We start from the raw sequence: 60,000 nt of genomic DNA, 5'->3' as shown, positions 1-60,000 counted from the left end.
TATCAAGCTGTTGGATCAGGTAATGAAGGTTACGGAGAGGGTCATAGCCCAACTAATTAGAGAGAGAGTTAGTTTAGATGAGATGCAGTTTGGGTTGTCCCAGGGAAAAGCACCACTGATGCTATATTCCTGGTAAGGCAGCTGCAGGAGAAATACCTAGCCAAAGATAAGCCCCTGTACCTGGCTTTCGTTGACATGGAGAAAGCCTTTGATAGGGTCCCCCGTTCCCTCATCTGGTGGTCAATGAGGAACTAGGGATAGATGAATGGCTGGTGAGGGCTGTGCAAGCCATGTACAGAGATGCCGTAAGTAAGGTTAGAGTTGGCAGCATGTACACAAAGAATTCAAGGTAGAGGTTGGGGTCCACCAGGGTTCAGTACTCAGCCCCCTCCTATTTATCATAGTCCTCCAGGCAATTGTGGAGGAATTCAAGACAGGTTGCCCCTGGGAGCTCCTCTATGCTGACGACCTCGCTCTAATCGCTGAGTCACTATCAGAACTGGAGGAGAAGTTCCAGGTGTGGAAGGAGGGTTTAGAATCAAGGGGCCTTAGAGTCAACCTAGCTAAAACCAAAGTACTAATAAGTAGAAAGTTAGAAAATCCACAATATCCTCAGGAAGATGGCCCTGCTCGATCTGTGTAGAAAAGTGTGTAGGTAGAAACTCTATAAGATGTACCCAGTGTAAGCTATGGACACATAAGAGGTGCAGCAATGTCAAAGGTAGGCTAACTGGGAAGATAGTTTTTGTATGTGGCAGATGCTCTGGAGCATTGACCTCCGAAAATCTGCAGAAAACAACTTCCGTCACTTTCCGGGGGGAAAAACTAGAAGTAGTTAATAGCTTCCACTATCTAGGTGACCAAGTCAGTAGTGGGGGCGGGTGCACTGAAAGTGTAACTGCTAGAATAAGAATAGCCTGGGCAAAGTTTAGGGAGCTCTTACCTCTGCTGGTGACTAAAGGCCTCTCGCTCAGAGTAAAAGGCAGACTGTATGATGCATGTGTACGAACAGCTATGCTACATGGCAGTGAAACATGGGCCGTGACTGCTGAGGACATGCGTAAGCTTGTGAGGAACGAAGCCAGTATGCTTCGATGGATGTGTAATGTCAGTGTACTTACTCGACAGAGCGTTAGTACCTTGAGAGAAATGTTGTACCTAAGAAGCATCAGTTGTTGTGTGCAAGAGAGACGATTGCGCTGGTATGGTCATGTGGCGAGAATGGCTGAAGATAGGTGTGTGAGAAAGTGCCAATCCCTAGCAGTTGAGGGAACCCGTGGAAGAGGTAGACCCAGGAAAACCTGGGACGAGGTGGTGAAGCACGACCTTCGAACGTTAGGTCTCACCATGGAATGACTAGAGACCGAGACCTATGGAAGTATGCTGTGCGTGAGAAGACCCGGCAAGACTAGTGAAGCCATAACCCATGGCCACTACCTGGGACGTAGTCAGTCCACCTGTGCATACCTTCCTGCTTGTGATACTTGTGAAGACCTGTTGAGGCAAGTGAAAGTCAAGTCAAATCGAATCAAAACAAATAGATGAACATCAATGGAATTTGTATCCTTCTGGTACCAGTGCCAGTGGCATATAAGAAAACCATCCGAACGGGACCGTAGCCAGTACCGCATCGACTGGCCCCGTGCTGTGGGCACGTAACAAACACCATCCGATCGTAGCCGTTCGCCAGCCTCGTCTGTTGAGGCAAGTGAGAATCGAATCGAATCGAATCAAATCAAATCAAATCGAACCAAATCAAAATAGATGAACATCAATGGAATTTGTATCCTTGTGGTACCAGTGCCGGTGGCCCATAAGAAAACCATCCGAATGTGATCGTAGCCAGTACCGCAACGACTGGCCTCAGTGCTGAGGGCACGTAACAAACACCATCCGAGCGTGGCCGTCCGCCAGCCCCGTCTGGCACCTGTGTCGGTGACACATAAGAAAACACCATCCGAGCGTGGCCGTCTGCCAGCCTCGTCTGGCACCTGTGTCGGTGGCACATAAAAAACACCATCCGAGCGTGGCCATCTGCCAGCCTCGTCTGGCACCTGTGTCGGTGGCACATAAAATCACCCACTACACTCTCGGAGTGGTTGGCGTTAGGAAGGGCATCCAGCTGTAGAAACACTGCCAGATCTGACTGGCCTGGTGCAGCCTTCGGGCTTGCCATACCCCAGTTGAACCGTCCAACCCATACTAGCATGGAAAGCGGACGTTAAACGATGATGATGATGATGATGATGATATATATATATATTGGCCTGCTCGCTTAGCCAGCGGGGTGGCGTCGTTCGAAGGCTAAAACAATGCGAACGCATTGTGACCAGCGATGTGTAACTACATCTGATGGACTGGTCGGTCACATGATGATGGTGATGATATATATATATATATATATATATATATATATATACTTCAAAGTCTATGAGAATTCCTTAATACATTTTCTGAAGTGTAAAGGTGATTTTTTTAAAAACATTATTTTTTAAAGAAATGTTATGAAATCTTTTATGGAGATGTTACTAACCTTTTTTGGGGAAGAAGTGTTTTTGGCACATGAAAAAGCACCCACTACGCTCTCAAAGTGGTTAGCATTAGGAAGGGCATCCAGCTGTAGAAACCTTGCCAGATCAGACTGGAGCCTGGTGCAGCCTCCCAGCTTGCATTTCTTCAGTCAAACCATCCAACCTATGCCAACATGGAAAGCAGATGCTAAATGATGATGATGATGATGTGAACGCTTTCATTTAACCTTTTCAAACACATGTGCTCATGTTAAAAAATATATACTCTTTTACTCTTTTACTTGTTTCAGTCATTTGACTGCGGTCATGCTGGAGCACCGCCAAATTGACACCAGGATTTATTCTTTGTAAGCCTAGTACTTATTCTATCAGTCTCTTTTGCCAAACCGCTTAGTTATGGGGACGTAAACACAAGAGCATCAGTTGTCAAGCGATGTTGGGGGGGGGGACAAACACACACACACATATATACATATATACAATGAGCTTCTTTCAGTTTCCGTCTGCCAAATCCACTCACAAGGCCTTGGTTGGCCCAAAGCTATAGTAGAAGACACTTGCCCAAGGTGCCACGCAGTGGGACTGAACCCAGAACCATGTGGTTGGTAAGCAAGCTACTTACCACACAGCCACTCCTGTCATCATCATCATCATTATCATCATCATCATCATCATCATCATCATTCAACTGCCATTTTCCATGTTGGCATTGGCTGGATGGTTTGACAGGAGCTACGAAACTTAAGGTTGCATCAGGCTCTAGTCATCTGTTTTGACATGGTTTCTACAACTTGATGCCCTTCTTAACAACAGCCACTTTACAGAGTGGACTAGGTGCTTTGTATATGGTGCCAGCACAGGTGCTTTTTACAGTTTCCTTCTACCAGATTCCCTCACAGGGTTTTTGTCAGTCCAGAACTTTTGTAAAAGACACTCACCCAAACAGCTGCACAGTGGTACTGAACCCAAAACCAAGAAGTTACAAAGCAAGCTTCTTAACCATACAACCATTATATAGAATGAAAATTGGATTATATTCTCTTATTCTCTTACTTGTTTCAATCATTTGACAGTGGCCATTCTGGGGCACTGTCTTTAGACGAACAATTTCACCCCAGAACTTATTCTTTGTAAGCCTAGCACTTATTCTATCGGTCTCTTTTGCTGAACTCCTAAGTTACAGGAACGTAAACACACCAACATCAGTTGTCAAGCAATGGTGGGGGAACAAACACGGACACACACACACACACATATATGATGGGCCTCTTTCAGTTTCCATTTACCAAATCCACTCACACAGCTTTGGTCGGCCTGAACCTATAGTAGAAGACACTCGCATAAGGTGCCACACAGTGGACTGAACCCAGAACCATTTGTTTGTGAAGCAAACTTCATACCACACAGCCATGCCTGCGCCTATATACATATATGTATGCATGTATATATCTATATATATATATATATATTTTAATGAAATTTTTCTGATGTAGTATTAACTAGATATTCCCTATGTTATTCCGTAAACATTAGTGTATCTTTACTTTTCGATATCAAATGTGTATCTGAAAAGATACCTGAAATATTTGCAGCTAATAGTTTTCTATAATGAAATGAAATGAAATAAATGACCACAAAAGGAACTTTCTACTTGGAAGAAAATGGAAATTGCGTAAAAATCATTTTAACAATAACATCATTGCAGTAATAATTTTAGCTGAGTGTCCATTAATTCCTGACAAATAATTACTAAGGCTATATGTCAGAGTCATCAGAGACCAGTCTCAATTTCTGAAAATGCCTTGTCAAAAAATGTTATATGGCTTTTAAATTAATAGCTAGGATGTGATTGTTATTATTATTATCATTATTAAGGTGGCGAGCTGGTAGAATTGTTAGCAAGCCGAGTGAAATGCTTAGCGGCATTTCATCTGCTGCTATGTTCTGAGTTCAAATTCTGCCAAGGTCGACTTTGCCTTTCATCCTTTCAGAGTTGATTAAATAAGTACCAGTTGAACACTGGGGTCAGTGTAATTGACTCTTCCCCTCCCCACAAAACTACTGTCCTTATAGGAAAATTTGAAACCATTATTACTATTATTATTATTATTATTATCATTGCCTTTGCACAGCTTCTAACGCTGGAGTTGTACTACAGTGTCAGCTGTTTACTACCAGTGAACTAAGGTAATACCTCTTATTTTTTGAGCACCTTCTGGAGTATTCGAGCAGTTCCAAGCAGTGCTGTTTTCTGCAAGTGCTCCACCCTTATTGCAGCCCCTGTTTGTTCCTATTATTATTATTATTATTAAAACAGCAAGCTGGCAGAATCATTAGCATGCCAGGTGAAATACTTAGCAGTATTTCATCTGCCATTAGATTCTGAGTTCAAATTCCGCCGAGGTCGACTTTGCCTTTCATCCTTTCGGGGTCGATAAATTAAGTACCAGTTACGCACTGGAGTTGATATAATCAACTTAATCCATTAGTCTGTCCTTGTTTGTCCCCTCTGTGTTTAGCCCTTTATGGGTAGTAAAGAAATAGGTATTTCATCTGCTGCTACATTCTGAGTTCAAATTCCACTGAGGTCGACTTTGCCTTTCATTCTTTCAGGGTCGATAAATTAAGTACCAGTTGAGTACTGGGGTCAATGTGATCGGCTGTCCCTGTCCCCACAAAATCCAGACTTTGTTCTGATAGTGACATGCTGTGCTGGAAGAGACCAGTTGAGTCAAGTACATCAGTATCAAAATCAAATCAAATGGAAATTGTAGTTGTGAGCCCCGTGCCAGTAGCATGTAAAAAGGATCATCCGAACATGACCAATACCAGTGCCACCTTGACTGGCTTCCATGCCAGTGGCACATAAAAAAACCACCATCCGATTGTGGTCGATGCCAGCTTCTCTGGCCCCTGTGCCGGTGGCACATAAAAAGCACCCACTACACTCTCAGAGTGGTTGGTGTTAGGAAGAGCGTCAATCTGTAGAAACACTGCCTGATCAGATTGGGGCAATGTGCAGCCTCCTGGCTTCCCAAACTCCAGTCGAACCGTTCAACCCATGCCAGCATGGAAAACGAACATTAAACGATGTTGATGATGATGATGGTTATCATCATCATCGTTTAATGTCTTTTTTCCGGCCATCCATAGAGCTGTCCTGGCTCCAATTGTCTGTTTTGAAATAGTTCTATGGCTGGATGTCCTTCCTAACACCAACCCCTTTATTTTATTTTATTTCCTTTTTATAGAATATAAATAAATGGGTATCCCTATCTTTTATCTTTGTTTCAGTCATTGGCCTAAGCCATACTGGAGCACTACCTTCAAGGTTTTAGTCAAATAAGTCAAGCCCAGTAATTGTTTAAGTCTGAAACTTATTCCATCAAACTCTTTTTGTTGAACTGCTAAGCTATGGGGATGTAAACAAACCAGCATTAGTTGTCAAGCAGTGGTGGGTTGCAAACACAAGACACACACACATTCACACATGTATATATATATGTACATACATACAAAAAAGACCATGCATGGGCATGTTGCCCAGAAGCTTGGAGAAGACAGTAGAATTGATACAAAGTGCGGCCTCTCTTGGACACAAGACCGCGACATCACATTACACTTTGAAAACAATGTGTTTTCAATCCAGGAACAGGAGATTGCCACAAAATACCTGTTGAGAGACAGTGACGCTCTTGTAATCCCAAGGTAATCCCAAGGTACAGCCAGATATGTAGGCTATATGTTTCTGTGGAAGATATTACATATGTGATTAGCAGCTGTCGGACAATGTTGCCTTGGTACCACCTCCCTATGTGCCACAGTGTTGTTGCTAAAGCAATTTACAATGCCATCTGCAAAAATAGCTATCCACAAATAAACTTAGAAAATCCCTCTGTTATGGAATACATTTATAAACACCAACTCAAGGAATACTGGTGGAATATTCCCATCAAAACTTCTGTCAAATGTCGGCATAACAGGCCAGATGTTGTTGTTTGGGACATATATATATATATATATATATATATATATATATATATATATATATAAATATATATATATGTATGTGGTTGTAGCAGTGTGTCAGTGACAAGTAAAAGGCACCCAGTACACTGTGGAGTGGTTGGCATTAGGAAGAGGGGCAAAGGTGTGTATCTTCATAGAGGTTAGCTGCCCTGCAGATATAAATATCTCTGAAAATCATAGAGAAAGAGAGTAACTACAGACAACTGCTTTGAAACCTCCAGCTTCTATATCCAGACTATGAATTCATATTCATACCAATTATAATTAGAACACTAGGTTTTGTTAGTAAATACTTAAAGGAAAATCTGGATAAACTGGGATTTTCAGAAAGAGAAAGTGACCAGCTGATTCATGAATTACAAGTGCAATATGTGAGTGGAACAGTTAAAATATGCAAGTCTTTTCTCAAGTTCCAAATGTGAATTTGTCTGTGTTAACTACATCTCAAAGATGGAGCCTTGTATCTTTGTTGTTAACCGGCTCCCTCCTCAATGGAAGATTTATAATTAAAAACTAGAAGACAAACATATATACATATATATATATATAAACGGGAAAGTTTGCAAAAATAAACAAAAGACGAAGGCAGGTGGAGTACAAAGAAACAAATGTATTTGTATAGCGCTCAGGAATAGAAATAGAAAAAGTCTTTTACGTTTCGATACTACGCTCTTCGACAGAAAGATACACAAAAAAAAACAAGGAGAGAGAAAAATGCGTGTAGGAGCTAACAATCTATCATATATATATATATATACATGCATAGAAGAATACACACATACGAACATACATACATACAAATATGCATACATAAACACACACACACACATACATAAATATGTAATTTGTATGTGGTCATAGCCTTGTATAAGTGACAAGTAAAAGGCACCCTGTAAACTCTGAAGTGGTTGGCATTAGGAAGAGCATCCAGCTATAGTAATCAAACCAAAGCAGACTGGTAAGCTGTCCAGCCAAACTGTCTAATCCATGCCAGAATGGATGTTAAATGATGGTGATGATGAGATATATACATCTGGCTTTCACACAGATTCTATATCCCAGATTCACTCACAAGGCATTGGTCAACCCAGGGCTATAGAACATGCTTTCCCATGGTGTAGCACAGTGGGATTGAACCTGAAACCAAAGCTTAACCCACTTTCCACAGACTACTAAGTGGCTGAGAAATAAAACACTCCCCTACCCTGCCCCAATCCTGAACGAGATGCTGATTCATTGCTGGATTAACTCCTCAGCTACTGTTGGAACACGTTTTCAGCTAAGTGGACTGGGGCAATGTGGAATGAAATGCTTTGCTGAAGAAGACAACATTACACCCCACCTTGGAATTGAAACCATGATCTCATAATCATGGTAGAACACTCACACACACACACAAATATAAGAACTAGAGGAGAAGTTTCAGGTATGGAAACAAGGTTTAGAATCGAAGGGCCTTAGAATCAACCTAGCCAAAACCAAAGTCCTAATAAGTAGGAAGGTAGACCAATCACAAACGCCTTCAGGTAGATGGCCCTGCTCGATCTGTAGAAAAGGTGTAGGTAGAAACTCTATAAGATGCACCAAGTGTAAGCTATGGACGCATAAGAGGTGCAGCAATGTCAAAGGAAGGCTAACTAGGAAGATGGTTTTTGTATGTGGCAGATGCTCAGGAACAATTAACACTGAAAATGCTCTGAGACCAACTTCCGTCACTTTCCAGGGAGAAAAGCTAGAAGTAGTTGATAGTTTCCGTTACCTAGGTGACCAAGTCAGTAGCGGGGGTGGGTGCGCTGAAAGTATAACTGCTAGAGTAAGAATAGCCTGGCAAAGTTTAGAGAGCTCTTACCCCTGCTGGTGACAAAAGGCCTCTCGCTCAAAGTAAAAGGCAGACTGTATGATGCATGTGTACGTACAACCATGCTACATGGTAGTGAAACTTGGGCTGTGACTGCTGAGGATTTGCGTAAGCTCGCAAGAAATGAAGCTAGTATGCTCCGATGGATGTGTAACGTCAGTGTTCATAATCGACAGAGTGTAAGTACCTTGAAAGAAAAGTTGAACCTAAGAAGCATCAGTTGTTGTGTGCAAGAGAGACGTATGCGCTGGTATGGTCATGTGATGAGAATGGCTGAAGATAGTTGTGTGCGAAAGTGCCACACCCTGGCAGTTGAGGGGACCTGTGGAAGAGGTAGACCCAGGAAAACCTGGGTCGAGGTGGTGAAGCACGACCTTCGAACTTTAGGTCTCACCAAGGAAATGACCAGTGACCGAGACCTTTGGAAGTATGCTGTGCGTGAGAAAACCCGGCAAGACCAGTGAGAACAGTCAAAATCAAAATCAAACCAAATTGAGGTCGATCAACATCAGGGTCCCCGTGCAGGTGACACGTAAAAGCACCATCCGTTCGTAGCCATTTGCCAGCCCTGTCTGGCCCCCGTGTCGGTGGCACGTAAAAGCACCAGCCATTTGTGTTCATTGCCAGCCTGGCCTGGCCCCCGTGCCGGTGACACGTAAAAGCACCATCCGTTTGTGGCCGTTTGCCAGCTCTGTCTGGCCCCCGTGCCAGTGACACGTAAAAGCACCATCCGTTCGTGGCCGTTTGCCAGCCCTGTCTGGCCCCCGTGTTGGTGGCACGTAAAAGCACCATCCGTTCGTGGCCGTTTGCCAGCCTGTCTGGCCCCCGTGCCAGTGACACGTAAAAGCACCATCTGTTTCGTGGCCGTTTGCCAGCTCTGTCTGGCACCTGTGCGGGTGGCACGTAAAAAGCACCCACTACACTCACAGAGTGGTTGGCGTTAGGAAGGGCATCCAGCCGTAGAAACACTGCCAGATCTGACTGGGCCTGATGAAGCCTTCCAGCTTCACAGACCCCAGTTGAACCGTCCAACCCATACTAGCATGGAGAACGGACGCTAAATGATGATGATGATGATTGATGATACATAGTTGAAGATGCCCAAGGTGCCACGCTATGGGACTAACTCTGAAACCATATGGTTGCAAAATGAGCTTCTTAACCATACAGCCATGCTTGCACCTATAATACCTATTATAACAGATGGTTCACACTTGCACACTGCAAGACTAATGATATTCAGAAACGGAACTCAATACAAAGAAGAATAGATTAAACAGAGTTTACATAAATGGATTCCTGACAGATTCCTAACGAATATTTCAATGTTTATGGATTTATTTTTTGTTTCAAATATACGATATCTTTGGAAAAAATATACAAGCACTGAAACAAATATATTGTTTTCTACTCTAGGTACAAGGTCTGAAATTTTGGGGGAGTGGGGAGGGGGGCAATCGATTAGATTAACCTCAGTATGCTAAGCATTTCGCCTGGCATGCTAACGATTCTGCCAGCTCACTGCCTTATCTTCATGAACATATTCTTTTCTACTCTAGACACAAGGCCTGAAATTTTTGATTAGATCAACCTCAGTACACAACTGGTACTTAATTTATTGACCCCAAAAGGATGAAAGGCAAAGTTGACCTCGGTGGAATTTGAACTCAGAACAATTCTGCCAGCTCGCTGCCTTTCTACATCGTTTTTTGAAAAAAGCTAAGTAAAGATTATATTTGTTTATTCATCTTTGTTGTTTGTGTATGTTGCTATCTGTTTTCTTTTTGTGTTTTTTTTTGTTGTTGCTATTGCTAATGAAGCACACTTTGATAAATTTCAATACCAGCACAGATAATTTTATCATAACTACATGTCCTCTTTTTATAGTGTTTCTTAGTTAAGCCCTTCATTTCCTTTGGAGGAAAGGTCATCGATGACATTCCTCTAGTTCTTAACTCTGGGTTGTCCTTTCTGCTTCTCTCCAGTTGGATCCCTGCTTCTTCAGCTCTGTCTCAGTATCTCACTTATGTTTCCCTGAGGGAAAGCCTTCCTTTCCCAAATCTTATTCGTTTAGAATTGTTATCAATGTTTCTGTAACTTTCCGGTTTTTTTTTTTTCAACATAAAAGTGTTGACCCTATGCAAACCTATTTTTACCATGGTTCTGGGTTCAGTCCCACTGCATGGCAACTTGGGTGTCTTCAACTATGGCCTCAGGGCAAATAAACCCTTGTGAGTTGATTTGGTAGATGGAAACTGAAAAAAGTCCATCATATATATATGTATGTGTGTGTGTGGATGTGTCTGTCCCCCTCCACCATTTGACAATCAGTTTTGGTGTGTCTTCATCCCTGTAGCCTAGCAGCTCAGCAAAAGAGATCGATAGAATAAGTGCCAGGCTTTAATAACAAAAAAAAATCTATATTGGGGGCGATTCATTTCAACTAAAACTTTTTAAAAGCAGTGCCCCAGCATAGCCACAGTCTAATGAGTGGAACAAGCAAAAGATGAAGTGAGCAAGATGACAACATTCCCCCTGAACAGGAAGTCAATCCATCCCAGGGTTACTCATTTACATCTGAGAAGACTTGAACAACCCCAAAGTTTTTCATTCAAGACCATGAGATACCACCCAGTCCTGGAATTGAAACCTTAGTTTTGCAATCACAAAAGGAACACCCAAACCAATTGGCCACATACCTTCATTTTCATTTTTTTTTTGTGTCAATCATGGGCCAGGGAGCAGAAAATTTTGATTTTGCACCCCCAAATAACTTTAGGGGGTGAAAGTGCACCCCCAAAAGTTACTTGGGGTTGCAAAATCAAAATTTGTGCCCCTGCTTCTTTTTTACAGGTTTAGAAAACAGTGCATAAAATGTAATCTGAATAAAAAAGCAGCTTGAAGTTAGGTGTCTTCTTAAAGAAAAAAGAACAAAAATAAAATTAAAAAACAATAAAACTTTGTTTGCAAAACATTTTGGACCTGGGTTTGTACCCGCTAAGCAAATTTTGTTCCTGAGCCAGTGGCGTTAATAAAACACAGTCAATAGACTAAATCCAACCTTTCAAAATCGGTAGTTTCCTAAAGTATTGTCTGTTTATATTTTGGTTATGTAATAGCTGAAGTCAGCAGTTATATTTATTTGCTAAGTTTGATAGTTAAATAACTTTGATAGTTATCTTTACTTATTAAAATCAGGGGTTTATTTGTATTATCTGAGACTTTCATGTCACTTTTTATCTTATCACAGTATGATTTAGTATTGTTATTTATTCAAATTTCAAGTGAATGTGACTGAATTTCCTTGTTGGATGTTTAGCTATTTTTTCATATTTCTCAGTTTTGAGATAATATCTAATCTTCTAAAGTCAACTCTTTGCATAAAACAATTTGTTCAACCAATATTCAGAAAGAAATTAATTTTGTGTGTGTGTGTGTAAATATGTATATATATCATCATCATCATCATCATTTAAAGTTTGCTTTCCATGCTAGTTGGATGGGTTGGATGAGGACTGGCAAGTCAGAAGGCTGCACCAGGCTCCAATCTCTTCTGGCAGTGTTTCTACAGCTGGATGCCATTCCTAATGCCACCCCCTCCGAGAGTGTAGTGGGTGCTTTTTACATGCCACTGGCACGAGGGCCAGTTAGGCGGTACTGGCATTGACCACGCTCAAATGGTACTTTGTATGTGCCACCAGCAGAGACAGACAGACAGACATGAAGATATGAAGGTATGAGTGTATGTATGTATTAGAAGGCAAAATGTCTATATCATGTACACCCATTTTTCTATCTTCAGTCACACTATTTACATAGGCATATACATATACAATACATCATAACTTGCTGTGCTGACTCTAAATTTTATAGAAAACCTGTGGAGATAAATTTAAATTGATTGACTTATAAACATTCAGTATACTTTATTGCATATTATGGTTGCAAAAGAAAATACTGTGTCCTTAACAGCAATTAAATGTTTAAATGTACCAGGTCCCTGCTTATGGAATTCAAATAGGTATGAGTGATTTATAATGTGTAATATTTTGGCTCTGTAGCCTCCTAAACCATGCTGCTCACCTCTCAATGTTCTCCCCAAGTTTTTTTTCAATATCTTTGTACTCACGCAACTGTTTGTTTAGTTGACTGCTTTATTAAATATATTTCTTTCATTTTCAGCAGCTGCCACACTGTTTTTGGAGGCCATGTCTGCCTGACTTAATAGGGTCTCAAGCTGCAAACTAGATTATTGAAGTTTCATATATTATCATCATTATATTATTATGTAAATAACCAACATTAATATATTTGTTTTTGTTTTTTACCAAGATCATTTGCAGCTAATGAAATGAAATGGTTTCAAGCAGAGATAGAAGCCACCTTGGAACCTTTGCTAACAGGGAGATTAACTCCTGTTCATTGGTAATTATTAAGTTTGAAACAAAGTCCTGTCACATTTCAAGACAGGAAATATTAAGCATAATATTCTTCATGTTTTAAAGATAAGAAACACTCAATAACGTTTTTGACCTTTTCACAGTTAATAAACTATTTTCCCTCTAAACACTGTGATAATCTGAAAAATGATAGTCAGTTGGAGCAAGGTCAAGTGAGCAAAGAGGATGAGGCAAAACTTCCATATTTAGTTCCATAATCTTTTCTTGAGTGACTCAGACAATATTCAATCTTGCATTGTCACGTAATCATGAAAGAGCAACATTCCTTTATGATTAACCAGTGATGGGTGATCTTTATGCAAATTTTTGTGCAATGATCTCAAATGATGAATATTTTCTGCACTGTTTTATTTAGTTTAACACTGCCCTTCATAAACAATGCCATTCATATTCCACCAAACATGGAGCGTAACTTTTTTTTAGTATAGTCCTGGTTTGGGGATGAATTCTCCTTTCTCATTGGATACTAATTGTTCTCGTTTTTCATTAGGTCTGATTATAGAGAGCCCACTTTTCATAGTTTGCAACAATTCTACCTTGGAAAGAATCAGTAGCAGGTCTACTCTTCAAAGATGAACAGAGGTCAACTCTTTGATGAAGTTGAGAAGCAATCAGATGATGAGGGACCCACTGACTAATTTTACACACTTTCCTTAGTTCATGGAGGTGTTTTATATGTTTAAAGTGTGACTTGAACTGTTTTGCCAACTTGGACATACAGATCAAGGGGAACTATTTAAAGAAAATGTCCCCAAGTAAAACTGACCAAACCATTGTTGGCAGGTTTAGACACTAAAAGTTTCATTTCCATTGAAAGACCAAATATTTCTTGCAGCTTCCATTGCTGAAAAGCCCCTTTTCAGCATGCTGTGTTTGATATGGATCTGATCCAAACAGTTTGAATTGCATCCCTGTGATATAAAGCAATCGGCAAAGAAAGAAGGAAAAAAACATTACAATATAAAAACTAATGATTATTTTACCACATGTATTGAAAAAGGATCCTCAGAGTGATTATGTCAAAAATGCAAGAGGAATTCCTTTCCAGCCTAGTGCTATCCAAGCCTAATGAAATTAATGCATATTTTGTGAATTTGTTGTTACATAAACCACTCTGGTGTATTTTCTCTAAGAGATCCTGAAATCAGTAAAATCTTCAAGCGTTGGAAAAAAGCAATTTTTCATAGCACTACATAAAGCAACTGGGCTTTCTCATTTAAATATCACATTTATGATAGTTAGATGAAAAGGCCCAGTTGCCAGATAAGTTCCATAAATCACTGCTCTACAGGTAAGATGAAATACTTAAGATTACAGGAGCATGCAAACAAATGCAAAATTTAAAACTGTTGTGATAAATTGAATGATGGGTTTAACAAAACTGTAATTTGTTTAAAACAGTAAAACTTGCAATGAAACAAGCAAACAATTAAAAAGTGAGTGTGATGTTGAGGAAAAGCAAAATACGCTTTCTGATATTGGCACAAAGCCAGCAGTTTTGAGGAGTGGTATTAGCAGATTATATTGATCCCAAAACTCAACTGGTATTTATTTTATCAATGCTGAAAGGATGAAAAGCAAAGTCAACCTTCGTAGAACTTGAACTCAGAACATAAAGAGATGCTACTGAGCATTTTGTCTGATGTGCTAATGATTCTGCCAGCTCACTGCCTTTGGAGATGAAACAAAATATGAAAGAATAAGATAAATAAATTTAGAAATACATCATACATAAGTTACATAGCTTTGTACTTAAGAAGTTTGATTCACAAATGTATGATCCAGGGTTCAATCCCTCTGTGTGGGTGGTACTTAGAGCCTGAGTCACCCAAAGTCTCATGAATGAAATTTAGTAGATAAAAACTGTATCGAAGCTCATCATTGTACTAGACTTAATCCATAGAAGCTCATCATTGTACTAGACTTAATCCATGGAACCTCATTGTTGTACTTGACTTAATCCATGGAAGCTCATCATTGTACTAGACTTAATCCATGGAAACTCATCGTTGTCCTAGACTTAATCCATGGAAGATCACTGTTGTATTAGACTTAATCCATCTCTTAGTTTAACATCACAATTGAACTTTAGGCTGTTGCAAGTATTGAGATCAGGTTTTCCAATGCAAGGATGGCTTCCTCCATTCCTCCAGTTTTGAGAGTCTGGAAAATGTTTTTCATGAGGAGAGAGTCCGTCTGATATCTTTCACCATTTATTTATTTTTACTCCTGTCAGTCATTGGACTACGACCATGCTGGGGCATGCTTTAATTCAAACAAATCAACCCCCAAGTACTTATTCTTAAATCTAGTACTATTTCTATCAGTCTTTTTACTGAACTGTTAAGTTACAGGGATGTAAACAAACCAACACAGGTTGTCAAGCATGGGGTTGGACAAATGTAAATATTTGCTAGTTTTATACTTGTCTTTGTCTTATTTTCTTTGTTATTTCCTTGTTAGTTATTTGTTACTTAGTCTTGTTACTGTTGCATGTGACACTGGTGTGTTGGGGAGCCTCGTGTTGTCTCTCAAGTTTAAACAGTGAAATGGACTCTAGAACCAAAATTATTGTTTTGTAAGAGAGTGTTATTGTAAATTCACAAAAGCCCAATATGGTTCTGGGACTTATTTTAAAGGCCACATTGACCTTGTGTTCATTTGAAATTACCATTTTGGGATAACCAAATTAAATGAAATATGTACACACACACATACATATATCATCATCATCATCATCATTTAACATCTGTTTTCCATGCAAGCATGAGTTAGAGGGTTTGACAAGATCTGGTGAGCTGCAAGGCCACACCAAGTTCCAGTGTCAGCTTTTATATAGTTTCCATGGCTGGTTGCCCTTCCTAACGCCAACTACTTTGCAGAGTATACTGGATGCTTTTTAATATAGTAGTCCTACCCACACATGCATGGAAGATGGACGTTAAATGATGATTATGATGACTATGATGATTATGATGATGATGGGAGAGGCGGAGGTGGATGACTTTTTGCCAGTTCTTGATAGGTTAAAGAATGATAGTGGGACAAGCGTAAGGGTTTTGCTGAAGAGGAGATACTTCCATAAGCCATTAGTCTATCCCTAGCTTCTTCAGAGACCATTATATCACAGAGCATGGAACTCTGTTGTAGGCTTTCTCCAGGCCAAAGAATACCAAGTACAATAGTTTACTCTTAGCTAAAATACTTCTCCAACAGTTGTCTGACTAAGAAGATATCATCAGGAGTATTCCTACTAAAAACCAAACTCCATCTCATTTAGTTTGATTCTGTTTCTAATTAATTAATTTATCACTTTCTCAGCAACCTTCATGACTTGGTCCAGCTCGTTGAATACTATGATTACCTTAGTCTAAGGCATCTCTTTTCTCTTGTAATGATTAACTATATTGCTGCTACACTAGTCATTAGGAATGATACCGTCCTGAATAACCTGATTAATTATTTGGATGACTAAGCCATATCCTACTCTACCAGATATTTTAAGCACCTCAGCAGCAATTCTCAATGGACCAGAGGATTTCCCTGGCTTCATATCCTTAATTGTTTTATCTATCGTTCTCCAGTCAACTAGGATAGCTGGTTTCTGTGTTGGATTTGCATTGGAAAGTTTCCTTTCCTTCATTGCATTTTCAACCTTTAATAACCTTTCATAGTAGCATTTCCATGTCTCTTTCTTTTCAGAGTCACTGAGTACAAGCATACCATTATCCATCCATGCACATTTCTCTCCCTCAATATCTTGATTCCCTCTGATACACTGTCAAGCAATCCAGAACACCTCTCATCTCTGATCTTCACTAGGTAAGACAATGGCAAACCTTTTCCGTTTTGCTTATGCTTTTGCTAGATAAACATACAATAATTCCTCAACATATCATGACTCACCTATCGTGGTTCACCTATCACAGTCCACCTATTGCAGTTTGCCTATTGTGGTTCATCTATCATAGTTCACTTATTGCGGTTCATCTATCGCGGTATATTATTTAAGGCGGCGAGTTGGCAGAAACGTTAGCACGCCGGGCGAAATGCTTAGCGGTATTTCGCGTGCCGTTACGTTCTGAGTTCAAATTCCACCAAGGTCGACTTTGCCTTTCATCCTTTCGGGGTCGATTAAATAAGTACCAGTTACGCACTGGGGTCGATATAATCGACTTAATCCGTGTGTCTGTCCTTGTTCGTCCCCTCTGTGTTTAGCCCCTTGTGGGTAGTAAAGAAATAGGTATATTATTTAAGCTTATGTTGAATCCTCCACGGTGTTGTTTTGCATTTATAATAAAATGAATATACACAAATTATAAAAGTATAAAAAAAAATATACTGTACGTTTTTTTTTTATGTCCTGTACCCATAACAACATCATGTCTCATCAGAAGATAATACCGTGATGGCATTTTCGGACAACTACTTAAGATGTGGGTGATATCTTTGGGATTAACTCCACATAGTTTGCATCCGCCGTCACATTTTACTACATCCCTGTCCCTCAAGTATTTGGTTATTTCCTGCTCCTAGATTGCAAACACATACCCTTCAAAGTATGCATGTAGTATTGCTGACATCATAAGAATTTATAAACTTGCAAGGGAACATGAAATAATTCTTTTGGAACTGGAACCCGAAGCACATAAATGCTATAAATAATAGCATGTAAATATTGGTTTGAAAAATCCATTTTTGAACAGAAATATTCAAAAGCTACCCAAAGGTTTTACAATCCAATACACACATACTATTATTTATAGTATCGTTAAAGTGGCAATCTGGCAGAACCGTTAGTGTGCTGGATGAAATGCTTAGTGGTATTTCAACTGTCCCTGCATTCTGAGTTCAAATTCCGCCAAGGTCAACTTTGCCTTTCATCCTTTCAAGGTCGATAAATTCAGTACCAGGGAAACACTGGGGTCAATGTAATCGACTTATCCTCTCTCGCAAGCTGCTCTTGTGGCAAAATTTTAAACCATTATTTATAGCATTTATGAGCTTTAAGATCTTATTCTAAAAAGATTACATATATATATATATATATATATATATATAACGGGAAGGTTTACGAAAATAAACAAAAGACGAAGGCAGGTGGAGTATAAACAAACAAATGTATTAGTATGGTGCTCAGGAATAGAAATAGAAAAAGTCTTTTACGTTTCGAGCCTACGCTCTTCGACAGAAAGATACACAGAAAAAAAAAAGGAGAGAAAAAAATACGTGTAGGAGCTGAGGTTGAGAAATCAACTAAGGGATAGTACCTATCCAATATACTGCTGGTAGTGTACCCTGTTCATTTACTCATTTGCTCATTTACTCAATTAATCACCTGTTCCTATATGATTATATGCTTCCACAACCTTGTTTTTGCAATTACCAATTCTTTCTATTTGATAATCTGTACCACTAATACATGTGTATGTATTCATCTAACACATTGGAATAAATTGACATACTGGAATGTTTACCAGCTGATGTCTGTCGATTTTGTATCCTCTCCACTTTCTTATTTGCTGTGTGTATATATATATATATATATATATATATATACACATATATATACATATGCATATATATATACATATATATATACATATATATATACATATATATATATAATATATATATACATATATATATATATATATATATATAATATATATATATATTATATATATATATATAATATATAAAATAGAAAGATGAATAATCTTGTAGTAGATTAATCAAAAGTTAACCGATACCTTAGTAGCAAAAATCACAGCAGTAAACAGCATGGTTGGAGGTGCAACCATCTGGCGTTGCAACCGTGTGTTGGTGCGGATAATTGAAATTAAAACATTATTGGTGAATTGAAGAAATGGAGCTGAACGCAGATTGAACAGAAATCGTTTTATTTCATTCTACACGTGTTTCGAAAGGCACAAATTACAAAATCCGATTGAATAATGGGACCATATTGTGTCTTTCTCTTCAGGAAGAAAAAAGGAAATCCGTTGGAAAAACAAAAGCAGAACAGAGGCGGAGCAAAAACAAATCGAACTATGCTCCTAAGAGCCCATGGCGAAACTGTTTATCAGTGTATGTTGAGAACCGGTGGCTGAAGAATTCAACGGGTCAGGCATCGGTCAATCATGTGGGTGAGGGTGTATAGATGTTCTTTGTGACCGAGAATAAAGTTCTGACTATTTAAGGAATATTGGATGTTTTATAAGGGGCGAGAAAAAATCTACTTAGAGACGTGTGTGTGTGTATACTGTTCTATATATGTGTGTGTTGGCGTAGGGGTAGAAAACATTTTTTGTGTACGTGTGTGCGTTGATCGTTCGGCTGTCAGTGGCTACTGCCGTGAGAACCGTTGGGTGGCAGAAAGAAAAAATATATATATTATTTTTATGTGTGTGTGTGTTCATCTAAGCCTGCCTTGTCAAGGAAACCCCCCGCTGTGAAAAAACCAAGCCCCGTTTGTCTTACAGGAGTAATTCCCCTTGCAGTGGTTAATCGTAGATATCTTAAAGGCTATTTCAGAATTTGTTACCAAGGGCTATGGGTGCCGGTATTATTTATAGACGCTATTTAAAAGCCAGATAAGTGTAACGCCGCCAATGGGGGCATCGAAAAGCCGACTGTAAAAGCCCGTTTACCATCCGGCCTCTGGCAAACAAAATATGGAAGAGTTCGGAGACACAAAGGTTGCACTGTCTTCTGCCCCTATCAAATGGGAGGGCCACCGAAAAAATTGACCATTCCAGCCTATAGCTTAAGTTCGTATCCTTCAGTCGCCATATTAGCTTACTGAGTCCCGTGGTCTGGCGCTTGTTCATGTCCCGAAAAGTTGCGTAATGGTTGGAGACACGCAAAGACAATCTTGAGGATGATGCCCCTACATAAGTGAAGACATCTGAGTCCGTGTAAACCTTGCAAAGGGGAATTACTCCTGTAAGACAAACGGGGCTTGGTTTTTTCACAGCGGGGGGTTTCCTTGACAAGGCAGGCTTAGATGAACACACACACACATAAAACATAATATATATATATTTTTTTTCTTTCTGCCACCCAACGGTTCTCACGGCAGTAGCCACTGACAGCCGAACGATCAAACGCACACACGTACACAAAAAATGTTTTCTACCCCTACGCCAACACACACATATATAGAACAGTATACACACACACACGTCTCTAAGTAGATTTTTTCTCGCCCCTTATAAAACATCCAATATTCCTTAAATAGTCAGAACTTTATTCTCGGTCACAAAGAACATCTATACACCCTCACCCACATGATTGACCGATGCCTGACCCGTTGAATTCTTCAGCCACCGGTTCTCAACATACACTGATAAACAGTTTCGCCATGGGCTCTTAGGAGCATAGTTCGATTTGTTTTTGCTCCGCCTCTGTTCTGCTTTTGTTTTTCCAACGGATTTCCTTTTTTCTTCCTGAAGAGAAAGACACAATATGGTCCCATTATTCAATCGGATTTTGGTAATTTGTGCCTTTCGAAACACGTGTAGAATGAAATAAAACGATTTCTGTTCAATCTGCGTTCAGCTCCATTTCTTCAATTCACCAATAATGTTTTATATATATATATATATATATATATATATATATAATATATATATATATACATACATACACACACACACACATATTGCATAAATTTTGACTCAGCTATCAAATCAATATAAATAACAATTTAACAGTTGCATAAATTGTAATTTCATATGTTGGTAAGAAATCTTAGCTCCATATGTTTCTACACACCTGCTGGTGTATTCCACATAAATTAAATATAAATTTTAAAGTAGTTATCAATTCAGTAATAGATATGTTCTGTTGCTTGCCTTTCCCTATTACTTGTGAAGGAAATGAAACTTATTAGTAATGCAATGGATTGGTTTGCATAATTGCTGTTAGGCATTAAGACATGAGTTTCAAAATCTATCTATTTACAAACATGACATTCACATCTGACGCAATATATCTTTCATATATAGTTGGTGGCAGGTCACAAGATTAAGAGGCTGTGTTAATTTTAGTACACTTTATTTCAGAAATATGATGTATTTTGTTCATTAATAATTCCCAAAGTAAAATTATATTCTGAAAATGTGAAGTTTATGAATATTATATTAGTTTTGCTAAAGTGTTTGGTAAGCATTTTAACTTCTGCTTTTTGAAAGTAAATCATTAAAGGGATTATTATCCTTATAAACATTTTAACATCCATTGTTCCATGGTTGAATGGAGTTTATTGATGCAGATTTTCTTATCACCAGCCTTACCTGTTTCCTCACAAGGTGTAATATTTCCCCAATATATATTTCTCCGTAGCCAGGCATGTTTCTCGCAGAATATTGGAAATGAATGGTTTTAAAACACCTGGAAGTCATAGACAAGTGAGATAAAACATATCCAGTCCCATTCAGGAGCGATAAACATTAATGTTCTGTCATGTTTGTGACCTGTCAATAATGCGTACCTGTAACAAGGCCCGATGCAAGGTGAATCACCTCCTATGACTATATGCAAAATGGTGTAAGAACCATCTGCTGGTATGTTCCTACATTTCATACCATGGAATGAATTCAAATATGGATACATATATATATATATATATATATATATATATATATATATATATATACATACATACACACACACACACACATATTGCATAAATTTTGACTCAGCTATCAAATCAATATAAATAACAATTTAACAGTTGCATAAATTGTAATTTCATATGTTGGTAAGAAATCTTAGCTCCATATGTTTCTACACACCTGCTGGTGTATTCCACATAAATTAAATATAAATTTTAAAGTAGTTATCAATTCAGTAATAGATATGTTCTGTTGCTTGCCTTTCCCTATTACTTGTGAAGGAAATGAAACTTATTAGTAATGCAATGGATTGGTTTGCATAATTGCTGTTAGGCATTAAGACATGAGTTTCAAAATCTATCTATTTACAAACATGACATTCACATCTGACGCAATATATCTTTCATATATAGTTGGTGGCAGGTCACAAGATTAAGAGGCTGTGTTAATTTTAGTACACTTTATTTCAGAAATATGATGTATTTTGTTCATTAATAATTCCCAAAGTAAAATTATATTCTGAAAATGTGAAGTTTATGAATATTATATTAGTTTTGCTAAAGTGTTTGGTAAGCATTTTAACTTCTGCTTTTTGAAAGTAAATCATTAAAGGGATTATTATCCTTATAACATTTTAACATCCATTGTTCCATGGTTGAATGGAGTTTATTGATGCAGATTTTCTTATCACCAGCCTTACCTGTTTCCTCACAAGGTGTAATATTTCCCCAATATATATTTCTCCGTAGCCAGGCATGTTTCTCGCAGAATATTGGAAATGAATGGTTTTAAAACACCTGGAAGTCATAGACAAGTGAGATAAAACATATCCAGTCCCATTCAGGAGCGATAAACATTAATGTTCTGTCATGTTTGTGACCTGTCAATAATGCGTACCTGTAACAAGGCCCGATGCAAGGTGAATCACCTCCTATGACTATATGCAAAATGGTGTAAGAACATCTGCTGGTATGTTCCTACATTTCATACCATGGAATGAATTCAATATGGATACATATATTATATATATATATATATATTATATATATATATATATATACTAAGCAATAAGGGTTTAGCAACGAGTTGTCTTACCACATACCGAATTTAGAAATAGCAGTCAAAGGGTTATAGCTATTTCTTCTACTAAAAAGGGAGATCTCAGTAAAAACAGCATTTGGAAGGCAGACACAAACAGGTAAGAGAGAATGAATTGACTGCAATCTATCATACATTTTTTTAGTTATCCACGGACGTACGTTTCGAAATCAAGTTTTAAGGAAAGCATAAGAATTAAATATTAAATATTAAATAATTCTATCTTACCGAAACTTCTTTTCTCTTCAGCGTAGAATACTATAATCATAAATGATTATATATTGAATTTTGAGATACCAGAAGGCACCAACTCAACTCAGTATCAGGGCGAGCTAGAATCCGCAACTGGTATCACCGAATTCAATTTGTGAATGAAACGATTGTGTCAACAGCCCCTTCCCACCCGCGTGTAGCCAAAACAAGATGCTGTGGTCATCTACTGAGATAAAATATGGTTATCCGTAATAATGAAGGGTGAAATTAATTAATTTGGAAAAATTATCAATTACACCAAGTAGTCTTCGGCATGTAAAAGCCTCATTCGAGGAAAATTTAAGTAATACTAAGCAATAAGGGTTTAGCAACGAGTTGCCTTACCACATACCGAATTTAGAAATAGCAGTCAAAGGGTTATAGCTATTTCTTCTACTAAAAAGGGAGATCTCAGTAAAAACAGCATTTGGAAGGCAGACACAAACAGGTAAGAGAGAATGAATTGACTGCAATCTATCATACATTTTTTTAGTTATCCACGGACGTACGTTTCGAAATCAAGTTTTAAGGAAAGCATAAGAATTAAATATTAAATATTAAATAATTCTATCTTACCGAAACTTCTTTTCTCTTCAGCGTAGAATACTATAATCATAAATGATTATATATTGAATTTTGAGATACCAGAAGGCACCAACTCAACTCAGTATCAGGGCGAGCTAGAATCCGCAACTGGTATCACCGAATTCAATTTGTGAATGAAACGATTGTGTCAACAGCCCCTTCCCACCCGCGTGTAGCCAAAACAAGATGCTGTGGTCATCTACTGAGATAAAATATGGTTATCCGTAATAATGAAGGGTGAAATTAATTAATTTGGAAAAATTATCAATTACACCAAGTAGTCTTCGGCATGTAAAAGCCTCATTCGAGGAAAATTAAGTAATACTAAGCAATAAGGGTTTAGCAACGAGTTGCCTTACCACATACCGAATTTAGAAATAGCAGTCAAAGGGTTATAGCTATTTCTTCTACTAAAAAGGGAGATCTCAGTAAAAACAGCATTTGGAAGGCAGACACAAACAGGTAAGAGAGAATGAATTGACTGCAATCTATCATACATTTTTTTAGTTATCCACGGACGTACGTTTCGAAATCAAGTTTTAAGGAAAGCATAAGAATTAAATATTAAATATTAAATAATTCTATCTTACCGAAACTTCTTTTCTCTTCAGCGTAGAATACTATAATCATAAATGATTATATATTGAATTTTGAGATACCAGAAGGCACCAACTCAACTCAGTATCAGGGCGAGCTAGAATCCGCAACTGGTATCACCGAATTCAATTTGTGAATGAAACGATTGTGTCAACAGCCCCTTCCCACCCGCGTGTAGCCAAAACAAGATGCTGTGGTCATCTACTGAGATAAAATATGGTTATCCGTAATAATGAAGGGTGAAATTAATTAATTTGGAAAAATTATCAATTACACCAAGTAGTCTTCGGCATGTAAAAGCCTCATTCGAGGAAAATTTAAGTAATACTAAGCAATAAGGGTTTAGCAACGAGTTGCCTTACCACATACCGAATTTAGAAATAGCAGTCAAAGGGTTATAGCTATTTCTTCTACTAAAAAGGGAGATCTCAGTAAAAACAGCATTTGGAAGGCAGACACAAACAGGTAAGAGAGAATGAATTGACTGCAATCTATCATACATTTTTTAGTTATCCACGGACGTACGTTTCGAAATCAAGTTTTAAGGAAAGCATAAGAATTAAATATTAAATATTAAATAATTCTATCTTACCGAAACTTCTTTTCTCTTCAGCGTAGAATACTATAATCATAATGATTATATATTGAATTTTGAGATACCAGAAGGCACCAACTCAACTCAGTATCAGGGCGAGCTAGAATCCGCAACTGGTATCACCGAATTCAATTTGTGAATGAAACGATTGTGTCAACAGCCCCTTCCCACCCGCGTGTAGCCAAAACAAGATGCTGTGGTCATCTACTGAGATAAAATATGGTTATCCGTAATAATGAAGGGTGAAATTAATTAATTTGGAAAAATTATCAATTACACCAAGTAGTCTTCGGCATGTAAAAGCCTCATTCGAGGAAAATTTAAGTAATACTAAGCAATAAGGGTTTAGCAACGAGTGCCTTACCACATACCGAATTTAGAAATAGCAGTCAAAGGGTTATAGCTATTTCTTCTACTAAAAAGGGAGATCTCAGTAAAAACAGCATTTGGAAGGCAGACACAAACAGGTAAGAGAGAATGAATTGACTGCAATCTATCATACATTTTTTTAGTTATCCACGGACGTACGTTTCGAAATCAAGTTTTAAGGAAAGCATAAGAATTAAATAGCTATAACCCTTTGACTGCTATTTCTAAATTCGGTATGTGGTAAGGCAACTCGTTGCTAAACCCTTATTGCTTAGTATTACTTAAATTTTCCTCGAATGAGGCTTTTACATGCCGAAGACTACTTGGTGTAATTGATAATTTTTCCAAATTAATTAATTTCACCCTTCATTATTATATATATATATATATATATATATATATATATATATATATAATATATAATATATATATATACATACATACACGCACATACACAATGGGTTTCTTTCAGTTTCTGTCTACTAAATTCACTAACAAGGTGTTGGGCATCCTGAAGGTATTGTGGAAATCACTTGACCAACGTGTCACACAGCAGGGTTGAACCAAGAACCTTGTGAATGGAAAGCAAACGCCTTACCCCACAAGTACACCTATACCAGGCCACAATGCCTGAAAAGCCCCAAATTCTGGCTGTTACTTTATTTTTTTGAAATGCAATGGATGAAACACAATGTTAATCTCAGTGGGATTTGAGCTCAGTATGTAAAGGGCTGAAAGAAATATCAGAAGGCATTTTGTTTGATCATGTCTTTTATCATGGACATGGGGCCTGAGATTTACAGGGATGGATACAGTTGTTTAAATTGATCTCATCATCATCATCATCATCATCATCGTTTACATAATAAATGTAATAATGCTTTCTACTATAGGCAAAAGGCCTGAAACTTTGAGGCAGGGGTTACTTGAGTATATCAACTTCAGTACTCAACTGGTGCTTATTTCATCAGCCCCAAAATGATGAATAGTGAAGATAGCCTTGGTAGTATTTGAACTCTGAATGTAAAGCCAGAAGAAATGCTGCTAAGCATTTGATTTGGTGTGGTTATGATCCTGCCAGCTCACTTCCTTATATGGATGTGATAATAATAGTATACAGTGTCTAACTTGGATCCTGCTAATAAATTAATTTTTCATTACTTGAACATGGAGAAATTAGTATTTAATAACAGGTGGATATTTGAGTATAGGATAGGATGCCTGAGCATATAGTAAGATACATGTACATCATCATCATCATCATCATCGTTTAGCGTCCGTTTTCCATGCTAGCATGGGTTGGACGGTTCTACTGGACGGTTCTACTGTGAAGCCAGAAGGCTTCATCAGGCCCAGTCAAATCTGGCAGTGTTTCTACGGCTGAATGTCCTTCCTAACGCCAACCACGCCGTGAGTGTAGTGGGTGCTTTTTATGTGCCACCCGCACAGGTGCCAGACAGAGCTGGCAAACGGCCACGAACGGATGGTGCTTTTTACGTGCCACCGGCACGAGGCCAGTCGGGGCGGTCGCGAAATGGAAGGTTCTCTTACATGCCCGTTGCCAGCGGTTCTCTTACATACCCGTACCCAAGTTGAAATACAGTGGAATAAAATCCCAACCTGTTTAGTTACAAAGCAAATTTTTAACCACTCAGTCAAGCTTATATATATGTTACAATCCGAAGTGGTATCAAACAGTTCCAGGACTAGTTTATGTTTAATAAAAAGTAACTTATTTACCAAGTCTTAACATCATCTCCTTTGAGCTTGTTGCCTTGTTTAGTAATACACTGGTCCCAGTATTCCTGCCACTTTTGGAATCCGGCCTGGAAATTGTTTTCCTTAAGTGAGTCAAGGACTTTCTGCAGTTCATCCGGGTCTCGACAATGGTGTTAAAATGGTGACTTTTGAGCTGCTTTTTCATCTTGTGGAAGGGACGGAAGTCTGAAGGTGCTAAATCTGGCGAATAGGGTAGGTGTGAAAGTGATACCATGTTGCTTTTGGAAAGAAACTCATGAGTGAGAAGAGCACAGTAACAGGGTGCATTGTCATAGTGGAGAGACCACTAGCATTTTGGGACACTGTCATATTCTCTGATGAGTCCAGATTTGCTGCATTTTCTGACAGTGATCAAGAATTTGATGTAAAAATATTGCAGCCAACAATGAAACATGGCAGCTATTCTGTGATGGTCTGGGTAACAATTTGGAGCAATGGTCATTCAGAGCCGATGGAGTGTGAGGCAAGCATAAATTCAGATAGATATGTGTCCATATACCAGAAAGGACTCCTTCCAATCTTCTCCAGTGATGAAAGGATTAAAGAAGAGTTTATTTATGGAAGATAGGGCTCCTTGTCCTGTGACTAAAAAGACCCAAGATTGGTTGGAAGAGAATGGCATTTAAAAGATTCCATGGCCAAGCCAGTCACCAGATACGAACCCCTATTGAACACCTCTAGGACACAATGGACAGAACACTTCATAAAAAGAACAAGAAAGCATCCTCAAATCCAGATCTTTTGAGATTATTGTTTGAAACTTGGCAAGAAATTCCTCGAGAGAATATTCATCATTTGATCAGTAGCATACCTAATAGGGTCTTTACAATGAAAAATGCAAAGGGCATGTCTACTAAATATTAGATATTCACATTATAATAGTTAATGAATAATTTAAATGTATAGGATCAGATTTAAATGAATGGTAACGATTATAAGGGTGTCTATTTACTTCTGTCATTTCTGTACACACACATTTTATATATACATGAACAGCCATACTACATGGCAGTGAAACATGGGCCGTGACTGCTGAGGAAATGTGTAAACTTACAAGGAATGAACCCAGTATGCTCCACTGGATGTGTAATGTCAGTGCACATACTCGACGGAGTGTAAGTACCTTGAGAGAAAAGTTGGACCTAAGAAGCATCAGATGTGGTGTGCAAGAGAGACGACTGCGCTTGTATGGTCATGTGGCGAGAATGGATGAGGATAGCTGTGTGAAAAAGTGCCACACCCTAGTGGTTGAGGGAATCTGTGGAAGAGGTAGACCCAGGAAGACCTGGGATGAGGTGGTGAAGCACAACCTTTGAACATTAGGCCTCACCGAGGCAATGACTAGTGACCAAGACCTTTGGAAATATGCTGTGCTTGAGAAGACCTGGCAAACCGAGTGAGACCATAACCTGTGGTTTATTGCCAGGGGTGTAACCAGCCCACTTATGTGTACCTTTCTTTCTTTGGACACTAAACTCTACTTGCGAAGACTTGTTGAGGCAAGTGAAATCGAAATCAAAATCAAATTCGATGACTGGCATCTGTGCTAGTGGAGCGCTAAGAAAACCATCTGAGCATGATCATTGCCAGAGCAGCTAATTGGCTTCTGTGCCGGTAGCACGTTAAAAGCACCATTTGAGCATGATTGTTAAAACGTCACCTTACTGGCACTTGTGCTGGTGGCATGTGTAAAAATATTCGAGCGAGGTCATTGCCAGTGCCGCTGGACTGGTTCCTGTGCAGGTGGCACGTAAAAAACACCATTTGAGCATGGCTGTTGCCAGTACCATCTGACTGGCCCTCATGCTGGTGGCATGTAAAAGCACCCACTACACTCTCAGAGTGGTTGGCATTAGGAAGGGCATCCAGCTGTAGAAACTCTGCCAGATCAGATTGGCGCCTAGTGCAGCCATCTGGTTCACCAGTCCTCAGTCAAATCATCCAACTCATACCAGGATGGAAAGCGGATGTTAAACAATGATGATGATATACAAATGAAATGATGATGATGATGGGTAAGCATGGCTATGTAGTGAAAAAGTTTAACCACAAAGCCAAATCATAAAAGAGCTCTGTAAAAGTAATATATACAGTAATGAATATTGATTAATGTCTTTCTTATAGAGGCGGGGCACAAGTTCAGAAAACGACTGGGAAGAACTGAAGTTAATCAAGTCAATCTGGTAATTATTTCACTTCACTGACATAACGAACATTTGAACTTGGAACGCAAAGAGACATAATGAAACACCAGGAAATATATTTTGCTTAGCTCTTTACTGGTTCTACCACCACCACCACCACTGCCATTATCATATATATAATAAATAATACCATAATATAAATGAACATTTAAACAGAGAATTATTTCTGTAATGTGAAATAAAGTATTGATATTAGCATACAAAAAAAGTAATAATAATACACAACAAAGTCATTCTGTTAAATACTAACAAGATATTTAATAAATCTCATTGTAAATAGCATAGTTTCACGATATAGAGCTAACAGTATTTTATCATGACTGCATTAACTATCGCACAGAAATATCCATATAAACTATAAATAGAGCAGTATCTGTCTATATCTGTCTTTAAATTTGACACTAAAACCATTGCAGTGTGATGTATTTCTTGCACACACATTTTCACACATTTAGATATGATTAGATATGATTAGACACACAAACATATATTGCAGCCATTAAGCATGTGTGTATGTATGTGTACATTTAATAGTGCTATCTTCTCTTTTTTTTCCTTCTCTACCTCTCTCGATATATATTTATATATATATATGTGTGTGTGTGTTCATTTCTGTGTGTGAGGAGATATGCAAACAGATTTGTAAGTATGCATATATGTATATATACATGCACATAGATAGATAGATAGATAGATCACAAAATGTCAGGCGGTATGAGAAGAGAATATATTTATTTAACCAATTGATATCCGTATGACGATGGCCATTTTACAGCCTTGATCATATAATACTTTCAATGTGTAATAAATTATTTTACATGTCTGTACCAATATATATATGTAATTGCTACAGGATTCTATGAAGCGAAATATTGTACTAAAGATAAATAGATAGATAGGGAGAGAGAGAAAAATAGAGATAGATTGAGAGACAGACAAGTAGATAGATAATTTTCTTTATTAGCCACACAGGGCTGAACACAGAGGGGACAATGTAGAGAAAAATAAAATTCCAATCAAAAGGGATCATGTATCACAGAAAAAATTGAAAAGTGTAAAAAGTAAAGTTAGGTTTATCCGTGGAAAGAAAAGCCTACAGAAAAGACCACGGTAACCTCAGGCAGGGAGGGAATAAACACACGAGAGCAAAGTGCTCTCTCTTTTTTCTATTTACAGGATCATATAGATAGATAGAGACAGACAGATAGATAGATAGATAGAAATTAATGATATTTCAGTTGATTGCCCAGTGAGTATCAAGCGAAATAGCCCATTGCTCAAATGCGGTTTATAAATTTGATTTTGTTAACACTATAGTGTATAATGTGTGTTTGTGAATGCATGTTGTTGTTTACTATAAATTGATTAAAAACACCAAATTCTACATTGAAGAATTCTTGATTCTTTGGGATTATGTCCCTTTTCATGGAACCAATTGCCACTGAACAGTTGAGCTACTCCCTGAAGATGTGTACAGTTGACTCTTATTAATGCCACATCTGCCCTCTTGACTTCAGGCAATCAGGCTGTTCCCCTCCCCCTTAATGGCATATCAGTTTTGGAGAATTTTTGATTCTTAAGATTATCTTCCTTTCTTGTTTAGAATTTCTGTCAATTGCTTCTAAGTGATTAGTCTACCCTCTGTAGAAGCAGAAGTAATTTCAGTAATTCAAGAATTTATCTTGTCTATTATTTTGTATAGCCTTTTTCATCTTTGCTGTTTAATCACATACCATTGGCCACTCAAAGATATTTCTCTTTTCATTAAAATTTATATGAAGAATATATATATATATATATGTATATATATAGTCTGTCTATGTGCAAATATGTATGTATGTATTTTTTGTATGCATGTGAATAGAAGAAAATATATAACAGACAAACAATGAAGGAAATGCCCTACATCGGCTGCCTATAAATTGCTTTGGTTTCAACATTCTTGACAGACCTGCTTACTTTTGTTGCATCGGCAACAATCAAATATAGTTTTTAATTATTACTATGGTAGAGTTTAGATACAAAAGATATGAAAAATTATATAACTAAGGCTTAACAAATGAAACAGAAAATGAAAAGCATTAATTTTTGCCTAGATAAACCATAGCTGTTACATCTGTGCACACCAGCGTCATTGTAAAAAGAAGGGATGGTGAGCAGTAGTCCTTGAACAAATGATATGAATAGTGGAGAGATGCTGAAATTTGTGAGCTGTCTGAGAGAACTGGAGCCGAAATGAAAGCTGAAAAGCCAGAATAGATATATGAATGAAGAGGGAGAGTTGCCTACTGTGAACAGAAGACAGCAAATTAGAAAGAAAAGCGAAAGAGAGAGAGAGCAAAGAAGGAAATTAAGTAAAGTTGCTGTAATTAATATAAAAATATATGTAAGAAGACAAGGTTCTGTGTTTTGATTTCATAAATGGAAGAAATTTAGTATAAATGGTGAAACCATATACGAGATGGAATCTGAGAAAAAATTCTCTCCATTGGCTGTCTCAGAAATTTCGGAATTCTGACGTCTTATGACAAGACTGCCTATTTAAGTTGTACCAACATGCACCTTTATTGCTGTTTATGATTAATACAGTGGCAATGAGACACAGTGAACATGGAAAATATATATAATTATGTTTTCGCAAGCACTACAGAAGAAAGGATAAAAAGCATTAATTTTTATGGCTCAAATCATAATATTTCCAGATATTTGTGCACATGAGTAATGCTGTAAAAATGAGGAACAATGAACAGTAGTTGTTGAACAATTAAGATAGATAGCTTATATAATAGATGATAACAATCGAAAGGAACTTTACATTGGCTGTCTGTCTAAGGAACATCAGAGTTTCAACACCTTAAGATTGGACCACTTATTTCAAATTGCACCAACAATTAATCATCAGTCAGGTTGTTTGGGATTAATACAGAGGTGATAAGACACAACAGATATGAAGCTATTTCATTTTATTTTACACCTAAAATGGAACAAAACAACATATACACCAAAACAACACTAGGAAAAGTATATGTAGTAAAGTTAAAGTAGATGTATGAACTGCAGTCCTTGAACAAATGAAACAAATCAAAGAGACGTTTTCATCGATTGTGCCTAATATTTTCGTGTTATGATACCAACAAACATAACTGTGCATGTGTATGTATGTGTGTGTATGTATGTATGTGTATACACACCAACATAAAATTGACTAGTTGCCACTGTAATCTCTTTTTTCCTGACACTATGGTAACATTACTCTCCTGGTGATTGTTACTATAAGACATAAAAGTACTAGTAAGTTGTGAAACTATATTCAAATCTGGTTATGTTGTAATTTTTAATGACAGATGTATTTTCCTATAAACACTTTTCTGATATTTATTTCTCCCTCTTTCTCTCATCTCTCTTTAGCCTCCCTCCCTCCCTCTCTCTCTCTCTCTCTCTCTCTCTCTGACTTGCGATAAATATTCTCTGTGTGCAGTTCATGTGATAGCCATTCTTTACATTTAATTCACATAAACATAAGTCATAGCACTGACTAGCTCTTCAGTCTTGTACACATTCAGTAATTAAATATCTTTCTTGGATTAACCAATAAACTGCCTCGATACGTGTGCATTTATCTACTATATAGTTCCTGGCATGTGTGTAAGTATGCCAATTTATATATACTCAAGAGAATACTCTAGAGGAAATTTTCATTTTACTAGCTTTCAAAAATAATTATTCTTTTTCATTTACATATGAAATGTTGCTTCGTTCTGTGAGTATTCTTGGTAGATTTGTATACCACTCACTTGTGATGTTCAAAGCTTCTATATAGTGTGTGGACTAAGTGAATAACTGCCTTTATGTTGGCTGATACTGATGATGTGAATTGTCACCAAAACGTCCAGATTTTTTGCTAGGTAACTTAGAGTCAATATTCTATTTATGCCATAAAAATATAGAAACTTTGAGGAATAGTAAATAAACCAATTTAACAGTGGAATTTGAAGTATATAACGCTACATATATAATACCGTGTGAAGGCATGTGTGGCCTAATGGTTAGGCTGTTGCATTCACAACCAATTGTTTGTGGGTTCGATTCTCTGAGTGGGAGGCACATTGTATTCTTGAGCAAAACACTTCATTTCTCCACTTTCAATCAGGGGGGAATATTGGCTTACTCGTCTAGCCAATGAGGTGGCATCATTGGAAGGCTAAAACAATACAAATGCGTATTGTGACTAGCGATGTGCAGACAATGCCCAACAAAGGTCAGTTGGGCATTGTCTGCGAGAAAAACAGCATCATGATGCAATTCACTCTCCCAGAAATTTGGAAACAACATGCTGTACTGCTTGACATTCACGCCAGAAGTTCCAACACAAACATTTCGGAGTGTTTGGGTGTCAATCTGAGGACAGTGCAGAGGATTTGGAGAGAGTTGGTTGGGAATTATGAAGGTACAGTAGCAGGGAAACTCACTCTGATCGTTCTGATCAGAAAAGAACTCTTGAATTTGTTGGTGAGATCCAAGCCATGATTGACAATGATCCCTCCAAGTCAATCAGGTCCATCACCAGGGACATGAGAGGGTCTGAGTTGCTTATCAGGCAGGTAGTGCATGAAGACAATCAGTATTCCTCATACAAGTTGAGAAAGTGCCAATTTTTATCCAAAGCCATCAAGGACAAAAGGAAAGACCTCACTACGACGCTTTTAAACAAACTTAAGCATCCCTTCCAACCGAACATACTTTGGTTTTTCTCAGACGAGAAAATTTTCTGCCAGGATCAGATGGTGAACACAGAGAATATCCATTGGCTTGCCATGTCCCAAAACATGGACCGAGAGTGATAAAAATCAAACATCCAGTCAACATCATGGTGTTTGGAGTGATCACTAGTGGTGGTGACGTTATGCCTCCATTCACCTTCCTACATGGCTTTATGCTCAACACAGAGGCCTACATCAAGTGCCTGGAGGAGGTAGTGCTGCCCTGGGCCAAGAGGGTGGCTGCTAGAAAATCCTATGTCTGGCAACAAAACTCTGCATCATGCCATTCAACAAGAAGAACCCAGTCATGGCTGTTAGACAATTTCTGCGACCACATCAGCCCTAACATCTGGCCACCTAACTCCCCACACCGCAACCCGTTTGATTATTATGTGCAGGAAGCAGTTGAGCAAGAGACCAACAAAACTCCTTGTAACACCAAAGATGAACTGAAGGCTAGGATTATGGCAGCATTCGCCAGCTTAAACAAGGAGACTGTCCAGAAGAGTAACAGGAGATTCCAAAGTCGTCTGGAGACCGCGGTTGAAGCCAATGGTGATTTTATTGAGTAAATTTACTCTTTAGTATGTCAAGATATTTTAATGTAATTTTGGTAAATATATCTGTTAAAATGAGATGTCAGTGTTATTTTCATTTTTGCATAATTTAGACAATAATTTATTCACCGCACCCTGTATATATATATTGCTAGTGAATATTTATGCTTTTCTTAACACTATAATTTTATATGAGATACACTTACGGGAAGGATGCCGCAGTTTCCAGGCTTTCAACAATTGTTGTTTTAACATGTTAATTTATGGATCAACAACTTTACAATATATTTTAATGCTTTTTGATATTTCTAAGTTTTACAATTTTATACAGATGGATGACAGGTTGGTTGAATAGATGGCTGGACAGATGGATGGATGGATGGATGGATGCTACAATGCAACTTACATCACTCCATTCTGTATTTGAAAAGGTCTCCAAAAGGTTAATGATTTTAAGAAAATAACTGACAAATATGGAAATATGAATAAACATTGATAAAAAAGACCTATCTCCAACTCACACGCATGTATGTAAGTATGTCACTATGTATGCATGTATGTATGTATGTATCTATGTATGTATGTTTGTACATATGCATGTATGTATGTATGCAGGGATGGATTGATCACTGTGTTTGCCTGTCTGATGTATTTATTGTATGTATGTATGTCTCTATGTATGTATGTATCATTCAACCACTACCGTGGTTGAATATATTCTTATGTCCACCATTTCGTCACTCGCTGCAGCTTCCAAGCTTCACCACTAATTCAGTGCGTGATTGCTTAGCAGCATTTCAGCTGTCTTTACGTTTTGAGTTCAAATTTCGCCGAGGTCGACTTTGACGTACAGGTTATTTAATGAATTTTTTTTAACTAAACACTCTGAAACTTCCAATACTGGTAGAATGTGTCACATAGAACAGGGTTTACTCTTAATGTTTTTGACAAAATTTTGTATTTTAGAACCAGTATTTCATCTGTCTTCACATTCTGAGTTCAAATTCCGCCAAGGTTGACTTTGCCTTTCATCCATTTCAGATCTATTCAATTAGACGTACAGCTTATTTAATTATTTTTTTTTTTATCTAAACACTTTGAAACTTCTGATACTGGTAGAATGTGTCACATAGAACAGGGTTTATTCTTAACGTTTTTGACAAAATTTTGTATTTTAGAAGTTATTTTGTCAGAAGTTACAGAGTGAAAATGGATAAATTCATGTTTGATAAGTTCCAATACACGAAACTGTCAGCTTTTGATTTACTCTCTAACTTCTGCCGATGATATAAATACATATTATATATATGTGTAAAAAAATCTCATTATGCAATCAAACCAATCTACCTGGTCGCTCAACATGCTAAAAATAGCAGCCAAAGTATCCCTCTACCTAAATAGGTTTGCAGTATCTGGGTTGATTTGAGGCTAAATAACAACATTATGGTAAATTTTTATATTAACTCTTACACAATTTTCACTAAGAAAAAAAAAAATTTTGATTTTTTGCATGGAATCAAGTACCCTGACCTCCTAATATGCTGCAAATCCCATATTTTGGTTCAGAAAAAGTGGGGAGGGGTCCCCACCCAATCCCGTAACCATTGGAAATTTTTTTTTTCCATTGAATGAATTCCTGTGACCTTCTAATATTGCAAAATTAGTTTACTTAAGGTGAGCCTGGTAACGGATGGTTTTGGGGTCTTGTTGTTTGTAACTTTTGGTGAGCCAAGGTGCGTCCAACAACATGGTAAGAATCCCTGCCATTAATTTAGTGAGGATGCGTAATATCAAATAATTCAATCACAACATATATTTGAATTAAACATGAAAAAATTGAAATATTATCATCACTTACATGGAAAAATTGAAATATTATCTTTCAGTATTTTATAAGGTATTAGGTTGTCAAGAAAGTTCTTGCTGTTGTTAACCTTTAAATTCAGATGCACATATCTCGGTTCAAACAAAATTTTATTAATCGAAATAAACACCCTCAAAATCAACCCACTTTTGCCATTGTGAAACAAGTTTATTTACGCCAGTAGTGTAAAAATCCTGCATTCTGGTGGCGATCAAGTCGTTGAAGGCATGTTTGGCATCGTCTTGGTTTTTGAAGCATTTTTCACGCAGGAAGTTGTTGAGATGTTTGAAAAGGTGGTAGTCGGTAGGCGAGATGTCTGGTGAGATGTCTGGATGAGGCAGAGTTTCGTAGCCCAATTCATTCAACTTCTGCAGGGTCAGTTGTGCAACGTGCAGCCAAGCGTTGTCATGGAGAAGAATTGTTCCTTTTCTATTGACCAATGCTGGCTGTTGTTGTCGGAGTTTCTTATGCATTTCATCTATTTGCTGACAGTACTTCTCCGCTGTAATTGTTTCACCTGGATCCAAAAAGCTGTGATGGAAGAGACCGGCTGCAGACCACCAAACAGTCACCACGACCGTCTTTTGGTGCAACTTTGGCTTCAGGAAGTGCTGTGGAGCTTTGACAGTGTCCAACCACTGAACTGAGCATCACCAGTTGTCGTAAAGAATCCACTTTTCATTGCAAGTCACAATCCAGTGGAGAAATGGGTCATTTGTGTTGTGTAAAAGAAGGTAAGACGACACTTCAAAGTGGCGTATCTTTTGATTATCATTCAATTTGTGTGGCACCCATTTCTCAAGTATTTTTGTTTTTCCAATCTCTTTCAAGTGGCTGGAAATCGTCGCATACGTTACATCTAATTCAGAAGCAAGCTCTTGTGGATTGGCTTTGACTCAGGCTCTTAGTTGGCATCCGATAGCCAACCACTACTCTTATCATCTTCAAAACTCTCATCACCGCTACGAAATTTCTTGAACCACCATTGTGCTGTACATTCATTAGTGGTTCCTGAGTCAAATACATCGTTGATATCGCAAGCAGTTTCAGCAGCTTTTCAGTCTAGCTTGAACAGGAATAAGGAAATTGTGTGAATTTGATTTTTATCCATGTTGTAACAGCAATGTCTGGAAAAATCATGAATTACATGGAAAAATGTGAGCATAAAAAGTAATATTCTTAAGATTATAAACCAGGAAAAGTACGGGACAAGTTATTACACATGTAAAAGTATAGGACAGGCTATTACTTCTAGTAAAGTAAAGAATAAGAAACTTTTTACTTTTTTACAGCTAAAATTAAAATTTGAATATTAAGACTTATTTTATTATAGTTTACAAATAACACTATACTTATTTAAGTAGAATTTGGTTAATTTACTACCTTAAATACAGAAAAAAGTGACTAATTAGATAATCTTACAAATTAGCTGAACAGTTTTGTACAATAAATTCAAAAGATGAGAACTGTAAAGAGTGATAAATTAGAAGAACTGGCATTCTTTGCTGCAATATTTTAAGTAAAAAGTTTCTTATTCTTTACTTTACTAGAAGTAATAGCTTGTCCTATATTTTTACAGGTATAATAACATGTCCTGTACTTTTCCAGGTTTATAATCTTAAGAATATTACTTTTCATACTCGCATTTTTCCATGTAATATATGCATGGATGTATGTATGTCTGATATATGTATGTATATGTGGGGACGTGGAAATACCTGGGCTGGTTTCCAGGTGCGCAGTTTGCCTGCTGGGAGTGGGAGGCTTGTCGTTGTCACAACATCTCTCTAGTTTGAGAATTTTTTATTCACTCCTGGAAGAATGCATTAATTATTTCAGCCTGTCTGTGTTTGTAGACAGTTGAAAAGAATACTTTTAACAAAAAGAAAAAATTAAATGATAGCATTGTAGTTGCAGGTGGGCCCCCTTGTAGGTGTGCCACCTTAGTCTCCTGACGACCAATATTTTTAGACCCAGTCCACCACTGGCTCCAATCATTATTGGTATGAATATGAATTCATAGTCTAGATTTAGAAGCTGCAGGTTTCAATGCAGTTGTTCATAGATATCCTTTTTTTCTTTGATATTCACAGAGGTATTTATATCTGCAGGGCAGCTGACCCCTATGACAGTACATACCTTTGTCCCTCTGTCTCAAACAACAATATCCAGCCTGTTATGTTTACATTTGACAGAAGTTTTGATGGGAATATTCCATCAGTGTTCCTTGTATGTATGTATGCATGTATGTATGTATGTATGTACGTAGTGGGGGTTGAATGTGTAAGTTTGTATGAGTTTCTGTATGGATTGATGGAAGAATGTATGCGTATGTAGGGTCGATGTTTGTCTGTCTGTTCTGTTTGTAAGTATGTATGCACATATATTTTTTTTTTTGAGATTTATTTAAGTTCCTTTTCATGGTGTTCAATCTGGTTATTAACAAAGTAACAAGATCTTTTTTCAGTTAAGAGAGTCCCAGGGATTGTGTAAATGCGTGGTCAAGTTAGAGTGTACACATACGTAGATATATGCACCTGCATTTATGTCCTGCATGGACGTGTCTCTTTAGTGCTATGGTGGTCAGGTACACACGCACCATTATTTTTCCTTTTGTTTTTTTCGCATGTGTGTGTTCTTGTAGATGCAGCCAAGTACATGCATATCTTATCAAAATGGAGAAAATCCAAATATATCACTAACCTTTCTGAAACTATGCCAAAAAAATGTATGGATGATAGTTTTATCTTTTCTGTATATCCCAACATGTAGCCTTGTCATTTCTATAACAGGACTGAGAAGAAGTTCACTGCCAGTTCAAACAACACTAAAGATACACTGCGGCCCTGGAATATTTCCAATGATAAACCAATTTCGTTTGTGACTAAGTGTTGCTTCAGTAGCTGTTAGTGATAACTGTGTAGACAACGTTGGGTCAGTCTTTCAATGGCATTAACATTCATGCATGCTATTGTCTCGTTTTGGGACCACGTGCATCTCTTTGTTGTTGGGGCCTAGTGTAGTCAATGTTTCTTTTTGTTTTGTTTATTTTGTGTGTTTTTTTAAATAGGGTCATGAAGATTTTCCTGTAGAACATGAGCTTTTCATACCAGTAGCTTAATGACAGGTGCTCTGTCAGGCAATTTACCATTCTGTAAGTTTTGTTGTTACCGTCAGGAGAGTTTCACTAATGTTATATATTCTGGAAGGGGCATTTACAGAGCACTCACTTGTGTGTGCTTGCGTACGTACATATGTATATGTGGATGTATGTATGAGTGTGTATGTATGTGTGTGTGTGTGTGTGTGTGTGTGTGTGTGTGTGTGTGTGTGTGTGTGGATGGATGGATGGATGGATGGATTCACTACATTTTCTTTCGTCACTTGTTTATGAGTCAAATCAGATGTTTGCAATAATATGTCGACATTTTTATTGACCGCAATTGAAAAAAGGTTACCTGATAATGATTTTCCGTTCAAAATCCATCTGTAAATTTTATCATCCAAGTCTTACAGGATGTTTACAGCATACTACCTTCGACACCAAACTCTTCTGAAGAACCATTTCTTGAAAAACAATTGCCGTTTAGCTGAACCAGATGTTATATTAGCTATGCCTCCCACCAACATCCACTCACGCACACCAACCCACTCACACTCACTTCCACTCGCTCTTACTCTCTCACTCTCTTTTTCTCTCCCTCTCTTACTCTCTTACTCTCTCACTCTCTCACTCACATGCATACTCAGGTATTCTGAAATATGTTTCCAGAATTTTTGCTGTTTCTAATCCTTATTTCATAATTTCTGTAATAACCAGTCAGACTGGTTCATTAACAATGCGATTTACTTTTGTCATTAGGAATCATGGTGACTATCTTTTATCTTTTACTTCTCTCAGTCATTGGACTGCAGCCATGCTGGGGCACCTGCCTTGAACGATTGAGTCGGAAAAATCGCACCTTGCTTCTTATTTTTTTTTTTAAGCAAAATCTAGTAGTTATTCAATTGGTCTCTTTTACTAAATCAGAAAGGAGAAAGCTAATTCAAAGAATACAGATCCAATCAATCACTGGAACTGTAATAATCTGTAAAACTTTCTAGAAGTTTATCATTTAAATATATATGAGCATGTCTAGATATGCAACTATATGCATGAGAATACATACATAAAACATAACGTACATACATACATACTTACATACAAAAATACCTTGTTGTTGATGCTGAAATTTCAATGAAGGAGCCTTGAATCTAGGTTAGAAACCAGTTATTTCTCTATTGACAAGAAATCTTGAAATAAACTGAATAATCACGTATATACATACATAATTGAAGGTATGGCTTAATGTTTAGGTTATTCAGCTCACAGTCGTTAGATCATGAGTTCAATTTTCATTGGCACATTGTGTCCTTGAGATAGACACTTTTTTTCACATTACTCTAGTCCACTCAGCTGGTAAAATTGAGTACCACCTGTACTTCAAACAGCCAGCCTTGTCACACTCTGGATCTTGCTGAATGTCCCTGAGAACTAGATTAAGGGTACACATGTCTGTGGAGTGCTCAGCCACTTGCATGTTAATTTCACAAGCGGGAAGTTTCATTGATTGGATCAACTGGAACACGCATCATCATAACCAATAAGTGCCAGTGGTTAGTTGTTAAATGTATATGCATACATTATACATACATACATACATAGGTGCAGGAATGGCTGTGTGATAAGTAGCTTGCTTACCAACCACATGGTTCCGGGTTCATTACCACTGCGTGGCATCTTGGGCAAGTGTTTTCTACTATAGCCTCGAGCCGACCAAAGCATTGTGAGTGGATTTGGTAGACGGAAACTGAAAGACGTCCGTCGTATATATATATATATATATATATATGTGTGTGTGTATGTGTTTGTGTGTCTGTGTTTGTCCCCATCCCTCCCAACATCGCTTGACCACTGATACTGGTGTGTTTACATCCCCGTAACTTAGCGGTTCAGCAAAAGAGACCAATAGAATAAGTACTAGGCTTACAAAGAATAAGTCCAAGGGTCGATTTGCTTGACTAAAGGTGGTGCTCCAGCATGACCCCAGTCAAATGACTGAAACAAGTGAAAGAGCATACAAACATACATACATACATAAATACATACATACGCATGCACATTCATCTAAGACATTTGAATAAATTGACATACTGCAATGTTTACCGGCTGATGTCTATCAATTTTATATCCTCTTCGTTTTCTTATTTGCCATATAACTCAAGGGTAAACCACTGTTTACCCTCGCACATATATAATACTCAATTGTGAGATTGCCATGCAATAACTAGCACTTGGCTATGAATAATTAGGTACACTACCAGCAGTATATTGGATAGGTACTATCCCTTAGTTGGTTTCTCAACCTCTAACTCACAAAGATATATATAAACACATAAGGAATCCACTTATAGGGAATTCAGCACGCTAGAAAGAACAGCTAGGTTCTGTAAAAATAACATTTTCATTTCCAAATTTATTCCTGTCGAATTTTATCCGTTATTTTTGTGGTTTACAGAACCTAGCTGTTCTTTCTAGCGTGCTGAATTCCCTATAAGTGGATTCCTTATATACACTATATCGTATGACTAATATATAGTCTTCTTGACTAATTTTTTTTGCACGTTAGACCACTGGAAATGTAAATTTTGATTGAATATTTTAATTTTAATTAAATTCCATTTCCCTTTGACATGATTAAATATATATATGTGTGTGTGTGTATGTGTATATATATATATATATATAAATGGAGTTAAACGCAGGTGTTATTGAAACCATGTTATAGAGCATGCATACCAATGTAAACATTGGCAGAAACATACCTTTGGTTCATGTAAGTGATATTTATCATTATATATAATTTAAACATTAATTTTCTTCTTACATTTGACATTCACTAGATAAATCTTTTTCCAAGACTTTAGGGTTTTAATTAATGTACATATCGTTATATACTTGTCATTAATTTGGTTTTTTCTTTCCTTTACCCCTCCTCTTTCCATAGGCTACCTTTGACTTTATATCCTATAACGTTTTTTTTTAAACAATCTTAATAGCGTTCAGTTAATCAATATACATATCCATCATTTTCTGTTAAAATGTTTTATTGACGAATTTCATTTCTTCATTTCCCTGAAGAGAAGATTACATAGTTTTACACCATTTTATTCCTTTGGAATAATACCAGTGATATCTTCGAAACGTGTCGGAAGTAGAAGAATTTGTATAACACCTGCATTTAACTCCTTTTATTTATTTATATATATTATACAAAATATTTCATGTAAACCCAGAGTTTCTACCTTTAAAAACAAGGAGTTACAACCTTTTTACCTGTGTGAATTTTTGCTACCCTGGTAACTATTTATCTATTTTTCCCATGTTAATTGTTAACAAGGGAAAAATACACACATCTATTTATCAAATGGAAATTGTAATTGTGATACCTGTCCCAGTGGCACCTAAAAAGCACCATCCGAACGTGGCCGATGCCAGCGCTGCCTTGACTGGCTACTGTGCCGGTGGCACGTAAAAAGCACCAACCGATCGTGGCCGCTGCCAGCTTCCCCTGGCACCTGTGCTGGTGGCACGCAAAAGGCACCCACTACACTATCAGAGTGGTTGGCATTAGGAAGGGCATCCAGCTGTAGATACACTGCCAGATCAGACTGGAGCCTGGTGCAGCCTCCTGGCTTCCCGTTGAACCGTCCAACCCATGCTAGCACGGAAAGCGGACGTTAAATGATGATGAGGAAACAAAACTATATCTCATGATGCAGGGAAACAGTTGCATAATCAAGTACCTGCACACCTGGATAACTACGCTGCATGGAAACAATTGTAGTGATTAAAAAATAAATGTCCAACCGTACCACTTCTTTTTGACTCCAGTTTCTTCAATTACCTATTCACACAAGACAGATGCCCAAACGCAAACCTAGAGGTACGTATAATACTACTATTACTGGATAGCAGAGGGTGAAATCTGAAGGTGGACGAGATCTATACTGTACTCTACTAAGGTCTTAACAGAAAATACCATAACTATATACACACACACACACACATACATACATACATACATACATACATACATACATATATATATATACAATTATCAAGTTAGAAAACTGAGAGATCTAATGGATACAAATGAATTTATTAATTAATTCAAACAGATCATAATGTAATCCTTGTTTTTTTTTCCTCTGTACACCCTGATGATTTTCCATGCAAGTTATTTAAAATGCAAAATTATATATTTATATATGTTTTTTAATTTTAATTTTGTTTGTGAAATGAAACAATTTGTAGATGAATATGTTAATTAATTAATTAATAAATTAATTTGTATCCATTAGAGCTCTCTGTTTTCTAACTTAATAATATTATTTGATATTTTATATATCATATATTCATTGAAGAAATATCTCTCCAAAATACAATATATTAAATAGTGTATCATGGATTAAATATCCATATAAGAGGTTTAAATATCCTCATTGTGACTATATATATGTGTGTGTGTGTGTGTGTAACAGATATTGTTGTATTTAGGGATGGTCATGTTGCCAGTTTAGCCAATAAAAACACATGCACCAAATATTTGGTGTTAATTTGCTTCAGCTTTATTTATTTTTTACATTAATCTTTCGACCAGAGTTCTTTCATCACACTTCTGTGACCTCATCAGTGGTCCTTTGTAATTCCTGTTACAATAGGAATACAAAATACAAAATGCCTGATCGTTAGTAAGCAGAGACACACAAATAAGAAAGAAGAAAGCAAAGGACCACTGATGAGGTCACAGAAGTGTGACGAATGAACTCTGGCCGAAAGATTAATGTAAAAAATAAATAAAGCTGAAGCAAATTAACACCAATTATATAGTGCATGTGTTTTTATTGGCTAAAATAGCAACATGACCATCCCTAAATACAACAATATATATATATATATGTATGTATGTATATGATGAGTTTCCACACAATGTCTGTCTCTCAAATTTACTCGTAAGGCATTGGTCAGCCTGAATTATATTAGAAGACACTTGCAAAAATTACTGCACAGTAGAACCAAACCCCCAACCACCTGGTTCTAAATTGAGCTTATTAACCACACTTATGTCAACAAAATCTTCTTCAAGCAACTCTCGTTCCACAACAAAAAAAAAACTACTTTTATTTCATGAACATGAAAGCCATCCACACTTATTGTGCAGGTGATCGTAACTTTGTCAGTGTTCAGTTATTTTCTCCTTCTCGTATCATTATCATCCAGACCAGTCAAAATGGTTTTCGTACATGCATTAAGAAAAAAATCTCCAACCCATTAATATTCAAACCATCCATACCTGGCCCAAATAACCAACATGTTTTATGTTCATCCTAGCTAATTCTACCCCTCACACGTACCCTAAAATCATCATCCTCATCATCGTTTAGTGTCCATCTTCCATGCTGGCATGGGTTGGATGGTTTGACTGAGGACTGGCAAGCCAGAAGGCTGCACCAGGCTTCAATCTGATCTGGGAAGGTTTCTACAGCTGGATGCCCTTTCTATTGCTAACCACTCCAAAAGTAGTGGGTGCTTTTTATGTGCCACCGGCACAAGAGCCAGTCAGGTGGCAATGGCAGTGGCCATGCTCAAATGGTGCATTTTATGTGCCAGTGACATGAAAGCCAATCAGGTAGTACAGGTAACAACCACGCTCGAATGGTGGTTTTTATGTGCCACCGGTATGAGTGCTAGTCAGGCAGTTCTGGCATCGGCAGCCATGACAATGATTTCACTTGACTCAACAGATCTTCTCTAGCAGAGTTCATTGTCCAATGATTGAAGGGTACTCTTAAATAGGCTGGTTATGCCACACTGGCATAGGTCACAGTTACAGTCTTACTTGGCTTGCTGGGACTTCTCAAGCACAGCGTTTCCCCAAAGGTCTTGGTCGCTTGTCATTGCTTCCATGAGGCCCAATGTTTGAAGGTTGTGCTTCATCACCTCATCCCGGGTCTTCCTGAGTCTGTCTATTTTGGGTTTTACTGCTGGATGCCATTTCTAATGCCAACCACTTAACTGAGTGTACTAGGTGCTTGTTACGTGGCACCAGCACCATTTCATTTTATGTGGCACAGCACTAGTACCATTTTACATGGTATTAGCACCAGTACTTTTTATGTGGCACCAGCACTGGTGCTTTTTATGAGGTACCAGCAGCAACAGTTTTCATGATCACATCACTGAAATCTTGAATTTTTGAGATAATGCAGGATTAATTAAAAGCAATGTGAATTAATAAGCATTATATGGTGCTTCTCTTAATTTCATGAATTACTGTTGCAATTATCTATGCGCAACAAAGTATATTAATATTTTTCATTAATTTTGAACAGTAAACTGTTTTTTTTTCCGAAATATCCAATATTTTTCAGAGGAAAAATATTGGATGATTTCACCTAATTTGTCAAAAAATTACCAATTACGCCTTGCTTTAATGATTGAATAAGTGAGGTAGTATCATTCGGGTGGTATGAACAGAGCTTTAACATTAGGGTATTCTTAATCACTCAGATATGATGAAGCATTATCATTTATTACAAAAATTTTGAAGCCAATAGTATTTTCCATCATATAAATTTCTGACTCAGAAATAAAATTTTGATAAAACCAATTTATGAATATTGCAGCAGCCATCCATGAATTTTATTCACATGCCAACGAACTGGAAGGGTATTTTTATTCAATCTTTTCATTGCATGTGGACTAAGAACCCTGTTAATTAATAGCAGGTCAGAGAACAGTCACCAAATTCATTACAGCATAGTAATGGTGAGATTCAATCTTCAAGTACTTTGAATCCTCTGTTACTTCTGGTCCTGGTATAAGAATTCTCTTCGGAATTTTCTTCCAGAATAGACCAGTTCCATCAGTATTAAATATTTGTTTTAAAAAATATGAATCGTCTTCAATTATTTTAGATAAAAATGGTACAGATTTTTCAGTATTCTTTTATTATCACTTGATCCAATTTTCCATGGAATTTGTTATTATGTAGAAAGTTCCATTAAAATATTTGTCATGTCTTTCCTTACAGCCCCAAATTTCAGGAAGTAAATTGCTTTGCTGGTGAGGCTGATTGAGAAATGTTAGCACACAGCACGAAATGCTTAGCAGTATTTTGTCTGTCTTTACATTCTGAGTTCAAATTCTGCCAAGGTCGACTTTGCCTTTCATCTTTTCAGGGTCGATAAATCAAGTACCAGTTACGCACTGGGGTTGATGTAACCGACTTAATCCCTTTGTCTGTCCTTGTTTGTCCCCTCTATGTTCAGCCCCTTGTGGGCAATAAAGAAATAAGAAACAATTGTTCTTTTGACTTTAGAAAACTGGACTGTCTTATCATTAATGACTTATTGATTTTGGAGAATTCTTGATGTTTGACATTGTATCTCCTTTGTATTTCAAATTGGGACAAATAGCCAGCAAGCAATATGTGTACCATATCTGGAAAGGAAGGAAGTTTCAATAAATTAGGAATTTGTCTTGCTTGCTATTTAAGTACCCTTATTTGTCTTTGCTGTTCAAATACATTCCACTGAGTTATAAATCTAGGCACATTTTCATATAATACATACATGCATACATATACATTCGTATGACATTTCAAAGATTCGCTGTCTGAGATTCTTCAGGTGAATAGATGCATATACTAAAGTGTGTGCATCAACAGCTCAACCAACACACCAACTTAGCCACATATTTAAAAACACCAGGAACTCACTTAATGTTAAAAGTCTTGTCACTTTGTTAACAACTGGCGTGAACTCTCTAGGAAAAACGTAAAATAAAATTCAAAGAAAAAAGCATGCATGCATGAATGCATACATACATAATGATTTGGGATAGAGAAGAGAAACCATGCACAGTTGTGGAAATTTGCTGCCCAGTGGATGTTAATATGAAGCTAAAGATCAGTGAAAAAGAGAACACCTGTGCTGAACTATTGAGAAATTTGCAGTTACTCTATCCAGATTACAAGTTCAGGTTTATACCTGTAATTATTGGAGCCCTGGGATATGTAACACACTGCCTAAATATCAATCTTGAGAAATTAGGTTTCTCAGAACCAGAAAGGAGAAAGCTAATTCTAAGACTACAGATTCAATCCATCTCTGGAACTGTAAAATTCTGTAAAACTTTCCAGAAGTTTATCATTTAAATATATATGAGCATGTCCAGATATGCAACTATATGAATGAGAAGACATACATAAAACAAAACATACAAATGTACACATACATACATACATACATACATAAAATCATACATACATACATACATAAAATCATACATGCATACATACATACATACATATATAAAATCATACATACATGTATACATACATACATAAAATCATACATGCATACATACATGCATGCATGCATACGTACATGCATACATACATACATACATAAAATCATACATACATACATACATACATACATAAAATTATACATACATACATACATACATAAAATCATACAAACATACCCTGTTACTGATGTTGAAATTTCAATGAAGGAGCCTTGGATTTAGGTTAGAAACCAGTTCTTTCACTATTGGCAAGAAATCTTGAAATAAACTGAATAATGACATATATATACATACATGCATATATATGTGGTTCCAAGATTGTATATATATGCGTGTGCATACCTGTGTCTTCATTTCCAGTCTTCCATGAAAAATATCTAGCATTCAGCTTCCTTTGTAGAAAGCGTGCATCAACAAACCAAAGACATTGTTAATAGTGATGATACTGCATGAATTGATAATCATCAATCCAGTCAGCCAGCAATCAGTGTCCATGCACGCACACACACACACACACACACACACACACATACACACACCAACACAAGGAATATTGGTGAAACATTTCAATAGAAACTTCTCTTAAGTGTAAACAGACAAGATAAATACAGTCATAGAGATCAGCTGACCTGCTGATGTGAATCATTATCATCATCGTCGTCATTGTCGTTTAACATCTGCTTTCCATGCTGACATGGGTTGGACTGTTTGACTGAGGACTGGTGAGCCAGAGGCTGCACCAGGCTCAATCTGATCTGGCAAAGTTTCTACAGCTGGATGCGCTTCTTAATGCCAACCACTCCGAGAGTGTAATGGGTGCTTTTACATGCTACAGGCACATGGGCCAGTCAGACGGTTCTGGCAACGGCCACGCTCAAAAGGTGTCTTTGTATGCTACCTGCACATAAAAGACATATTCAAAGACACATTCATGTGCAGATAGCACATGAATGTCTTTGAAAATGAAAGAGACAAGGGTAATCATGACCTCCAACTTATCTATCCAGATTATAAATTTACATTTATATTGATAATAATTGGTGCATTTAACTTTCTGAGTAAATGCCCAAGTGACCATCTGGATAATCTTAGATTTTCAGAAAAAGAAATCAACCAGCTAATTCGCACACTACAAATACAGTCTATAAGTGGAACAGTAAAGATGTGCAAGACCTTTCTCAAGTTTAAAATGTGATTTTTTGTGTTTGCTATCTACATTCCAAAGATGGAGCTTTGCATCTTTGTTAGAAACTAGGGATCTTTTCGCTTTGACCGGCAGATTTTTAAAATAATTTCTTTGTAACTAAACACTTTTAAACTTCGTATACTGGTAGAATGTATTTATAAAATATCTTTTTCTCTTGGCTTTCTTGAGAAAATTCTGTAGTTTGTAAGATATTTGTTGTTTAATTTCTTGCATTTTGGCAATTTCAACCAATCAATGACGTCTATTGAGGTGAATACAATTTCTCCGGATCTTTGTCAACAACAATTATTTGCTTGTAAGGTGCCATACAGTTGGACTGAATCCAGGGCCATGTGGTTGGTAAGCAAGCTACTTACCACACAGCCACTCTCATATATATATATATATATATATTGTAAATGAAAGATGGAAGAGAATTTTTATTATTAACCACGAAAATTGTTTTGACATATCTAGCATAGATTCCTCAAGGGTGTGACACTTAATAACTGGTTCAGGAGCATCCAGCAGTGCAGATGCATCTCATCGGATAATAAATAGATACAGCTCATTAAAATAACAGTTTTGCAATGTATCTTCTCATTTTGTAGACAGAAGAGCAGCAAAACGAAGGAAAAATCTTCATTTATATGGAAAATTGAAAGTGAAATCAGAAATGCAAAAAAGAAACGAACATGCAATAGACCGAGTAAAGTATTATTATATATACTGGGTGCGATGAGTAAATTGTTACCATTTTGTATTTTTAATTTCACACTTGTGCACTGTTTGCTTTTGGTTTGGTCGACTACACAGTATAGTAGACGACAATTTATTCACTGCACTCTGTGTGTAAAGAGTCATTCTTCATCGCAAAGTATAAACCCCTTTTGGATGGCATCCATCACAAATGACACTACCACCAGCGCCTTAGAATAACACACACAAATATTAAAAACTATTTATTCAAAACAATTACTCTCACATAAATTTATTCAGAACAATGCCAATTAGTGCTATTCCAACCACAACGGGTCACTTTTAGGTCACTTGACCATTTAAGAGGATTCCATCAACATCCTGATACTGTCATACCACTCCCGCACTTTTTTCATTCTTCTTCTTCATTTTCTCCTCCACCTCCTTTCTCTACTGCTACTGCTGATTAAACAATCAAAGACAAGAATTCATAACAAACTAGCTGCTGCTAACTACCTAGAACCCACAAGAGTAGAAAAGAGAGACAGATTGAAAAAAGGAAACTCTCTTGCATTTGAAAACTATGGAAATATTTTTAAAAAAAATTTCATTTCATTTTTGCGCAATTTAATTGCTTTCCAAGTTAAAAAAGTCACAAAGTCTGAAACTGGTACTAAAATGTTCTTCATGATAAAATTATTTTAGCATTTTCTACCTTGTCTTATTTTCCTTATACGTATCAACTCATGTGTTCCTTTTCAACATTATACATGTATATATATATATATATATATATATACAAAATGGGACAAGAACGCAAAACATCCAGATACAAAAATGGGACAACAAAACATTCAGATAGACGATACAAAGAAAACAAGGACAGGTCATTCGAAGTTTTCTTTCCTCAGTCACCTACCAGATTATCTTCACAATTTCGGCTGATTATACTCGACATAGCTCCAATCTGGCCAGCCCCTTGGAAAAACTAAGCTAAGTGCATTAGATTCCTTGCAAGAAAGCAGCGAATGTATACAAAAACGAGGGAAAAAACAGACAATATATATCTCTTATTATAAAAAGCAGATTTTATCTGCCTCCCTTTGGGAGTTATAGAAATCTACAATATAGGATTTCTTCAATTACAATTTACCTAGCATTTTTAACAGTAGAATGCATCATGCCAGGTCCAGTTTTTAAAATTTAAACTCCAATTAAGCAAAATTTACAGAAAACTCACATTCTGGTGTGTGTGTCAAATGCTTTTCTTAGTCTGGTTTGCACCACACGCAAACGCACACACACAGTGGGCAACGAATAAAATGAAAGTAATTCACTTACTGTAGTGAGTGATTCTTTCACTCTGCCTCCCACTTCCTCTTTCCACACATAGACACGCAAATATATAAATAAAATTGTAAGCTAACGTGCGTGTGTGTGACTGTGTGTGTGTGTGTGAGGGTGCGTGTGTGTGCGTGTGCGTGAGTGTGTGACAGGAAAGTTTTTTACGACGAATATAAGACCTATATCCAAGTAGCAGAAAGATAAGACAGTAAGGTGTGATTTGAGGGAGATTTGGCTGCTATTTCTACCATGTCTAGCTGCCATGTAGGGGTCTCCCTCATAGGCTCATACATACATATATACATAGATAAGACAGTAAGATGTGATTTGGGGGAAATTTGGCTGCTATTTCTACCAGGTCTAGCTACCATGTAGAGGTCCCCCTCATTGGCTCATATATATATACATACATAAGACAGTAAGGTGTGATTTGAGGGAGATTTGGCTGCTGTTTCTACCAGGTCTGTTAGGCCTTCTCATGTAAACTCAAGCTTTCTCATGCCTTGAACATAAGACCAAAGCAGAGAATGTATTCTTTTATTCTTCTGCTTTTTCCAGCCATTGGTCTGTGGCCATGCTGGGGCAATGCCTTGAAGAATTGTAGTTTAATGAATCAACTCCAGTTTTATTTTTGTAAGCATTGTACTTATTCTATCTGTTTCCTTTGTCAAACCACTAGGTGACAGGGATGTAAACAAACCAACATTCGTGGTCAAGCAGTGGTGGAGGACAATCACAAGCACAGACACGCACACACACACACATACATGCATACACATATACACACATACATACATACATACATATATATATGTGTGTATATATATATTGCAGCGTGGAAGGTGTTTGTAAGCCATTTAAGAAACACACAAAAACCGTTACATTCACTTCAACATTTAAATTTAATTTGCCAAAATATTTCGTCGCTTTGAGACCGCGACCTGTTCACTGACAAAAATATCGTGCTAACAGGTCGCGGTCTCAAAGCGACGAAAATATTTTGACAAATTAAATTTAAATGTTGAAGTGAATCTAACGGTTTTTGTGTGTTTCTTAAATGGCTTATAAACACCTTCAACGCTGCAACTGTTTTGTTCCAGCACACGATCTCAGATCAAGTCACTTGCTATGCAAGTACATCTCTGTAACTATATATATATTTATATATATATATGTATATTGGTAAAAACAGTAAGATAACAAAAGAAAGAAGAGACCTCAATATTATGTAAATAGAGGAAATCTTTATATAAAAGTGAGGTTGTGTGTCTGTCTCCTACGATTTAGATTCCTAACTACTCCACATTTTGCGGTGCAGTTTAACCAAAACCGGGTATCTTATAGTCGTGATTCATATCGAGACCGTCTGGGTATTAGCGCACGTCTACGATGAGTCTACGAAAAAAAAAAATTTACCATCAATTTTTCCCATTTTTAATCCATTTTTGACATATATAAGGGAAGTAACTCTCTAAAATTTATTATTAAATCTCAGAACGTAAAAAGCTACAGTAACACCCCTCCCCCTTTGTGGTTAGCCATATTGAGATGGCTATTATACTTTACATCTCTAAAAATGCTTATATAATTATTTCCCTTACAAACCCGAGCAACGCCGGGCGATACTGCTAGTATATATATATATGTGTGCAGATATATATAAAGAGACAGATAGATAGATAGCTATGTATGACATGTTTTATTCAACTTCTATCTACAAACGCCATATAAAAGGCTTAGAGAAAAATACATACATGCATACATACATACATGCACACATACACACATGCATACACATACATTCATGCATATGTACATGCATACATACATGCATATATACATGCATACATACATACATACATGTATGTATACATACTCACATGCATACATATGTACATAGGCATATGAATGTGGTTTTAGTTTAACATGCATCTTTAATATTTGATTATGATTACAGATATACATTAATACGTGTGTGTGCATGCGTGTGTGTGTAATATCTATTCTTTTATTTTTTTACTTGTTTCAGTTATTTAACTACGGCCATGATAGAGCACTGCCCTTAGTTGAACAAATCGACTTCAGGACTTATTCTTTGTAAGCCTAGTACTTATTCTATTGGTCTCTTTCACCAAACTGCTAAGTTATAGAGACGTAAATACACCAGCATCAGTTGTCAAGTGATGTAGGGGGAGACAAACACACGCACACAGTTACAACAAGTTTCTTTCAGTTTCTCTCTACTAAATCCACAGACAATGCTTTGGTCAGCCCAAGGCTATAGTAGAAGACACTTTCCCATGGTGCCATGCAGTGGAACTGAACCTGGAACCATGTGGTTGGTAAGCAAGCTTCTTACCACACATGTATGTATAATTGTATATATTAATTTGCGCCTGTATATAGTTTATATAATCATACTTTAAAAAAAATTCATATCAAACTAAAACCAAGTTCGTTATACTTAAGTAGAGCACAAAACTTTAAGTGTATTCATACATACATACATACATGCATATATACGTACATATATATTTATGTATATATATGTATACAAATATTCATGTATGTATATATATATATATATGTGTATGTATGTACACTCACACTCATTTATTTATATATATGGAATGGATGTAGAAACTGCTGTTAGACATTCCAAATGAGCTATAAAGTGGCAATTTAAGAAACGCACAAGTTTCATATTAATTACATCAGATACTCACATCTACCAAAATGCCAGCATACATCAAAGAACCATGGTAATCTATGGTTTGTCGATGCATGGCCATAACCAGTTAGGCTGAAAGTAGAATAAGAATATATAGAAGTTTTCCGTGTAATTGATAAGCATGTAAGTAAATTTGTGATTTTTAAGACTTATAGTATTGTTTGTTTAAGCAATATGATCTTTGAGAATGTGTGATTCTGGCTTTGATTTTCCGAAAATATTTTGGGTGAGTTTACAAAGTATTTCAAGTGCTCAAGCTGAAGTTTTAATATTTTGCCAAAACTACGAATATTCCTGTGAAATCTCCACATGTTACAATTGCTTGACTTTACATTTATTTGGATGTGCCTGTGGTTTTTTCATACTTAGATCAAAAGAAAATTCACAGGAGTGGCTATGTGGTAAGTAGCTTGCTTACCAACCACATGGTTCTGGGTTCAATCCCACTGTGTGGCAACTTGGGCAGGTGTCTTCTACTATAGCCTCAGGCCAACCAAATCCTTGTGAGTGGATTCAGTACACAGAAACTGAAAGAAGCTTCTCGTGTGTGTGTGTGTATATATATATATATATATTATATATGCATGTATGTATGTGTTTGTATATGTTTGTATGACACAAAACCAAACTGCATCTCATCGAAGCAGACTCTCTCCCTGATGAGATGGGCTATGACCCTCTCCGTGACTTTCATTACCTGATCCAGCCGTTTGATATCCCTGTAGTTATTTCTATCTAGAGCATCACCTTTACCCTTGTAGCAGTTACTACCTGGTTTACAATGCGGGTGACTAGGCCGTAGCCCACACCACCAGATATTTTAAGCATCTCAGCAGTGATTCCTGATGGGCCGTGGGCTTCTCCTGGCTTCATACCCAGCAAAGCCACTGATATTTGAGTTAAGTGTATGATAAGGAAAAGTAGCTCATTATGTTATCACTAAATGGGATCCAGCTTGAGTGTTTGCTGTTGAGAAGGACTTCTGTTAAATACACTTGAGGGCCAGGTCATGGTGATGCAAAAATTTGGTAATGCACTGGATTTGGTGTGAAAATTAATCCATTTGGTTGTATAGACATTACTGAAGAATTCATATTCATGTAATGTGTATATTGCAGGTCTGTGTAGCAGAGTTCATTCCTCTCCATCTGAAGTGTGCCAAACAGGAATCACTAATGAAACACTGATCAATTTTGCAATGCTGCCTCTGCTTATAGAGGATTAAGCATGTATCTATGTATGTATGTGTGTCTGTATATGTCATGTAGATAATTGGCATTCTGTTAGTTATCACGATGTGGGTTCATGTTGATCTCATCAGTGGAACAGCCTGCTTGTGAAATTAACATGCAAGTGGCTGAGTACTCCACAGATATTCTTTTATTCTTTTACTTCTACATATACTCAGTTTAAGCATGCATACAGATAAATAATATATATTTATATGTATATATATATATATATACAGTTGAACCTTGCAGTATGAGTAATTAGCTGTATGAGCTGAGGCTCATGCGAATTTTTGTTTTGCAGTATGAGCAGAAATCTGCAGTACGAGCACACAAATAATCCCATATTTAAGGTAATCTAGTTAATAAAAGCAGTTTACATATTTCTTTTTGTATTCTCTTTTTTATAATTGTCATTTTACTTGTAACTACACCTTTTCTGTTTTAAAACCCATGAAAAATTATTTTTGAGTGGTTTTTGCGGGGGCTGGAATCTTGTACCATGTCTTCCTGGATCTACCTCTTCCACGGGTTCCCTCCACTGTTAGAGTGCAGCACTTTTTCACACAACTGTCCTCATCCATATGCATCACATGACCATACCAGCACAGTGGTCTCTCTTGCACACCACATCTTATGCTTCCTATATCCAACTTGTCTCTCAAGACATTTACACTCTGTTACACATGCAAACATATATTGCACATCCAGTGAAGCATACTAGCTTCATTTCTTACAAGTCTACACATGTCCTCGGTAGTCACAGCCCATATTTCACTGCCATATAGCATGGTTGTTTGCACACAGGCATCATACAACCTCTCTTTCACTCTGAGAGAAAGAGAGAGAGGGGCCCTTTGGTTTCCAGCAGGGATAGGAGTTCTTTGAACTTTGCCCAGTCTATTCTTATTCTAGTAGCTATGCGCTTGGAGAATCCACCCTTGCTACTGACTTAGTTACCTAGATAATGGAATCTATCAACTACCTCTAGTTAACCCCTCTGGCATTTGATGGAGTCTGTTTTCTATCCATTTTTAATGTTAATTGTACCTGTGCATCTTTCCACACGCAAAAACCATTTTGCCTGTTAACCTTCCTCTGATATTACTGCACCTCTTAATTGTACATACACACACACACACACTCTTTTACTCGTTTCAGCCATGTGGCTGCAGTCATACTGGAGCACCACTGTAGTCCTTCTTATTTTTTCAGTCTGGGCTGTTTCACATCACCACTCCTGTATGTGCCTTTGTCCCAGCTGTTGGACCATTTGGTGTATAAGGGAGTTTGATTCTGCTACCCTCGTCTGTTACTATTATTTAGCCCCAGGGAACATCGTCTCCAGTTAGCTATTGACATACTATTTGCACCCTTATATTTTCAAACAAAGGAGTTTAATGTCCTCACTTAGCTCTAAAGCAATTCGTCCTTACCAGGACTGCCCTATTATGTTGGCAAATAATCTTTACTCTAGAATACTGTTACTGAATGTTTCTCGTTCAGAAATTTAGAAATAATAATTTTTCTATCTATGAGATCAGTAATTATGTGTCACTTTGAAAAATATATATTTCAAACAAGAATTTAGTGTCACCATCTCTAGCCAAGCAATTATTTTGTGCTGATGAAGAGAAATAACCCAGAAACCATTGGTACACAGATATTACTTTGGAGCTGAGTGGGGACACTAAACTCTCTTGTTCGAAAATATAAGGACACAGATAGTGCATCGATAGCCAGCTGTAGATGATGTTTCCTAGGGTTAAATAACTGTAACATTTGTACTAACAAGGACTGTGACATTATGTTGGCAAATAATCTTTACTATATATATAATATACATACATTTACATGAGTGTTTGTATGTATATACTGATCAACATTATTTAATGTTCATTTTCCATGCTGGATGGGTTGGACATCATCACTGTGTGTGTGCATGTGAATATGTGTTGGTATGTGTGTGTTTGTGTTTCTAATGTATTCTACTATAGCCTCAGGCAAACCAAGGCCTTGTGAGTGGATTAGGTAGACGGAAACTAAAAGAAGCCCATCGTATAAATATATATATATGCATGTGTGTGTGTTTGTGTGTCTGTGTTTGTACCCCCAACATCGCTTGACAACTGATGCTGGTATGTTTACATCCCTGTAACTTAGCAGTTCAGCAAAAGAGTCTGACAGAATAAGTACTCGGCTTACAAAGAATAAATCCTGGGGTTGATTTGTTTGATTAAAGGTAGTGCTCCAGCGTGGCCTGAGCTAAATGACTGAAACAAATTAAAAAATAAAAGAATTTGTATTGATATATGTGCATGTGGATATATATTATACAGAATACAAAGAAGTTTGTTGATTGGTTCCCCTCTTTCTGTCACATTGGAATGAGAATGTAGCCATTTTGAGACAGCAAACATTGAGAGAAAGAAATCATTGTAAAGAGTTGTAGGTTAGATAGTTAAATAAGTAGTTGGGAGATTGATAGGGTGTGTGCAAAAAGCTATTTGTAAAACAGGTAGTCATGCGAGAAGACGGTGCAATATAAGCTGGAGAAAAAAAGAGAGAGAGAGGGGAAAAAATAGTGAGAGTAAGAAGCAGGATAGGAAGTTGAGGTAATAAGAGAAATTGGAGTATGATATCAATATTGTGGGAGAATTGTTGGAAAAAGAGAGGAACCAGAAGCTGATTGCAAAAAAAGAAACTCATAATGTGTGTGAGTGTTTATGTGTATGTGTGCATGAGCATTTGTATGCGTATAAATATATAAGTATATATCTATTTATCTCTCTCTCTCAAGATATATATATATATATATATATATATACATATACATTCATATAAATATATGTGTGTGTGTGTAGTTATACGTAGTTTGGGAAGTGCCATGCATGAATGTCTCAACCAGACAAAGATAGGATAGAAAGATAGATATATTTATATGTATATATATATATATGTATGTATGTATATGTATAGATACATATACTATATATATGTATATACATATACATATATATATACATATACATATATACATACTCACACACACATACACATACATCATATATATGTATGTATCTATCTATAAATGTATATACATGTGTCTATGTGTATGTGTGTATATATATATATATATATATATATATATATATATACACATATACATATACACACACACATATGATGGGTTCTGTCATCGTGGACAACAAATGAGGGTTCGATAAAACACACACATATACATATATGCAAAATGTTTGTATATCTGTGTGTGTGTGTGTGTGTGTGCGCACGCATGTATGTGTGTGTGTGTGGTAATGTGTGATTTAGTGTAGGTAGCAATATAGCTCGCCAGAAGAACTCAACTCAATAATATCTGAATTCATGTATGAACAGAGATATTTGTTAATTTACTGAATGAAGTGAACAAGATATATTCTGTGTAATGATATCTGCTCTGTGTTTTCTGATTGGTTGACCAGATAGAGGTATTTGTTTACTGTTCCAGAGACACTGTCTAAGTATTTCCGGAGTAGCACAGTTGATTGTTTTGCAGTAGATAGCTATTTTATAGCTCAGATATAGCTCTTGTGAATTTTCAAATTTGGCACTGTCAGTCTGAGAAATGGCTCTTCGCTTTGTCTGTGGAATGTCAATTTTTTTCCTGTATATCCGCTATCTCTCAGCACCCTGCTGGGAGATTCTTGTCAGTCATGCTAGCATTACTCCATAGTTATTTTAGCTGTTGTTGTTCGGGTTGTTTTTTTGGTTGTCTTTACTTTTTGTGTCCGTGTGTGTGTCTGTGTGTGAGTGTTTTTGGCAGTCATTGCAAATTTAAACTTAACTGTTCTTTCAGCTATTAGTTGCTTTGCAATAGAAAAGTAATGCAGTGAAAAATCAGCTGCCAGATGGAACTCTCTTGTAAAGACACTATTATGAATACACACACACACACATATGCACTGACACAGCCATACACATTCTTCCATATTTATAGTCATTTACCACAAACACATTCATATTTAATCACATTTTTCTGTTTATCTAACAACTCTTCTGATATATTTATATGTTTGTCTGTCTAAGCATGTATATATATAAACATACATATTTGTGTACACATTCATATATGCACTGATACATATATATGTGTATATATGTATATGTTTGTATGTATGTATATGTATGTGTGTGAGTGTGCATGTCTGTGTACTTATATACATATATATATATATATACATATATATATATATCCATGATATGTATATCTGTGCGTGTGTGTGTGTATAAATAGCCTTGTATACATAAGAAAAATGTGATAGAAGCATTTAGCATTTAGTCATTAATAATAATATGGAGACTGCTGAAAAAGTCTTGGATTTCACATAACATGCATATGTGTGTGTTCACATGTAAGTGCACACACACGCACACACACATAAACACACACATACATGTATGTATATATAGCCTCACACATATTTTTCTCTCTCTCTCTCTCTCTCTATATATATATATATATACACACACACACACATACACACACACACACACATATATGTATATGGGTAAGAATAAAATGTATATATCTCTACATATATCCATATCATCATCATCATCATCATCATTTATCTTCTGTTGTCCATGCTGGCATGGGTCGGATGGTTTGACCAGGACTAGCAGGCCGGAAGGCTGCACCAGAGTCCAGTCTCTTTTGGCATGGTTTCTACGGCTTGATGCCCTTCCTAATGCCAAACACCCTGAGAGTGTAGTGGATGCCTATTATATGCCATTTCCGATGTGTGTGTGTGTGTGTGTGTATATATATATATATATATATGTGAGGGCGCGTGGCTTAGTGGTTAGGGCATTCGGCTCATGATCGTAAGGTTGTGAGTTCGATTCCCGGCGACGCGTTGTGTCCTTGAGCAAGACACTTTATTTCACGTTGCTCCAGTCCACTCAGCTGGCAAAAATGAGTTGTACTTGTATTTCAAAGGGTCAGCCTTGTCACTCTCTGTGTCACGCTGATTATCCCCGAGAACTACGTTAAGGGTACACGTGTCTGTGGAATGCTCAGCCATTTGCACGTTAATTTCACGAGCAAGCTGTTCCGTTGATCGTATCAGCTGGGACCCTCGTCGTCGTAACCGGCTGAGTCTTTTATATATATATATATATATATAGGCACAGGAGTGGCTGCGTGGTAAGTAGCTTGCTTACCAATCACATGATT

General features: G+C 37.1%; 1 long non-coding RNA gene across 1 annotated transcript; it reads left to right on the top strand.

The window, feature by feature from the left end:
- Nucleotides 1–16,895: 16,895 nt before the first annotated feature.
- LOC118764096 lies at nt 16,896–35,627 on the top strand. The gene is made up of 3 exons (XR_004999887.1): nt 16,896–16,946; nt 35,097–35,130; nt 35,310–35,627. It is a non-coding gene; the product is annotated as an uncharacterized LOC118764096 (long non-coding RNA).
- The last annotated feature ends 24,373 nt before the right edge of the window (nt 35,628–60,000 follow it).

This window comes from Octopus sinensis, linkage group LG7 (assembly GCF_006345805.1).
Source record: "Octopus sinensis linkage group LG7, ASM634580v1, whole genome shotgun sequence".
Taxonomy (NCBI): Eukaryota; Metazoa; Mollusca; class Cephalopoda; order Octopoda; family Octopodidae; genus Octopus; species Octopus sinensis.
The sequence above is the reverse complement of the archived record's forward strand: the minus strand, read 5'-3'. Positions and strand labels throughout refer to the sequence as shown.